Source organism: Cibotium barometz, chromosome 42 (genome assembly GCF_041138505.1).
Source record: "Cibotium barometz isolate CiBa-2024 chromosome 42, ASM4113850v1, whole genome shotgun sequence".
Taxonomy (NCBI): domain Eukaryota; kingdom Viridiplantae; phylum Streptophyta; class Polypodiopsida; order Cyatheales; family Cibotiaceae; genus Cibotium; species Cibotium barometz.
In genome coordinates this window covers 15,641,096-15,706,147 of record NC_141087.1, presented here as the reverse complement: position 1 = coordinate 15,706,147, position 65,052 = coordinate 15,641,096, and the positions used below count along the sequence as shown (strand labels likewise).

At 40.4% G+C, this 65,052-nt stretch overlaps 2 protein-coding genes across 3 annotated transcripts; both read right to left on the bottom strand.

Moving 5' to 3' along the window:
- Window positions 1-6,526: 6,526 nt before the first annotated feature.
- On the bottom strand, window positions 6,527-28,881 carry LOC147614206 (pentatricopeptide repeat-containing protein MRL1, chloroplastic-like). 2 transcript variants are annotated; one of them, XM_086780745.1, is made up of 17 exons: window positions 28,259-28,881; window positions 23,827-23,890; window positions 23,588-23,732; window positions 23,376-23,491; window positions 22,907-23,035; window positions 22,616-22,789; window positions 22,321-22,485; window positions 17,628-17,768; window positions 17,329-17,428; window positions 16,987-17,095; window positions 16,793-16,884; window positions 16,508-16,601; window positions 14,899-15,118; window positions 8,113-8,205; window positions 7,468-7,516; window positions 7,282-7,378; window positions 6,527-7,167 (listed from the first exon to the last, which is right to left on the bottom strand). In XM_086780745.1, the coding sequence occupies exons 1-17, from the start codon at window positions 28,411-28,413 to the stop codon at window positions 6,732-6,734; spliced, it is 2,379 nt and encodes a 792-aa protein (XP_086636871.1). In that variant the 5' UTR covers window positions 28,414-28,881; the 3' UTR covers window positions 6,527-6,731. The 2 variants fall into 2 exon arrangements, with proteins under 2 accessions (XP_086636871.1, XP_086636870.1); XM_086780744.1 differs by having other exon boundaries at window positions 23,588-23,735; window positions 28,259-28,880.
- A 30,472-nt stretch (window positions 28,882-59,353) lies between these two features.
- LOC147614205 (sulfoquinovosyl transferase SQD2-like) lies at window positions 59,354-63,909 on the bottom strand. The gene is made up of 11 exons (XM_086780743.1): window positions 62,700-63,909; window positions 62,164-62,230; window positions 62,011-62,081; window positions 61,822-61,939; window positions 61,610-61,683; window positions 61,427-61,482; window positions 61,014-61,097; window positions 60,834-60,921; window positions 60,676-60,753; window positions 60,516-60,572; window positions 59,354-60,400 (listed from the first exon to the last, which is right to left on the bottom strand). The coding sequence occupies exons 1-11, from the start codon at window positions 63,101-63,103 to the stop codon at window positions 59,902-59,904; spliced, it is 1,596 nt and encodes a 531-aa protein (XP_086636869.1). The 5' UTR covers window positions 63,104-63,909; the 3' UTR covers window positions 59,354-59,901.
- Between the last annotated feature and the right edge of the window lie 1,143 nt (window positions 63,910-65,052).

The window sequence follows — 65,052 nt, the reverse complement described above, 5'->3', positions numbered from 1 at the left end:
CCTTGGCCCATTTATCCAATTAGCTATTAACCATATGTAGGTTTCACTCGCTTGACCTACTGTAATGCACTTTACCATCTTACCCGCTCGAATGGGCACCTATCTTTTGTAACATAGTGCTAGGATTTATAAAGCAACCTTACTATGAGCTTAATGTCAAATAGGGAAAGTCTAAGAACTTCATGTACATACTTGCTTGAGACTAGTAATAGTGATCGCAGACCATTTTTATGTTTTAGTTGGTATAGTGTGAACACTAGTCACTTGTATATAAGTCAATTTTGACAATAAGCAATAATATTCATTTCCTTACAATAGAATACTTGTGGGGTCTTCTCTTCTCTATTCTTGTTGTGCTATTTAATCTTGCTTACTTAATGGATGTAAGCCAAAAAGGTTTTATTGGAGGCTTCCCTCTTTTGTTAACTTCTTCCCTATGCCCCTATTATGAGAGAGTACGACTATGACTATCTTCTTCTTGCCTCCATCTACCTTCACCCCCATTCCTGTGTGACAATGGAGTGAGGACCGAGCTAGTGCACCCACATCAAGGAGTTGCATTATCCAACTCAAAGATAAGATCCAACGACACATGTCAAGGCTAAGATAAGCATTTGAATATATTTGGTGCTATCGAGATAGGGAATAGCCTAGGGCTTAGCTCTATTCTTCCATCCATTCCTAGCTATTGGGATTAATCAATATTACTTGGTGTCGATTAGGAGTTCACAATCCAAAAGGTCTACGATTTTGGAGCTTTTTAGATGTGCTCCTTTATTGTTTTTTATTTGGTTTGAAAGCTTATTTGTATTCTATTTTGGCATATCTTGAAAGGGGAAACCTTGATTTTGTTGGTGTTTTGCATGATTTTAAAGCCCACAAGTTTTGATCTTGTTGTATTAAGCCAAGGAATAGCTGATTAAGAATGGAATCCACTCAAAAAATATAAGCTTTGAGCTCCATTAAGTGTGGATTAGAGTGGAAAGTTAATTTTTGTTCATGAATTTTATACTTTTTCATGCATTGTTGGGGTTCTTAAAAGCATGCAAAATATATATAAAAAAATCTTAAAACACTTAATCACTTACACAATCATCATTAATTAGGATTAAGAACCTTAAACTGACCCTTTCATATAGGCCCATTTTATAAAAGTCCATGCCTTGGTAGGCATATTTCATAAAACTTAAATCCGTGAGCCTAGTTCATACAAAAAAAGTGTGAGCCTACAGATGTGAGTCTATACATGTGAGCCTACATCTATGAGCCTAAATTTGTCAGTCTATAGGACATGATCCTAGAGACATGAGTCTATAGGTGTGAGCCTAGAGACTGAGACTAAGAAGTGCACCCCAAATGCACTAATCCACTAGGCATGATGTGAGTCTAGCTTACTAGACCTATGTGACACTATTTCACAAACATGAGGAGTGACTCTAGAGGCATGAGCCCACAAACGTGAGCCTACAAATGTGAGCGTAGAGACATAAATTTGAGACTAGAGATGTAAGCCTAAAAAATAAATATTTAAAAAATAAAAAAATTAAAAAATTTATTTTTTTAGCTTGAGTAGAGCAGACGTGTCTAAAATCTTGTTCAGACACCTGATTCAGGATCATGAAGCACTAAAGATCGTTTCACCAAGGTGAAACTCTTTGATGTAAACTCGATCCACACTAATTACTAGTAGAACGACAATATAATTAATTATAGTGTATCAAACCACACCTCTATAAGCTGTGATTTACCCCCCTTGGGAGGATAAAATAACCCAAAGTTCTTGGTGCGCTTTAAGTAACAGAACACCCGTTTGACAGCCTGCCAATGCTTTGTGTGTGGCCTATGCATAAATCTACTCAATATTGAGACCTCATACTGACTGTCAAGTCTAGTGGTTACATAAGAAGATAAGGCAGCCAATAGCTTCTTGATATAGGCCAACATCAAAAGGGTCACCTTCATCTTCAAGACTAAGTCACAAACCAAGTCCTATAGGTGTAGCAACAGGTTTGTAGCCGGGAGCAGCACCGCTTCAGTCTTGATTTTTGAAAATGGTTTTTTTCGTAATTAGATCATCATGTAGTACTAGATTTACTCTCTAATTCTAACACCTACAAAGCACAAGCAGTATATGTATTCAAGAAATTAAAAACTCTGGTAGATTTTGACGCTGTTCCTCAACTCTGCAGAATTTATATCCCACTCCATTTCGCCGCCGTCTGCCTCCGGTCCTTTTCTCCTTTTTCCCGCGGAGAACTCGGCGCCCCTTACCACCTTTTGCAGCTATTCATGCGGGAGTTTCCAATGAAAAAGGCTGCGCTCGCATTTCGCTTCCATGCTATCTAGAAAACTCCCAAATAAAAGAAATGCATTTCCTTTTCCACGTATGCTGCCAGCCTTAGTGCATTGTTTCTAACCTTAGCATTAAGGTTAAAATTCCAAATGCAAGGCATAACCTTAGCATTAAGGTTAAAGTTCTCAATGCAAGGCATTTCATCTATTTTTTTTTTAATTCCCCCACATTCAATGAACTCTTCGGCACTGTGATGTTCATTAAATCTCCATTTCTCTTGACACCTTCATAGTTTATAAATCATCATATCGGCCCATGTGATTTATAGAATCCCCAATTGTTCATTCAAGTATTTCTCCATGCCTTCATAAATGCATTCCTTTGTGCATTGGTATGCCCTCATGCCATCATATATAACTGGATGCTTCTAACTTGCCCATGAGCTTTGAGTAACAGCAAAAACATCATCCTCCATACTCATATACAAAAACTCCTAGATCTGGCTCAGCCTCAGCTCGCCTTATTGAACCTCATTTACAATATGAACATATGTACATAGCATCATATAATGACTCGTCATGGCACTTAACCCCATGCATCTGGATGTGTATTTGATGGCCTCACATGCACGGCTTCACATCATAGACGTGCCATGGCACGACAACGTGTGAGGGGTGTCACACACGTTGATGTTTTATTTGAGGTTGTTCACATGTTTTGAGCCTTGTGGTGGTGGTTAGTGTGCCGTGTGGTCAATTTGGTGCATTTTGGGCATTCACATGCACACTTTTGGCCATTTTAGGTATTTTGGGCATTCACACGTGCATCTTAGCCCTTGTTCATGCACGGGTGGTCATTATGAGCATTTGTAGTTAGTGTTTTGGCTTTGTTCATGTTTGGTTCCCATTACTACTTCTACCCCTGCCTAAGATCGTCGTGCTACCCACCATCTTCGTCGTCGACATCACTATGTCTCCATCCCAGACACTGATCGTGAGATATCTGCTGGTATCCTATCACTCTAGCTTCATGGTTGTTATCTTGATTTGCCATTTCAAGTGAGGAGTTATATATCATTACAATTCGGAACCTAGTGACCTTCAGTCTGAGACATTTCGTTTTAAAAACAATTATGGAAGAATAAAAAATTTGCATTTCTTGGATATTGATTCGCTCTAGTTTTGTTAGTCATGATTATCAGTTCCCATTGACCACGACCTATAAGGACCGAGCTAAAAAAGTAAACAAAGATTATCGTATAATAATCCCCATGTCCAAGCCTACGGTGGACATATAATAAGCCCGAGCAGTAAATCCAAGAACTCCGATACTGATCATGAAAATTTCGTATATAGAAAGAATGTCACTTATTTTGGCATGTTGGCATTAACAATCATGCTCTTATCTTGTTTTGTCCCCAGTAACATGGGTAACCTGCTGCATAAATCAAAGGCAGATACTGGAGTGAGACCCTTCATTGCGTCAGGTAACTGAGTATGCAATCCCATTTATGCAGATTTTCCAATAGCGCCTCAGGTAGTACTGATTTTCCCTTCAATCGACCAATTGAAAAGTGCAGAGAGGAATCGGAACTTGGTTTTGTGGTGAATAAGCTTCTATGGGACTCCTGCTTGCATTATGTGTGCTTGCTCATTGGTTTGTGGATCACTCGCCCTTGATGGTACTATAAAAGAGATATATCTTGACTGTCGTAAGCTATGGTTGTTGGACTTCTTAGCCATGGTGAGTTTGGGGCAAACCCAACTTGCAAATCGATACCAAAAGTCTAAAACATGGTGGCATTTAACATGGCTTAAGAACTTCCTGTAGGAGCGAACATTGAGGTTCCTGGTTGTGCTCCCACTCCTTCATTGGAGCTTGGCCCAAAGATAGGGTAATTTATTGCCATTTTCATGAGTTTATGGTGCTATTTCACTGAGCGTGATGGCAAATATGGGGCTTGGATGGGGTTCGGAGGACCATGATATCTCTCGTTTCTAGGGGTCCCATGGTTCCTCCACTCACATATGCATGTAATTGGCTCATCCTTGCTTCAAGTAGAACCGAAAAAGTTTCTGTGTTGAGTGTTGGTGTGATGGGACCAAAAGTAGGGTGGATTTGAGGAGGTGTGGCTTAAGTCGGCTTGATTGTTGTTTCTGAAAATTAGTCCAGATCGAGTTCACATCAAAGTGTTTCTTTCTACTGAACCAGTCTCTAATGTGCAGATCTAAATGGTAACTTCCATATGTGTATGTGGTAGCTTATCCGCGTTGCACCTCACTCCATTATGCTTCTTTTGTGAAGGGGGTGAAGAAAGATCTCTCTTTGCTTAGATGGAGGCAAGAAGAGAAAACAACCCTTCTAAAGGCTTTAATCTAGAATCTTCTGCATGTATGAATTTGAGCAAATCAACTGATAAAAGCATGGGTGTAAATAAAGTACTCACCAACATTTGTGTCTCCTACATTGTTGCATGTCCGTAGGTGTCCCTACCATGAAGGCAACCTTTAGCTTATGTGAAGGTCTTGCTTATGAGGCGTGATTGCATGCAAGTCATACAGAGAAAATTAGAACGAGATGCAATGAAGATGCTTGACAATGGAAAGTCACAAACTTTATAAAACAAAACCTCTAAAATCAGCATGGATGGAAGGCTCCTCCTTGGCTACCTCTGAGAAATTTCTACTTGTAGTTCCTCTTAGAGATAGACAAACAACCAACAATGCTAAGTACCAATTATACTAATTGCTACCATTACCGGTGGTTGTCTCTCAATCATAAGAGGTGGGTGGAGAAGAAGCTAATGAGATGGAGGCAGGAAGAGAATGACCTTTCTAATGGTTCTCTCTCACAAGAGGTGGGTGGAGAAGAAGCTAATGAGAGGGAAAAGCCTACTCTTAAACCTATTTAAGCATGCAAACCATCAAACATGGAAGAATCCAACAAAGTAGAGAAGAGGGAGAGCTCACAAGTATTCTATTGTAAGGGAATGGATGTGTATTGCTTAATGCCAAAAATTGACTTATATACAAACGACCAACTTTCATCGTAGGCCGGACAAAACTTAAGAAACAATTCTAGGCCACTAGTTCTAATCTTAAGCAAGTATGTACACAAAGACAGTTACTTCCCTCTTTGGCATTAAGCTCAGGGTAAGATTGCTTTATAAAGTCTAGTGCCATCTTAGAAAAGGTGGGTTTATTTTCATTACACACGGGTAAGATAGCAAAGTGCCTTATGGTAGGTCGGTTAAGTTTAACCAAGTTTAACCTTAGTGATTATTAACATCATGTCGATATATATGTTACTTTATTTCTAAAATCAATCAAATCAAGTATTATTAGAAACATGTCAAAAATTTTGATATTGTCCATGGTGCTTCAAGTTCACGAGAAAAAAACCATTCTTTAGTGTATTTTTCATCCACAACATAGCACAAGACATACACCTAAACTAAGCACATGGTACAAAGTGAAGGACTCTAGGGTGGAGGGCCATTTATGTGAGGGCCGCAAAGGAAGTTAAGTTGAGTTTGCATGGAGAAATGTGAAATAAAACCTACAAGAATATTCAACCGGTGCCCAACAAGCTCCCTCTGATCCTCCCAGCAGCTGGAGAATTTTTCAGAAAAGAGAAAGAAAGAGAAAGCTGAAATGGACTTACCTTTTGGGTTCTTTGAACTTAATTTGGAGCTAATCTACTTGATCTTTAATCTCAACTTGGACTCACCAGAGTGTGCAGAACACTTACTCTCCGTGTTGCATGTGGGTGAATGGCCTTTCATATCACCACGGTAACAAGGATTTAATTAGGCTCTTGTACAAACGTGCCCATACAAAAATTTCAAAAACGGAAATGGAACAAAAAACCATGTCATCATGCCATATCGTCAACTCGTGCAGGAGATGGTCAGCTAAGCTGTGACAAAGAATGCATGGATAGGTGTGACAGAAGAAATGGTTTACACTGTTGCTTATATGTGCCATTATCATGCAATGTAAGTAGGTACAGCAGAAATGGTTTACACTGTTGCTTATGTGTGCCATTACCATGCAATGTAAGTAGGTACTTTGAGCTGTTACGAGTTTGTCATTACCTGAGTTAGATGTGTGTTGATTTCATGTGTAAAATGGCACACTTCTACCATGCCTTCACCGTATGGCATACTTCTACCATGCCTTCACCGTATGCTAACCTCCCTTGACCATCCCAGGTGTTCAGCCAAAGAATAACTGAAGGATAAGAATCATTTTCCATTCAAATGCAAACATGTTGATTCATTGAGAACGATATTGTAACACTGACTGCTGGCAAAATATGAGCACAGATGTACACACTCACATTGACAAGAACATGGTGAGCTCGGGACTTAATCTATTCTGAGAGGCTAGATGATTACGTAGGCAAAATCAATTGCCTGCCCAACACTTTTGTGGCTTTATTTACTCCTACGTACTAAGAACTCTTCCTTTGAAGACGGTATCCTTATCATCTCATCTGGCTTCACAGACTCTAAGACATGCACCCCATTCGAAACTGGGTGGTGCATGTGGACATCTTTATTATTGGGTGGCGGATGAGATAAATGTGGTGGCAGATGCTGAGCAGCATCTTTGTTGTTACTTTTTTGAGATGAGAGTGTAGACCACATAGATGACTCCACGTAACGCAACATGCGCTGTTGCTCGGTAATTTTCTTGGCAAGGGAAGAGGATTGGGGTCCTGAAGTTATCTGCAACAAGGGCAACTTGTCAGGCCTTGGTTGCAGCCAGTGTTTGATTGCTTGGACTGTGACCTTCAACTTTCCAGAGCTTTCATAGCCATAGAAGTTCAACCGCAACCTTCTCAATAAACCGGCAACTGCTTGGCTAGTCCTGGAAGAAGACACAAGACAGCAAGAACCAGCCTGTTATTGCGCATCATGCAGCATGCTGCCAATACCGGAGTAGGAACGCCATTCGTAGACAGAAACTGGGTTCCACAACTACCTGGAAATCAGAGTGACCTTCTTTTGTCCAGAATCGGGAGTAGCTAGCTCTGTATCAGTAGCTGCTAGTATGATAGTCATGGCAGGTAGCCTTGCTCCTGAAGGTGGTATCAATGGATGGATGTTAGTGAAATAGATGTTTTAGACTATATCACATCAATGACCCCACACATCAACATGGGCATACCTGCAGCAAGTCGATGTTTAAAACTTTTGAGTACTGTAAGTATGCACACCTGCATCACCAAGATGTACCAATATATGAGCTTTTAACTCAAAAACACTCAGAAAAGACACGTTCTTTGTTATTCGAACCAGTAGGTTTTAGAGTGGTGGCTCGAGCCTTGGGGAGCATAGCTGTTAAAACTTAGTGCTGCAAGGTCCCAACCCTGTTCTCATGTTTTTTCTCAAAAGGAGCCGTTGCCAACCCCATTGACACATTTGCATCTCAGCTTGCCAGCCAACCCTTTCCCATAACATTGACAACAACGTTCATTGTCAAGTTTGGAAAGGCCAAATTGGTTACCATCACAATAAGCTTCACCTTATAGAAATGTCCTTCCTAGTTATCAACAAAGAGATCATGAGTGCCTCCATGAAGTGCACGTTATATCGTTGCCTTTGCAGTGCCAAATATTGCTCATGCTACTACCCTGCACAATCATCAACTTATGTCTAGAAACTAACCCTATGTGACATGATGAATGGCGTTGATCCATTTTGGTTTTCCTTTTTTGCCATTTTCAAAACCTCTTTTAAGGTTGCCGTATTCATTCTGTTGGAGTGTTTTGAGTACTATGCTCAGGGTTCACGATAAAAAAGTGTCCCGTACCTCCGCAACAAAAACCGGCATCATTGATGTGTCAATCATCATTGGACCACCCATGTAAGAGAAAGTGGGAACAATACCAAGGGCTGCAGCTTCCTGTTGAAAAAAGAAAGCCAGCAGTTAGAGATGGAAATGGTATACCTGTACAGCAGCCACACTGCATGACTACAAACATATATGTCCAAGGTGCAAGGTTGAATGTAAAGAGCCAAGAATAACTATTTGTAGAGCAATTGTACAAACTCTATGGATTGCTAGTGGAGATTAACAGTGAAAGAGGTCCAAATTAACTACACAATTTTGGCAATTGGTGTTCTCCAAATTGGATGCCAAGAAACACTTGCAGGTTTATGAGAAAGAACTTCTAGCCACGATTCATGCTCTTACTTCATGGAAGCATCATTTTTTTGGGGCTGGTGAAGACAGATCATCCAAGTTTGACGTATTTTCTAACCCGAACTAAGCTTTCCGAGAAGCATACGAGGTGGGCAAACTTTTTGTCCATGTTTCACTTGGAAAGAAGAATCAGGTTGCAACTGCTCTATCTAGGAGACCATAGGTACATTCAATGACCATTGCCTATCATAGAGAGTTGGATTCCATGAGAGATCAATATGTGCATGATGAGGACTTTGGTGGGATTATGTGGAAGCTAGAGGATGGTCAGACACTTAATCACTATTCCTTGAAAGAGATGATGGATATACGGTTATATATAACCAAGGATTTGAGGCAAAAAGTGATAGAAGAGTCACATGCACCACCTTATGCAGGGCATAGAGGTATTTCTTCTACTACACAGGCATTGAAATGGTACTTCTATTGGCCTAGCATGAGAAAGGATATTGACAAGTATGTATCCAAGTGTTTGACTTGTCAAAAGCTCAAGTATAATCGTCGAAAGACTCCATGATTGCTTATGCCTCTACCCGTTCCCGAGAAGCCATAGGAAAGTATATTGATGGACTTCATTTTTGACTTGCCATAGTCAAAGTTTGCAAATGATGGTATTTGGACCATTGTGGACATGTTCAGTAAGTAAGCTCATTTTATTCCACTAAGGAAGACTATCAAGGCAAACAACATAGCAAGGATTTTTCTGGCGCAGGTGTTCAAACATCATGGAATGCCCAAGTCTATTGTTGGTGATCAAGATTCCAGGACCACCAGTTTGTTTTGGAGGGCATCGTTAAATAATATGGAGACGAAATTTTCTTTCTCGTATCATCCACAGATGGATTTTTAGAGTGAGATAGCAAATTCAGCAATATTGGATTTGTTAAAGTGCTATGTGGCAGAACAGAAAACGGAGTGGAAGAAGTATCCTCCACTAGTAGAGTTTGCCTACAACAATGCAATGTGCATAGTTCCGCAGGAAAGGCATAGAGAAGGTTTATCCTAAGTTGTCCAACACATACTATGGACCTTTACAAATATTGGAAAAGATCAAAGATGTGGCTTTCAGACTAGCATTACTCAATCATTGGAGGATTCACAATGCTTTTTATGTGAGTCTCCTAAGAGCTTGTAAGGGTCTCGAACCTTTGGAACCAATGAACGAGGATACACTGGAAGTTGAAGAGCTAGAGGAAGTTCGTCAACCGGAGCAGATTGTCTTTCATAAGGAAAGAAGGGGATATCGCTTGGCAAGGTTACTAGAAAGTATCTTATCAAGTTCAAGAATCATTCGACTATGGATGCCAAGTGGATAAATGAGAACTTTAGGACCACTGATTAGAAGATGAGGAGATGTCACCCACCTTTGTATTTTGACATCCAAGAAACCAAGAACAAAGGAGAATGCTCAAGGTTTATATTCCATTGCAGGGAATTGAGTATTCTAGAACTCGAGGGTTGTTGTCCAAGTTGTAACCAAAATGAGCAACTCTGAGATTGAACAACACCAAATCCTTTGTACAACACTCATGGGACTGGCCACTGTGAAGGAAATCAGAACTGTGTACATGGATATGAATATTGTTAGTCTACCATAGTCAAACACTGCCATAGGTAGTTGGACTATAGTAGGAACTGGTGTAAAAACCAAGAATTTGGTGTCAAAACCAAGGAACTGTTTGTGCATTCATTTGTTTATTTGATTTATGCTTGTGAGCATATCTCTGTATGTGTGCCAAGGGTTGGTTAAACCCAAGCTGAGCATGTGTGCATATGTTTGTGTCTTCTAAAATATAACAGGTGCGTGTTGATCTTGACAGGAAGAGAATCATGCTGTGAAGCTCTTGTCCCTGAGGGCAACTCTAGAGGTGCAAGGGGTGAAGAATCTACTAGAGAAGTCAAACCCAAGGTCACTTTATGTGAAAGGTGAAAACCGTGAGGGCAAGATGCTCCCCAAAGCCAAGCACAAGATAAGAGGAGGACATTTCGTATGAAGAACCATGTCTCAAGATCTAGAGAGAGAATAGCTGAGCCCACAACAAGAAAAAGCAAAGAAAAGCACAGAGAAGCAAGACCTATCGGTTAAGGAGGATAACTATTTAATTAGTTGGGGGATGTCACCGAAGCATCAAAATACAGGTTGCTGATATGCAAAAAATGCAATATGCATTTTTTTTTAAGTTTTGAAAAAAAAAATTGACATGGCATTATTGGTGGATAGATGTTATCTAGTGTGTCCCAGTCTTGTTGAACTGTCTTACAAGATCGTATATGAGGTATAATCAATCTCTTGACAAACAAAGCTATGAAGGACATAGCTTGGGCATCTCTAAAGTCCCATTTCTTCTGCTCTTCAGGAGGAGCTAGAGGCACTTGTACATGAACTTCTGCAACGCTCTGTGCTGCAGTTCTCTGTGGTGTTGCAGGTTGTAGTGTGGGTGGATGTGGTTCATCACGAGAGACTGTCCCACAAGCCTTTAGCAACCAACATGTTCCGCACCATAAAACTCCACAAAGAGTAATTAGTGCCATCTAGTTTGTCCTCTTGGGTCAAAATCCCAAAGACATCATGTGCTTGTGCAAGATGACAAGGTAAAGTACTATGCAAACACAAGTGCTAAAACAATATCCCACAGCACTGCACTGAATATCTGCACCTGAACGGAAACCCGAACGTGTCTCCTGTCCGGTAAACACCTAGCCACCTGTTCAGCCTAGAACTGCCCACCAATTAGCGGCAGTTTCTGTCCATTGCTTATGTCCGCCACCTAGCCACATGCAGAGCCTCTTGCGTGTAGAGTCTGCCAAACAACCTCGGGTACCTATGTTGCCTTGGCCCATAAAATGAGCAGCCTTTACACCCTCATGACTAAGTGACACATCATGAATCGGGAGGGATCTATGGTTGGAAAAAGGCGTCACAATCGGGATTTGATCAACACCGTTGGCCAAGTGAACTATGGGTGAACTGCAGGTAAACTAAACTACATAAAGCTCTCCAGATGAATTATTAGCTGCTTTAATCATCCACCCATGATCCACATCCATTGGCCACTTACATTTGTTGTAGAGATTTTTAGCCATAAGATTTATTTCAGACCCATGATCAATTAGAGCGACATATGGCTCTTCCAAATCACCTATCTTGACAAGGGTTTCAGTGGTTGCTCTTGCCCAATGGCTCCTGGAGTAATGACTCTTTGTAAGAACTTCTTTTTCATCATCCTCTTCCACAAAGCGCACTTGTCGTGCCTCATCAGCAGAGTGATTACATTCCACCACATTTTCTCTCTCTTCCTTTTTCTGTATCTGTACTCCATGAGTCTTGGAAGTGCTTGCCTCCCCTTGTGATGGAATAGATTCAATTATGGACTGCCTTTTTCTTCGTATAATATCAATTATCTCATCATGAAATTCTTTCTTTGCAATCCCCAAGACTTCCCCTAGTGTGAATTCCACCCTGCTGTTTAGAATTCTTTCTTCAAGCACCTTTTTGAGATCTGTTGCAACTTCAATATCAGATTGAAGCTTATAGAGTGGACTTTTCCCTTTACCCTTCTCCTTCATTTTTGCTGGCGCTTCTTCCATTGAAACATCCTGTGGAGGTCTGCTATGCTGTGGAGGCATATGTGATGGCCCAGGATCCTTCTTTTCACTTCCACGTGTAACTCTTTTTGATGGTCCTCCTTCCTCATTTTCCCTTTTACGCTTCTCCTCTACCTGTGCCTCATTATTTTGGCATTTGGCAATATAGGCATGAATGGATAAAGAATCCACAGGCTCCTCCCAGCCAGTCTCAAGACGTATACAATCACCTGCCTCATGCAAAGCTTGCTTTGACACTTTCTTTGAGGCAATTAATTCCATTGTTGATGGCCAAAAATCCTCATTCTCATAATCCTCATCATTCTCAAATCCTTGCTTTAATTGACCAACCTTCAATCCATAGGTTGCTGCCTCAACCATAGAAATGGCATGACTAGCAGCCATATCCTCTACCAGCTTTTTCATCCCTCCTTTCCCAAAGTTTGTACTCAATGGAAGACCAGTCTCTGTAAGATGGATTTTCCCATCTTTGAAAAACACAAGTTGATTTTTAAGAGCTTCTTTATAGCTAGCACAGTCCTTCTTTGCATGCTCTGGGTCATCACACCATATGCATCTATATGTAAACCCTTCTTTGCTTTGAGGTCTTTGCATAGAAGCCTGCCCCAATGGTAGACCTTTTTCTTCAATCCTGGACATCTTCAATTTTAAGTCACGCATACCCTTGATAAGCTCATCCATCGGCCCATCTATCTTTGGAATTGTAGCAGCTGGTTTGGATAGATTCTCAGGGGTAACAGCAGTTATTGGGGTTGCAGAGCCCATCACCATTTTATCCCTCCTCCGCTGCCGCTTTGCTAACATAGTGACTGCATCCTCAACATCATTCCAATCACTCTTTAATCCCTGCTCTGTATCCTTATCCTCAAGGAGGATTTCCAATTTCTCCTGGAGATCTTTCCCAGCTGCTTGCAAGAAGAGCTCTGTCTTTTCTCTGTCCAAAGTTGCACGCTCTATCCTTGACAACTGGGCATAACGCTTCTCAAATTCTCTTAGCAATAGTGGTTAGATGTTGAAAGCTTGAGTGACTGGTTCCAAGTTTGAATCCTCTTTTGCATTAAGCTCAACCCCTCAAAATTTTTCTAAGTCCCAAAAATCCCCATGGTATACCCTGAGTTCACCCCTCTTGAGTTCACTCCTAGTTCACCTTGAGTTCACCCCTACCCGACAGGAATCCGACGATCCAGATTAGGCAAGATCGCGATGCCTCTTTTCAACCTTAGATCCCTCCTAGTCCATGATGTGTCATTTAGTCCCATGGGCCTTTACATAGACTGTAAGGCTAAGGCCTCCTGCCACTTTGTGCTATCTGGGCCTCATGAGACCACCTGTGCGCCGCTTTTGTACAACTGATGCTGCTTCTGTATGCCTTCGCCTGTATACAAAGTTATCAATATTATGCCTTCGCACGTGGATTTACCTTAAAGCCCCTAAGGACTCTTAAGGCAATGAGAACTGGCAAGCATTACAAGTTGTCTTCACGATGTTGTGGTGTGGTCCTTGTCAGATCACAAAGAAGAGAAGTGCTGTGGCTTATCGGTTAGCACTAACTTTTGGCCTTCCCCCCTCTCTTTCCTTCCTTTCCTCTTTCACACACACCTCAAGGACATGACTAGGTATATGCCATTAGAATTTAAGCTAAGATCGATGTACTAAAAAGTCTTGGAATACCGTTTACCATGAGTATCTAATCAAATGGAAGGGACGGTCTTAGGTCAAGGCTAAATGGGAAACTCTACGTAGTCTGAAGTATTTTTTCCCCGAACATTGTTAAGGACATCAATGGTTCTTAAGGAGAGAAGTATGTTACACCCTACAGCCTCGGCATGGTTAAAATGACTAACCTAGGGTTAGTTTAACCAAGGGATGGGATTGAGCATCTAAATTGGGGAGGTTAAGCGGCTTTTAGAAGCTTGGGCTAATTTTTGGCACCTAACTTATGGGTGGCCTATATAAGGAGTTATTTAGTTTGAGGAGACCTCCTCAAACTTGGACTTGTGGCCCTACTCCAACTACTCCATGCTTACATTGGAGGGGTGTGGAGCCATGGCTTTAGATGTGTTGTTTTGTGTTTTGAATTTCTTAAGAATGGTTTCCTCTCCTATACTTCAATTGTTCTTAAGGAGAGAAGTATGTTACCCCCCAAGGCCTCAGAAGGGTTAACATGACAAATCTAGGGTTAATTTAACCAAGGGATGTGATCAAGCATCTAAATGGGGAGGTTTAGGGGTTTTTAGAAGCTTGGGGGATTTTTGGCACCTAGCTTATGGCTCACCTGTATAAGGAGTTACTTAGTTTGAGGAAAGCTCCTAAAACCTGGACTAGTACTGGGACTACTCCATCGGAGGGGCATGTCCTGGTGGTATGGGACGCCAAGGCTTTGCATGTGGAGCCAAGTCTCTAAATGCATTGTTTTGTGTTCACATTTCTTAAGCATGGTTCCCTCTCCTATACTTACTACACCAGATTTTAAGCCAACATCATATGGCTATGATTCCCTCATGCTTTTCTCAAAGGTCCCTTCCACAATATATGCAAGAAAGTTGGGACACCTTTGATGACTTCAAAGAAAAGCATGACATGTGGGTAAGGATTGGGTGTAAAACTGTTGTGAAGTACTCAAAAACTTTAAGAAATGAGATCCCAGAAAAAAAAAACAATGGCTGAGAGTGAATAATTGAAATGATGCAGTGCGGAAAAGGTAAAAACCTATATTAGTCTACTCTAAGCTAAAACCGAATGGCTAAAATAACAGCTAATCAAAGCTTAGAGAAAAAGGAGCAGTACCTCAAAGAGAGCCAAGGCACGTGGATCATAAACCCCGAACCCATCAATTAATGATAGTGGTTTGTGACTGCTATGTTGAGCGAACGCATAATTATACAAGACATTGTCATCAACAGTCCTTGGCAAGCGTAGGCAACCCAACAGTTGTGAGAACATCTTCATTGTTGGGACAACACCTGATGCAACCGCCTTCCGGTAAACAGATAGGGCCCACGATGAGCTGCAACACGGTTATGTTATAGAGAGAGACTTTGGCATATTTGCAGCATAGCATTTCAAAGATTACTGAACAAATCTGGTTGTGGAAGCTTGATACTTCAGGACTTTAGTGTGTTTTCTTAGCCACAAAAAGGAAAGATAAATTTTCATCCAATTAACTTTTGAAGGTTCTTTCAGCAAAAAATCATCCTCTGATCCCAAAATATGACTAAGGTATGGTTCTCAAGACTAGCTGCCAAGCCAATTTAGATAATGGTAGTCATAGCAAACCACTGACAATCATTTTTTGAAATTACAAATTACTCAATAAAAGGATAATATAAGGGTAACAAATAGAGGAAATGGCATTCTGACAGAAGCTGCAAGGATGACTCACGAGGCTATGGTATGTCAAAATGGATCATAAGGACCAGCAGCTGGACAGAAAGATAAGCATGCAAATAGCGCAGCATAAAGAGGGGAGAGCATTGTGTGCTGTGGGAGAGGGGGGGGGGTGGTGGGTGTAGCAACCACCATAGTCTTTCACAAAAGGCCCCTTTATCCCAGAGTCTAGGCTGATGGGTCTCCAATTCAAGCCCTTTCACAAACGGCCAGGCCCTTTTATCCTAGGGTCTCGGGAAGCACAAAGCACTATGCAAAACTTCACAAGCCAGGAGGCTTGGTGCATGGAAAAACCTGATCCAAATGCAGAAATGGGATCCATTTCACAAACAGAAAGGAGAAGAAAGTTTTTTAAATAGCCAAAATGGCTTGTATATCAGAAAAACTCAGCGTCTAGCTGCTTAGTAGAAAACCTTGTGTGGGATATCCAATGGATTATCAACAAATGATAAGAACTATTAGTATGCGTTAAAAGGTAGAAAAGCCTCTACGTGGACCAGTGCGTTGTACGAGAAATAAGTGCCAGAAGTTTATTCATCACAAATTTCCTGAAATGTCCACTTTTGCCTCTCAGCCCAATTCAGCCCAATGCTCCTCAATGTCCACATTTGCCTCTCAGCCCAATGCTCCTCTCTGATTCTTCATATTTATTTGTGCTTATTTTTAGTTTTTTATTTTTGTAGGGACATGGAGGAAAGAGAAGGACCGCACCCAGTTGGGCCGGGTGTGCGGGGGGCACGGGGGGCATGGTGGGGGGTGTTTGTTTTATTGATCCAAGTACCATTAAGACTCAAGGAGTCGAACTTGTGCCCTACCATGCCAAGTACTCTCAAACCTCTCCCTATCCAATGTATCATGGCTTCACCGTCACACGACTAGACAAACAAGTTATATCAGAAACACTAAACCTAGTGGGTTTGTCCAATATAGAACTCTGTATTCTCCAAGCATGCAAGTTTACCATAACCTAATGGCAGAAAAGGGACTACAGGCAGATACAGAATATTACCATCTTCCACAAAAGGATATGCTTTCCATGGTGCCAAGAGATGATGTAGGAGTTGGACCTCGGGATAGCTTCCAAATATGTTGCAGGCAAAGACCTGCATTGATACAATTGTATGTAAACTAGCTGGAAGAAACCAGATAATTTAAAGGTATACAAAGACCCTTCAATGAAGGAGCAATGGTACCGTTGGAACATCATTTGTCTTGCTATGATTCCTTCTTTTAGATAAACAGTTTACAGGCAGCCCCACACAAACACAACACAATGATAATTATAAACGCATACCAATAATGCTTTCGCACATTTCAACCGTAGGAATAATCCCTTCTGAGGTTGCACTCTTGTGCAGATCAAAAGAAAAATCAATATTCCCTGCCCTGATCATTAATAGAAATTTTGAGAAAAAGGCATCAATATACATTTATATTATGTATAAATACATACAAAGAAAGTAGAAGGGTGATTTGAGAATTCCTTACTGCTCGCAGGCCCCAAACAGAATAGTATATGTTATAGCATTCAAAGCAATGTCAGCATGTCTCATCTCTTGTAGAATCCTTTTAGCCTCTTCCAGCTGCCCACCACTACCTAAAAACAGCTCATTTCCATAATGTTGTATCAATACCTACAAAAAAAAAGTAATAAAAGATGGTACACATATTGCGATGATTTACGTGGTTGGACACAATCCACCCAGAACCATAACTTTGGAGTTCATAGGAAGCCACCACAGGCACAAATACAGGCTGAGACAGAGAGAAGACTGCCTGCACATAACCGCTGCATTGGACCCAAAAACACTTGCAGAAAGGAAGACTTACAAAGAGCAGTGAGGAGAGCATTCATGGTAGATATGGTGGGAGACAAACTAGCTGTCTGCATTTCCTCATACACTTGCAAAGCCTTCTCCCAATTCCCTGTCTGCAAAAGCAGTAGGCCTTCAATCAATTTGCTTTGCATACAAAACAAAGAATAGCTTGAGAACTGCCTGCATGGGCAGAAGGCTTTGAAAGAGGTGGCAAAACACCGATTAGCCATACATTTCAAAGAAAAGTGGCATATAAACACAGCTGCATAAATTTATGTGCTCAAGGTTGAGAAACCCTGTTTTGAACCTTACATTGGAGCAGGCACCCATTACAGAACTGTAAACAATGGTCCCTACATTGAGTTTCAGTAGCTTCATTTCCTTCAGAAAATCAAAGCAAGCATCAAGCTTTCCTGCATGTCCTGCAACATCTATGAGAGCACTGAAGAACACCTGCACACGGCAATATCGCACAGCCAATTTGTTCATGTTAGTCTGCAATGGCAATTCACATGAAAAGAGCTTATGAAAGGTATTGTAATGCCGCTCTCAACCTTGGAAAACTCATTAAAGATTGTAAATGAATTGTGCGCTTTGAGATACAAACTGCTCAGAAAAACATTCTTTAAGCTATATAACCACCAGCTCTATCACATATATTCAAAGATAAACCCCTCCCCAAAAACAAAAGTAGACAGTTACGAAATTAAAAATTAAAAGAAGTAAATCCTGTAAAGATGCCATACAAAGCATGACCCGTACAAAGAATCAAACTCTTGGATAAAGGTAGAGATAAAAGCTCTCTGTTTTCAGGAGGAGCAGAAAGGGTTCATGATAGGTAGGTACATTTTGTGTGCGATCAACTCCCTCTAAGAAGAGAAAGAATGGATTAATGAGTCCAATCAAGAGAGCATCTTCTTGAAAGTGGACTTCGAGAAAGTTTATGACAATGAATCGGACATCATCCAAAAGATGCTACGACAGAGTGGTGTCGGACCATATTTCATTCATTTCATTGAGCTTCTTCTGCAAGGTTCCCCTCTCCCAACCAGACATTAATGGGACTTGTTCCCAGGCTATACCACTCAAAAGAAGTGTGAGGCAAGGTTACCCCCTCTCACCTTATTATTTGGCTTAGCAATAAATGCCCTTGAGTGGAACCTCTAAAGGAAGGTAGCCGAAGGTAGGGTAGCAAGACCCGAAATAGCCTCGAATCCAAATTTCAAAATCATTGAAGTCTTATGAACCTCGCTCACACAATATAATACCCCTCCAATTCACCATGAAGGGCCGCTCAAGATGTGACAAGGCACCTTATTGTTGTGTCTCCATGCCTCCTTGTTGCTCTTGACTAGGAGCTACCTCCAGAGATTTGCTTCCAAATCAAAGGGAAAGAAATGGCATTACCCTTACCCATGTACCGCTTCATTTGCTTGCCTCTTGAGCTCTTCACGCGAACAAACTCTCTAATAGAGAGTGAGCTTAAGCTCCTTGCAAGCAAACACACACACACACACAAGAGTGGACAAGCACACAAGGGAGATGAATGGCTGAACTTTCTTCTATTCTTTTCTCTTCTCTACAACAATAACATAATGTCACGTGCACACCTTAATCCGGTGCCACATAGACATGATTATTCCTTACAGCCGCCTTAAGGGCAAAGTTAGAGGTCATATATGGGCAATTTGGAGCCAATTTGGTGGCCCTATAGGTACCCGGAGGTGCCCAGGACATGCACCAATGGTTGGGACATATTATGGGTACAATATGAACACATTTTATGACATTTTTTACGACTTTTTATGGCCTGAAAAGTGAAAACTGACATGATTACGACTTGCTATCAAATCCCTATATAAAGGTAAGTCATGGTCATTTCCATTCGTTCAAAGACGAAGATTATAGAGCCGAAGTCCAAGGGCGTGCAATCTAACAGTTTGAATCAGCTAAGTACATCTCCAAATCAGAGCTGGCCGATTGTAGCATTAAATGCTACACGATTTGCTACTATGGAATAATGGTAATAATGCTGAAAATATCATGGATAAATGCTAATAAATATGATAAAAATATTGGATGATATTCCAAGGCTTCTGCAATGTTCCATGTGGTCTATGTGCATATGGGATGAATGATATGCAATATGCAACCATGATCTGATGCAAACCCTAAGGCTTCTACTGACTCTATGTGCATGAATGATTCTCTCCAAGTGGGTTAAGGGACTTGCCTGACTTACTTACTCTCTAAGGCTTAGGAATGACCTACGTAGCTCGTGGCTGACATATCCTGGATTGAGAATTACAATGGGGTCCCGGCGTACGACAAATATCAAATCCTAAAGGGTTCTACTACTGTACAGTGTTGCACTCATGATGAGTCATCTTGTCACCATGCACTACAGTGTAGAGTGCATGTGACACATAAAGATAAAAGTACATACTATATGGAAAAGTACTATCCTACTATAACATACAAGGTTGGTCCATAGTGTGAACTCGACTACATGTATCGGCACTAATTATCAACTCCCGAACGGAGAGAAGCAATTTTTGGAGTTTCGTAAAGCTCAAATATGAAAAAATTTACGGACCTGTACTTTTCCATGGCCTCTTAAGCATGGGTAGAGACATAAGCAATCTTGGAGTCTTTAAACGATTATACTTAACCTTTTGACAAGTCAAATACTCGAATACATACTTGTCAATATCCTTTCTCATGCTAGGCCAATAGAAATATCATTCCAATGCCTGCATAGTAGACGAAATACCTCTATGCCCTGCATAATCTTGAGATATGCATCCCAAAATTTCTTGTTCTAATGATCAACTCTCACCTATTTCCATCCGCAATCTTTCTGATGCAAGGTGCACATCATCTTCAAAGTTCTCGAGTAAAAACTAATTATAAAATTATTTTTTGAAGTCTTTCCATTTCTTGGAAGATGTTCCCTCAACCGTGAGTGCATCCCACCATGCATTGGTAGTCTCGTAAGATGTAAACTAGCCTTTGATGACTCCGAATAGTTTTCGGAACCAAAAGCAATATCAAATTGGCCGATAAAAGTGAGGGCTTTATCTTTGTAACCATAAGCTCCATCATATGGTGTAAACCGCACCGTCCTTGCTCCTTTGAATTCCTTAGCTTTGCGCTTACCTTTCTTCCCTTTCTTTCCATGCCGTGGAGAGGGTGACCTAGAAGGGGTTGAAGAAGAAGAAGATGATGAGGAAGATGAAAGGTTTAAATGAAGAAGATGGGCTCCTGGACCTTTTCCGATCATGTGGACTTTTCCCATGATGAGAGTGGGCTGATTTGCAACGGCTCCTCTTCCTTCCACGAGAAGGTGGAGGACTGGGTGATCTCTTTGAGGGAGATCTCTTTGATGAATACTTTTGATTTTCAGCTGCATCCTCCTTTGTTGGTTGCTCATCCCCTTTCTTCATTTACTCAATCTTTCTCAAAAATTCTCATCAAGTCAAGATCTTGAAGAATAGTGTCCAAATTGGTCATAGTTTCTTTGACCATGCGGGTTTTTGGGTCTTCTTGGGTTTGCTTTCCACTTTTGGTGGCTTGGTCCTCTTCTTGGTGATGCGTGCTTCCCATTGCTTAAAGAAAAAGCAAAAAGCACCGCGTATAAAGATCGTTATCCCTCGTAGGAGAGAGATATAACCTTCACTCTGATACCATTGAAACGAGCCTTCGTAAGGACTGTGGGACGGGAATTTAGCTTATGTTCAAGAAAACAACAATTTCACACGTAAAAACCTTGAGAAAATCTGAAAATAAACGAGAGAGAGAGAGAGAGAAAGAAAGAAAAGAAAGATTTTATTAACGTCTTCCAAAAGACCGAACTCGGCCTATGAGACAAATCGGAGTACCTGTATGGGGTATCCTCTGTCATCCCAACAAAATGAAAAAGTACTGAATAAAAAAGCTGAATCTGGGTGTGCAGGGGATGGAGCTCTATTACTAGGAGAATGCAAAGCTATATGCATGGAGTATACAATCATGATATGCAACCTATCTAGCTCCATCCTGTACCATACTGGGGGTATAAAATGGTATACATCAGTGAAGGGGGTGTCCACAGCTCCCTGAAGAACATGCCTGGGTGTGCTCTGAAGCGAGCCAGTCGCTCCGCACCCTCTCTGTGAAACTGAGCTCACTAGGGGTCGAAATAGCCTTGGGCCATCCTCCCCTCTCCCCCCCCGAGTTATATTAGATAAAACTCCTTGGAGGAGTCTTGAGTACAAGTTGTTGTGTTTTTGCATATCAACAGCTTGTATTTTGATGCTTCAGTGACACAAACAAAAATGCACTTGTTTATCCACCAGCTCTTCTCACTTCTTCTTGGAGCTAAGACTTGCACAATCCCTTGAAACACGGCATATACCTGACCTATTGACATGTACACACTCATGCATGCTAGCAAAAGATGGGAGTAACCTTGCTAAAGTTTGTAACACTTTGGGCTGACTATGGGAAATTCACAGCCTCTTCTTTCTACACTCTTTGCTGCAACTCAAATATCTAGTCTCCACCTTACGCTCCATTATTTAAGAGCTCCAACTTTTGGTTCAACCATGTACTTATGTGCAGGCCCGTTTCCAGCACCATCCTATCCCATGTCCACCATTTTTCATTGCATAAGTGTTTCTGGTTCTCTTGCCATGTCCCACACTCTCAATTGAGTTATTTTGAGTACTTAACTCTAGAAACACCTCTACCTCCGCCAGCTGAATATCCATAGAAAATGCATTTATCGCAACACACTCCTTTCCAGGATAGGTTTATACTGTAATTATCGTCATATATGGATTCTGCCTATTGCATGCATTTTGAATATATATGGAATGGCTCTGATTCTCATCACAAAGACTGAAGGGGTTGGCTGAGCAGGAGATGATGAGGGCCATTTGAAGCTTGTAGTACATTGCCGGGCACAATCACATTTCAAGCACAAATTAGAAAACCCTTCTTCATTAAGATCAGGGTAATGTACCTCATCTGGTTGAATTAAGCTGTCCTTCAAGTCCTTGTAGATTGCAAAAGCAGTATCAAGATCTCCATTTTTACTGCAAGCATGGACAGCCTCCGTGTAGACCTCCACTGATCCCTGAATTCGCTTTTTACCCATCATTGCATAAACCTCCATAGCTTTATCCACCTGTCAATAATTCAAATCAATGAAGTTTGAGCCCTGTTATGAAAGTGATCAAAAAATTTTCCAATAGAGTTTGAAAGGATGATAATTAAAATAGCAAGCGGCCTTTCAAAAGGTGTGCACTAAGCTTCACCTGCCCTGCCTGTGTACAAGCTTTGATCAAAGCACCGATTGTCACATGGTTAGGCTCTACAGGAATGGACTCAGAAGTCATTTCAGAAAACACATCAAAAGCTCGTTCTAAAGCTCCAGAACGTCCACATGCAGTAATCAGGGAGTTGAAAATTACTTGATCTGGTTTCAGTTTCTGCACTCATAAAAGCAAGCAAAAATCAAATCAGCAAGTACAAAAATGGCCATCATCTCAACAAGACAATCTAAAAATGTGAATGATGTCATAAACCATGGAGCTTATGTCCCTTACTTTTGACCTCATGATGCCATAAACACCAAAAGCCTTTCCCACTTGGCCAGCACGTGCACAGCCATCAATCAAAGCACCATAGGTATGTACATTCGGTTCGACACCCTTGTTTACCATTTCATGGAACACCTACAATGACCCCATATACCTTTATAAGCATATTGTGCAGTTTAGAGTTAAAACATTATCATAGCAATTGATAAACACAGCATTACATCCAAAACAAGGGTACTCTCCACGTTTTGTCCCAGACCTCACAAGCATCACCCACAGCATACCAAAAGCTAACTAACTATAGTAGATTACGATAACAATACATTCATGTACCCTTAGTCCATCTAGGCATGAAAACCTTAAGCCAACAGCCATGTTTTCCACACATGCAGAGGGACAAAAGTGCAAGAAGAGCAAAGAGAGGAGGAGGAGAGGGGGGGGGAGTTGGAGCATTAGAATGAACATCTTAACATGCCTGAAAAAGACTATCAACTTTTCCAGCTTTGGCACATGCTGATATTAATGTGGTGTAAAGGATGCAATCAGCCTTCAGCCCTGCCTTTTCCAAGCTAGCAAGCACTTCAAAAGCTCCTGAGCAAAAAGTGAAATCCAATAGTGTGTACTCATGTCAGTTCATATACCCTTAATTGCAAATAATTAGTATGAAAACTCCAAAAGTGAGTTCACCTTGGATATCCTTTGCTCTTGCACACACAGAGAGAAGCTGATTATATGTACTCATCGATGGTTTCTCGATCAGCTGGGTGAACCTAAAAGCTTCTTTTACAGCCCTGTGCTTTTTGCAAGCATTATAAAATTTTGCATGCTTTATCTGCTGTCACACACACACACACACACACACAGTTTATAACAAAAAAAAAAGAATAAAAACAGTACACTACAATTCACCAACAGTGACAGCTTACCTTTTTCATGTTTAAAGTTCCTTCTTTGTCCATGCTCTCAAGCACCTCCAGGCAGTCTTGAAGCCTAACATTTTCAACAGGCCAATTAATGAGCTTGCTAACTGCACCGAGTATCAGAGAAGGAATTAAGATATTCATAAGAGAGGAGCTGCCTACCTTAAAGAAATGCAAAGACCAAAATGCCACGCAAATTCAAAAGCAAAATTCTTAAAAGGGCTCCAGAACTTCTTCTGTGAATCTATTCTGGGGGAACTTCCCTAGAATTTCAATGTGGCCAAAGCAGCCACTTTCTCCAAGAATATATAAATCTCCAAGAATATATAAATTTCTTACATTTGATATATTTTGTAGTACACCTACAACCTATCATGATTGTCAGGGTATCCAAATAGAAGCATCACCAAACAGCCATGATAATAAGGAGTCGAGCAGAGCAAGGAAAGAAGGTGAGTGCTTGAGTGCATGGCAGCAAGCTGTGCGTCCCTTCAGAGTTGTGTAAGGCTCTTTAAATTGGAATAAAAGACACTAGAAAACTGTGAGGCAATGGTGTTTACGGCAGCAGAAAAGACCCCATTTATGATGATAGGCTGGAGAAGATAAGTAGCTCAAGGTAATCTAGAACCGAAAGCAATCAACTCTGCATCTATATCCATTTCCAGCAGGATAAAGGGGACCAAGCAAAAAGACCCAAAGGCATGGCTTGTCCACCAAATTTTTGGTTACCAACTAAAACCCTAGTTTGATGTTGAAGCTTTGCCTCAAACTAGCCCATCAATCATCTCCCCTGTCGAACGGTCCATGTACTAATGCACACTTGGCATTTCGAGCAGCTTCACAATGTATAATTCAAGAAGTTATGTGTCCTACTGTCATCTACCATGATCCTAACATTCAGCCCCTTGATCTTACCATACATCCTCATGGATCATCGGGTGTGCCATCCTCATAGTGAATCTCAACTTCTTTGATTTTTGAAGTGCCCGGAAAGGGCATCTTCTACACAGAATGCACCTGCTTTTGCTGAGATTTTCCCTTTGAACCCTCTTCTTTTTTCTTTAGGTAGAGTGGTCCGGACTCATGTATCTAGAACAAAGACCTTCTTCTTTGGCCCTTTGAAAATCTTGTGAAGACAAACATCGATTTAGGCTTGTAGGATTTCCATGAAAAGCATCTTTGGTTTTGTCCTTTCTCTTTTTAAATTTCTTAAATTTTCTTGAGCCTTGTGCAAACCATAGTTGCATAGACACGTATTTCTTAACTTATGAAACGTGTACGAAATGTTCCTTATGAGCAAAACATTTTTTTGAGCCGTTTTTTAAAATTAAATGTTTACAATAAATAATTTTTTGGGGAGTTGTTTGATCTTTCACATTTACAGACTAAATTCTAGAGTCCAAAGTCTAGACATTATTACATTTGTGATGCTTTGTTCTTTGTCATGCAATGCAGTTTGCCTTGGCATTTATCATAGATCTTGGATGATGGATCATATTTCATGTTTCATGCATTTGGATGGTCTTTTCCTTTAAATTCAGTGTTTTTACATCACTTTCAAACCTTTTTATATATATACCTAGATGAATCCAGGAACATGCCCAAATTCACCTTTTAGGAACGTGCATGTTATATACTCATGGTAGTCAACCCACAAGACTATATAACTATCAAGTCCATTATGCATAGTATGGACTAGATACTACGACGTCCCCACTAACATCATCAATGCCCAATAGTGGGTGTAGAACTCTGTATCAAGATATGCTCTCACACACGCACTCCACACACACACACACACACACACACACATAAGAGCATATATTCACACAAAGGCCTTCGTACTAAGTTTCTGTCAAGCCTCCAGAGATGTAGGGCAGACTCAGCCATAATGAAGCCTAGCACTAAGGGAAGTAGCAAATAGAAAGAATTAGTACAACAAATAAAAATTGTTGGTATGCATAAAAATTACTTTTTTTATATACTAGGCTAAATTGGTTTCTTTGACACCTTTATTGTATGAAACATTTTAAATGTATGAAGCATTTCTAAAACGCGTTTAAGGCATTTTTAAAACACCTGGCAACTATGGTGCAAACTCAAGGTGTGCTCCTTTAGACTTGGAAGTAACATGGAAAATACGGACATGTTTCATTGCATATTCCAAAGTTTGTGGAGATTTCAATTGCACATGCACGCCTTAAGCTTGGTCTATACCCAAGATAAACCTCCTAACCTTCTGAGAATCATCTATACACTTAAGATTAAGGATGCACTCTGTGTAGGAGACAATAAATTGGTCGAAAGGTTTTCCTAATATTTTACACTCATCCCAAGCGGTCCAAGCATGTTGTTGTTCATTCTCTCACAAGAACTCTTTGTACATAGCTTGCTTGAACTCCTCCTAGGTAAAACCGGCTGACAATTGGTTCCTCTAGAGTCAACTTAGGCCGAGAGACTAGCTTGAGCCACTTACTCAAGGGTTTATTTTTTAAATGAATTAATCACTTGAAAATTTTTAAGAAAGGTATGGATAGCATCAAGTTTATTCTTCCCTGTTAAAAGTTAGAGGTTTCAAATCCCTGTAGTCCCCAAGAGTTGCTTCCATTGCATGCACTTATTCTACAAGTTTTGATCCGGAAGTCAAGGTTATAGGCATAGGAGAGTCTTTCATTCGAGGTTCCCATAATTTATTAATTTTTAAGTTACAATCATGCTATACTGGACTTCCAAATTTTCTGTCGCATTTATAACAGTTCATGGTCAGCTTGCGAAACCCAAGCTGCTTATCCATTCTCTGTACTTCTTGGTCATGGAAGTGTGTTCATCAAGCTCCCCTATAACACCTCCCCCTAACTCCCTTCTTCCTCAGCCTCCATAGGGGCTTCTATCTCTCTGTCCACCCCTTAATTTCCACCCCTTATTTTCAACATTTCTAGCTTCTATCTCTCTTTCCACTTCTTCCCAAATTCATCTAGCTGATGCAGACAACGAGCCTCTTTTCCTCTCTCTTTGAGAAGCCGTTATTGCATTTTTAAAAATTGCTGATATTTAACAAGTAAAATGAGAAAGAAGGTACTTCCTCATTTTCGCTCGAAAGCTTGTTGGTATGAAGGAACGTCAAGTTTCCACAAAAGCTGGCTTCAAAATGTTGTGGAAGAGATTATCTTTCTTTCTGATGTAACAACACATTACCATAGTATGGCCCCTTCTCAATTGCAAGTTTCTCTCTTGAAGCCCCATTTATTCATGGCTTCCTTTGCATGCTAGGCCACACATCCCCTTGCCCATAGCACTTTCCATGTGCTATAATCTTCTCTAAGGCTTGAACCCCTTTTGGGCCTTTCATAAAATACGAATCTATTAATGTCATTAGCCTTCTCTAAGCCTCCCATCTTTGCATTGGCCACCTCAAATGCTGGTTAAGCCCCCTCTACTCCCCAATTACACACCCGCCACTAGGGAAATCCCATCAATACAGGAAATGTAACAGAAAAGGCTTGAGATTTCATTAGCTATAAAAGCAAAGTATGCATGCAAGAAACACAAAACACAAGTATTCAGCTATGAAATCAAAAGGCTTAAAACTTTAATTGCCATGTCACCATGAGGATGATGATCATGACATCAAGTTGATTCAAAGTTGAAAGGAGAATTTATGCATGCAAGAAACACAAATGCTTGAGATATTCTTCACTATGGAAGAATGACGATCACAGTGGTGTAATGAAAATGGAAGTATGACAATCATGGTGGTGTAATGATTAAGATGTTAGTGATGACGACTGAAGGGGAAAAATAAACAAGCAAGAAACACAGTGCAATGAAGATGATGGTCATGTTCATGGTCACAATTGATCGTTTCGTGATGATAGAAAAAAGAGTGCTAAAGATGATGGTGATGATGAAGGTGAAGACTGAAATTGGAGTGAAAAAGTACACTTGCAAAGACACAGATCAATGCAGGTAATGCTATTAATTGATGGTGGCGGTGGTGGTGATGATGCTCGGACAGATAGAATACACCTACAAGAAGCAAAAAGCAATGATGGTAATGGTGGTGGATCCTAGGGGAAAATACACGTGCAAGAAACACAAAGCAATGTAGATGATGGTAATGGTAATGGTAATGGTAATGGTAATGGTAATGGTGATGGTGATGGTTGCTGGCGATGGTGATGATAATGATAAATTTGTCCCATTCCATCATCGTCATTGTCATCTCGTCACTCTGAGTTTCTTGCATGTGCATTGTCCCCTTTCAGTCATTATCATCATCACAACCACAATCACAGTCACCAGCAAAGATCACCATCATCTGAATTACTTGTGTTTTTCCATGCAGTTAAAATCTTGAAACGTCATTAAAAGCTTGAAACGTCATTAACCAGTATAAAGTAATGAAAAATGAAGCAGAGAAATGCAAGAGGGACTGCACCTGCAGGAGAAGGAGGTCTGTGCAGCGGTGGAAGCGGGGCCAGGGTCACAGCACCTTGCAGAATCCGGATGTTTCCATGAAAGCCAGGAGACGCAATCCTTCAACTGCAATTCGGATGGGCCAATTGCGTGGGTGGAGACCAGGGCAGGCTCCATTGTTGACAAACTGTAGAATAATGGCAGTCTGGGACCTTGGCCTGCCACGAAACCCTAGCTCAACCATCTCTCTCTTCCATACCTATATCCATCCTACTTCCATCTTCTTCTCTCAATATCGTGTGCTGCATGCCATCTACCTGGGTCTGCCGCCGTTATCATGACGTTTCTTCCTTTGAAGCCCTGTCAATTCGCATCTTATTACATGCGTGCGATTGGTGTCTATGGCTATGTTAAAAGTTCTCTGCAGAGAATTAAGCGATGGCGCAGGGTTTTGGCTCTGGCTGTCCGGCTATGGCGCAAACAGAGAGAATGAGGGTGAGGTGCACAGGAATTTTAGGGTAAACTGCAAAGGCAAGGGACTCATTTGAAGATTAGGACGCCTGTGAATGAGAGACTCAAAAGAGCGAGTGAGCGGATAAAGTATCTCCTCCCTGTCTTAGAACAAGATGACAAATACTCTCCTCTTTTTTTTTCCCTTTTTTTTTTTGAAATTCAAAGCTCCCAAAATGTCGCTCATCTTGTTTTTGCATGGAAGAATCCTGGCCGGACATTCACTCTCAAATTAGCTTTACAAATAGCCCTTGCATTTTCAAGCTCCAAAAGAGCATGTCCGTAGTTTATCGACCACCGACCTCGACACCTTGCCAACCATCCCTGTGGATGCCCTCGGCCTGGCGCCTTCACACCCCCCGCAGACGTGCCATCACACACACCCCCCTCGGGCCGCCCTTACCCACATTAACCGTACCCCGTTCTTTTACTTGCTTCAACTCAATATCTTTTTATCCGACCCTATCCAAACCCCACCTTCACACCATCTTAGCCCTCGGCCTGGCGCCTTCACACCCCCCCGCAGACGTGCCATCACACCCCCCCCTCGAGCCGCCCTTACCCACATTAACCGTACCCCGTTCTTTTACTTGCTTCAACTCAATATCTTTTTATCCGACCCTATCCAAACCCCACCTTCAACATTGTGTGGCAACCAACCCTCACCACCACCCTTTTCTTCTTCGACCAAGCCATCTCTTTCTTGGACACCACGCTTTTGTACTCCATTGACTCCCACCTCGTTGTGTCCAACCTCACCACGACTTGTTCGTCGATTCTACACTCTTTACCGAGGAAGATCATGGCATAACCTGGCCTCAACTACCCCATCAATTAAGATCTTCTTCACTCAACCATGCTAGCCATGAAGACCCTTGGTCACCACAGGGAGTGAAGTCCACTTGCCACTAACTTTGACACATGCCCAACAACCAATACGGGTTCCTCCGACTATATTATTAAATAGTGTACACTTACCTCGAGCAAGCCCTCACCACCGGAGATTCCACCATGCACCCCATCCATGTGGCTTACCTGCAAAACATCTCCACCAAACGAGGCAGAGGAGGCCTATGCCTTTTTTAAAAGCCACAATCACCTACAAAGTTGAAGAGCATCCTTGAAGATTCCTTAAAAGATAGCACCTAGCCTTCTACAGTGTTAACCCCATTTTGGGCTTAAAGAAAGACACTCTCTACTACAAACGAGAGTAGCACAATAAGTGTCATGTAAAGGCACTATAAAAGTTGTACATATTATGAGAAAATTTGGCAAATGACCAAGCTTAGTAAGTTTAGGGTTTAAGTTTGGGTGCCCATGTGTATAAGAGCCAATTATGTAAATCAATTTCTCATAATACAATAACACAATTCCCCTTTATGCTAAGTGAGCTCTAGTTACCTTCTCACTCTTTGCTCTTGTGTGTGTGTGTGTGTGTGTGTGTGTGTGTGTGGAGAGAGAGAGAGAGAGAGAGAGAGAGAGAGAGAGAGAGTTGATAGGAGATGCTTGCCTATTTATGCTTTATGTGAGGCAGTGTAGAGAGTGACACAGGTGAGTCCTTGCAGGGAAGTGCACCAAACTTCTTGGTGACAACAAGAGGGAGATTGGAGCTAGCAACCACTAGTAGAGCTTGGCAGTCAAAGAAATCTTGGTCCAGAAGCATGGTAAGAATCCCACGATGGTTGTTGTCTGTTTCATTGCTTCTTGCTTGAATGGTGGAGTTCTTGGAAAAATAGAATTTGGCACCACTACTGAGGATCTAATCTTGCTTCTTCCATCTCCTTAGAGTGCTATGCCCTTTCCTTGCATGCTAACAATCTTTATTTTTAGTTCTGTTAAGGTTTTGTGTGAAATCGTGAATGGATAAGGTTGTTACAGGGTGAAAAAAGTGTGGAAGATATCTTTTTATTGTTTTGGGGGTTGAAAGATTAGTGTGTAAGTACTTAGGGAACCCGGAGGGAGCATTCTAATCAATTTTTGTTTGATTTTTTTTTTGAGTTTGCAACATTCTAGTTTTTCACGTGAAAAACCATCCTGTTGGGTTTTGTTTTTGCTTATTTAAAAGAACCAACGCTAGTAAAAACAAGATTTGGACCTTCAAAATTTAGATTAAAATTAGTTTCTGGTTTTTCATGCTTGGGAATTTTTCACCATCGAAAAGAACTAGAGAAATTCAGACCGACAAAAGTCCCTAAAATCACGTTGTGATGTGCAGGATTGGATTGCCTAAAATATAAAATCTTATCCGCTTATCCTTTAAAAAAATTAGCATAAAAACAAGAGTTTTCCACGGCCATGACTATCTCGATGTCTTCACACATGACTGTCTCCTAGATACTCACGACATGAATTTCTTGAGAAAATCATGTTGAAATATTTCCATCATTTGAGGATTTTGAGATGTCCACAAGTTCATTGTAACTGAATTTGATTTAAAAAGATTTTTTTAAAAAGGCATGAAAAACTAGAGTTTTTCACAACCATGAGTTTCTTGAGAAATTTTCATCAGTTTAGACAGATTGTTAGACCTCATTATTTTAGTAATGATTTTGCACTTAAATCTTGAAAAAATTTTGGCGTGAAATACTAAAGTTTTTCACAGCTACATGACTATCTCTTAGATATTCACGTCATGATTATCTTTTGAGTGAGCTTAATTGTGAACAGTGCTTAGTCCAACCAACTAAGGAAACAACGACGGTCAAAAGGGTCACCTTGAAGTTGAAGGATAAGTAAAAAAGTTTAACGTAAAAAAAACAAAGGTATTCATGTCATGTGGATAACTCAATCTTTGGGTCACCAAAGGTTCTTAAACAATAAATTTGGTAGAAATTGAGATTTAGCCTACTAAGACACCTTTTCATACACTTGAAATTCGAAAAGATTATGGGAGAAGAAATTGCTCCAAAGGATAGTGCATCTAATTACCAAGGGTTTTGCTACCAGAGGAGTATTGGGTCCGGTCTTTCAACTAGCATACATCAAAGTGTGTTTGTCTGGAGAGGTTTGAATTCAAGTGAAACTAGTATAGCAAGGAATCCATGGAGGAAGCTGAGATGATTGATGAGAGCGAGGAGAGAGTTTCAGGGTTGCTAAACATTTCCAAAGGGCTATTTGAAATATAGTCGGATATGGACCTTGCAAGAGGCTCGCTCTCTTGACAAGGGGGGTCACGCAATGAGTAACATTCAAAGGTTCCCAAACGGGAAGAGGAGTTGCACAAGTAGCACCTCCTACACAAACTTTTGGGCCAAGGGAAACTTTACCCATTCTCATGAGCCAATCTCTTAAACCTAGGAATAAGAGGGACATGGAGAGTATCGCCAAAATAGAGAGACCTTTTTCCTTGTGAGTGAGGAGATGGAGACAGAGATGAAATTTAGGAGGCTGACAAATAATCGCAAGTCTATAACATCAAAAACAAGAACTAGATGCTAGAAGGACCCTAGCATAACATAGACACGAGAAAGAGTGTAAATCCCAGAGCCAGACACACAAGAAAGGGATAGAATGGAGGTTGTAGCAGAAGCCCATGCTCTTGCACAAGCCTTGGAAAAGGGAACGCCAGCCCCCTAGAGCCAATCCAAGAGGATCTAAAAGGAGATAACTACCCATCATGGGCTAGTAGAACCCTAGTCAGAAAAAGGGGAAACGACTTTACACAAAGAAGGAAATCAACAAGATAATAACAAAGGGGGGAATTAGCAAGATGATAACAAATCTTGATTTCCTCGTGTACATGCAAATAGTGCTATCACAAGGGCAATCTTGAGAGATTTATCCAAGGGGGAAGAAGCACTAAATACAGAAATCCCATCCTTTCCCATGACTTTGAGTAGAGAAGAGTATCACCGAGAAACAAATCCAGGAAGGGGAAGGGAAAGAGGGAGAGCGATACAGTCCCTACAAGTCTTCATAGAGTCCATGAGCACGATCACGGATTCATGAACTTTGCTTTGAATTTGGTGGAGTTATCATGATTTGAGTTCTCAATCCCTTCCAAGCAGATTTGCGAACAACGTAGGTGAGAGTAGCTTTGAGACTCATGGATTCTACATAGCAGCTTGAAGAACCACAAGTAAATATTAGCATTTTATTCAAATCTTATGAAGCTTTGTGGTTTTTCTCTTGATTCATGTAAAGAAATTGCTTTCTTGTTTTTCTTCTTGGTTTCCTAATTGAATAACTAGCCTAGTATGGTAGATATACTTTCTCTTGATTCATTTAAGGAAATTGCTTTCTTGTTTTGCTTTTTTTATTGCTTCTTAGGTAACTAACCTGGTATGGTAGATGTACTATGAGTTAGACTTTTGGGAAAATCTTGTGGGAACTTGCATACATGTTCCGCATTTACAATAGTCTATCCATGTTTGTTGTGTACTTGAATCAAAATCTTGGGCTTTTTCAAAGCTTGAGGGCTGAAATCTCTATACACTTCACAAAACTAGCTTATGAGCTAGTCCCAATCTTAGCCACCAAAGCTACGGGTGTTGCTCACTTCTTTCAAAGATTTGTTTGCTTGGAGCTACACTGAGATGAAAGGGATTGATCCTAGCTTTTACCAACACCAGATCAATCTACCGGATCAATCTAAGGGAAGATGCCATCCCTATCTGGCAGCAGGCAAAGATACCGGATGAACCCGAATTATGCCAAAAGGGTGAAGGAAGAAATAGATAAGCTGCTACTAGTCATATTCATATTTCTGATCGATCAGGCAACATGGTTGTCCCCAATTGTAATAGTTACCAGGAAAAACCAAAAGTTGAGGATTTGTATAGATTACCGAAAGCTGAATGCAGCAACCATCTCAGATCCTTTTCCTTTGCCGTTCACAAATTCCATACTTGATGCTATAGGCAGGCCATGATATGTATTCATTCCTAGATGGGTTCATCAGATGTAATCAAGTTCAAATGGCCTCAGAAGATTGGGAGAAAATAGCTTTCAATACAGAATGGGGAGCTTTTGCATCAAATGTCATGACTTTTGGCCTCAAGAATGCTCTTGCCACATTTGAGCGCATGGTCCAAGAAATTTTTGATGATTTTCTGACAACCTTTATGCAAGTATTCATTGATGACTTTGGTGTTTTTGGTAAAGCATCTAAACATTTGATGCACCTACAGTTGTGATCCGGAAAGCCCCAACTCTAACAAATGAGAAAGAGCTGAGAAGATTTTTGGGACAAGTCAAATGGCACAGCCAAATGCTCAGATACCTTGCCCATGTAGCAGCCCCCTTAAATCAAAGGATGGTGCAGATCTAAACACTTATGACCAAGCAATTAAGGCAGGCAAATTTCAACTAGACAAAGGAATGTGACATCGCATTCTGGCATCTCAAGCTCATGCTATTAGGAGCACCGGTTGTCCAACCCCCAAACTAGGACCTGCCCTTTCATGTCTTTGTGGATGCCTTTGATGTCGCAATTGGCAGTGTGCTGATGCAAGAGGCCGAGAAGAAATGATTTTGACCTGTCTACTATGCAAGTCGAAGGCTCTCTAATGCTATGCAGAACTAATCAACCACACACAGAGAAGCCCTTGGCATGATCTACTCAGTACCCAAGTTTCGGCACTACCTATTGGGGGTAATAAATTTACCTCTCATGTGGATCACTCTGCCTTGCTGTATTTGGTAGATAAGCAGAGTATAGCAGGAAAGCTAGCCAGATGGATACTAATACTCCAAGAATTTGAGTTCACAATAGTGCACACCCCAGGTAACAATCATACTACAAGAATTTGAGTTCGCAATAGTGCACACCCCAGGTGCCAATCATACAGTGTGGCAGATTATTTATCCCGATTTGAGTCTGGAGAAGCCCCAATCGGAGTAGTAGATGACCTACCAGATGCTGAGCCCTCAAACATGGTATGATGAAATGCTAACATTTATTGTCAGGGATCGACCAAATCCTCTGGAGGTGTATCCCACCACATGAGTAGGAAGCTGTCCTCAAAGAAGCTCACCAAGGAATCAGTGGAGGACACTTCACCAGAGAAATCACCGAGAGGAAAATCCTCCAAGCAGGTCTCTGGTGGCCAACAGTACTTGTGGTGATGCATACAGATGGGCCAAACAGTGTGACGTATGCCAACGTCTTGGCCCGCCAACAGATAGAGGCAAGATGCCACACAACCCAATCCTTCCCATATAACCATTCCAGAAACTGGGCCTTGGCCCATTTAAGTCCCCAATCTCTTTTATCAATCATAAGTATATCATGGTAGCAACAGACTACAGCACCAAATGGGTAGAAGCCTGCGCTCTTCGAGATAACACAGATCAACCAACTGCCAAATTCCTGTAAGAGATGATAATCACTCGTTTTGGATGCCCAATTGAGTTGATTAGTGGCCAAGGTAAGCACTTTGTCAATGATGTCATCAAAGAAGTGGTCACCCAACATCCCATCATTCATAAACACTCCACAGTGTACTATCACAAGCCAATGGTTAAGCTGAATTGGCCAACAAAATCCTCAAGAAGATCCTCACAAAGTTGGTCAATCAAATCACAATGACTAGGATGAAAATCTTTATTAAGCTTTATGGGCATTCCGCACAGTCTACAAGATTTCGACTGGAATGACCCCATTCAAACTAGTTTATGGCACCGAGGCAGTCGTACTAATGGAATTCCTAGTACTAAGTCTCTACATTGCCATTGTAGAAAAGTTAACCCAAGAAGAGTCCCTTCAGCATCGCTTAGACCAGCTCCTTGCAATGGATGAAGCTCGCTCAAGAGTTTCTACATCACCCCACAGTCGTTTAGAAAAGAAGGAAGAAATGGGTCGACTGCCGCCACTCCAAGTTCCAGATGTTTAAGGAAGAAGATCCAGTCCTCTTATTTCAGTCTCGCTGGTGGTGGACGGGACCATTCTGGATAATCAAAAAGTTCTATGACGGCACTTTCTTTCTCAGCATGCTCAATGGGGTGAATGGTTCCAAAAGCCAATCAACAGCTATCGCTTGCGACCCTACCATGCACTGACACTGTCGAATCCCTTCATTAAGGTGACAGAACCACCAATCCACTACCTGACCATCCATCACCATCATGACATGGCCCCTCTCCAAACAATCATGAAAAAATCACCTCAAGTGCTAAGTGACATGACATAGTCTCATCAAGAATTTTTAATGGCTACGCGCTAATTCTACATGGTAACTCTTTTTAAATCCCCCCAAAATTCAACTAATCTTGGTGTATCTATCTGTTTAGATGCAGCACCCCTTCTCGCTCTCTAAGCCATAACCCTTCGCCTGTAATGACCTTCTACACTTTCTCTCGCCTTACACATGCTTTGCACACAGCCATGAAGAATACCATATATGTGCCCAAAGGCCAACTTCTAACCCTAGAAAACCTAACCCCCATATCTAAAACTAAAGTACAACCCGTCTGTACATCCACACTCCATAAGGTACAACGCACTCCCAAAACCCAACAAACCCTAGTTCCTTCTTCTATCTTTGTTTACACAAGCCAAAGTTACCATTACCTTAAAAAGGAAGCCACCATCTATGATGGCTATCTACGCCCTCATAGAAGAAGTTTCTATAGTGAAGGCCAGTCATCTGGCAGTGGCAACAGTAAAGATCCTTTTACAAAGGGAGAAGTCAAGGATAGCCTGAAAGAGAATCACCTTCTTTGCAACACTGGAGATCAAAGAATGGGTTTCAAAATCTCACTCCTGATATGCCAACAACCAGCACGATAGTCATAGCTCTGAGGACAAAGACAATCACTCTAGTGGGAGAGGACAAAGAACCCAGCATTCTGGAAGATGGAGATGCAACAATAATGACACCAGAAGACCATTTACAAGAAAATAGTCTGGTTCTGAAGTTATTAACAAAAACAGTAGTAATACGGAGGAACATGTAAACACAAGGGCTCATATTCAAGGATCGTGGGCAACTCCTCTACCTCCCATCTCTGTGCTCCTACCCGATATAGCTGGGATATCACTAGCAAAGGCAGAGCCATCATCACCTGAGAGCATCACTTTGTGCTATGAAGTAAGTGGTGAAGTTAGAAAAGCAGCGGAAGTGGAGATACCCCCCACAGAACCTGCTAGCACTAAATCCGCAGACACCTATGCAGCTATTGGAAGTGCTGAAGGATTACTCCACTACTCTCTAGAAGAACTATGATGAGCTACATGACCGGCTAATCACCATGATAATGCCCAACAAAGACCAGCAGCAAACTGACAACCATGGCATCGCCGAGATCCTTGCTCACATCAAGGAACCCAAGGCAAGTACCCTGGAAAGAAGCCAGTACTACCCTATAATTTTTCTTCCAAAAGTCTGCTTCCAGGAAGCAATCCCTGAAATTCATCTCGTGGAAGGTGTTCTTCATCCTCTGCCTTCCAGATCCACTCTTCCAAGATGTGCCTGTTACCACATCATTCAGGATCCAACCTCTACAAGCATCGAACCAGAGGTCATCACTAACACCTCCATTAGTTATGATCAAAACTCGCCCAGAGGCTAAAAGACATCTTAACAGTTTGGAAGACGACAACATTGTGGGTTTGAGTCATCGGATTGGGAATCCAACCCACCACGTGTGCCAAGTGTTAGCTGTAGACTAGCCTGAGCCGTGGGCCAGCGCCACAGCAGTTGGACAATCACATGTCACCACCGTCAACTATCAAGACCTGCCTACTTTATTGCTGCTTCCTTAAACACTTAGTTGGTGTCCTTAAACACTTAGTTGGTGCATCTTATCATCATAGTACTAATAAATACTGCAAGCACGGACTATAAATGGATGAGTCATGAGCCTTGCAAAGGCTGCCTGCCGATTGTATCACTTTTGGTTTTGGATTAATATAAGCAAGACCGTTTTTTTTTGCTATCTCTTATACATTCATCTTCCTGTTATGTCTCTGTGTGTTTCAGTTATGTTTCATACGTTATGATCGTTAAAGTTATCTGTTAAGGTATCTTGTTTTTACACTTATTATTAAGAGGTAGCCCGGTAGTGTTCAATGATCTGTGTGTTGTGTTTGTTTTGCGTTAGATCCATATTTGTCTGGTGTATGCTGCGTGGTGTATGCTGCGTGTATAACCAGTGAATCTCAGTAGGTTGCTGCAGGAATAAGCGATCATATTTCCCCACCAACAATATGAATAAGGAAGATTTAATGGATGAGTTCCTCACAACAATTAAAGATCTTAGGGAGCAGCTTACATGCATTGATGAGGCCTATCCAGATAGTTCTTTAGTGTCTACTGTTCTCATAGTAGCTCTACCGAATTCATTTGTGTCTACAATTTGGCTCATGATAAAGGGTAACCCAAATGCCCTTACATTTGATGAGTTGGTTACAATGCTCTTGCAAGAAGAGCAATCTCAACAAAACCAAACTAGTATGCATGTGGGAGATCAAGCATTTGCTTTAAAAAGGTAAAAGCAAAGCCTTTTCTCATCGGTGGCTAATCCAAATGTAGAATCAGCCCAATCTTCTAAAAAAGGATGTTGAGAAGAAGAGGCGAGAAGAAAGGGGGTGATAAGCCTAAGAAGAAAGGTGCAATCAAAGTATATACATAGGCTACTTACACGGTTTGGTCTTTAAAATTGTAAGCATGTGGTTACATTATTAGAGACATGTCCTAAGCTTAGTCTCCAAGATGCATGTGAACTAGTTCGTGCATCACTTTATCATCTATTGGGTGCCTCATCTGTCTATGTAATACAAGGCTAACATTGAGTTTGGGGTATCCTAGTTGAGCAGGTTTATGCACAGTCCCAAAAGTAAGCATTGGTAGGCTACCAAACAAGTATTCAGATACTTACAAGGCACTTAGTCCCTTGGCTTATTCTATGCTAAGGAATGTGACATTCAGCTCCATGCTTTCAGTGATTCCGATTGGGCTCGATGTTATGACATGCAAGTATCCACTAGTAGATTTTGCTTTCATCTTGGTGATTTATGTATATTATGGCTCATCACAAGAAGTAGCCCGACAATGGCCTTTTCAAGCTGTGAAGCTGAGTACATGGTAGATTTTACAGTGACTGTGGAGTGCATATAGCTCATATGCTTTTTGGTAGATCTTGGTGTTGGACAATAGTCCCCCACCTCCATCTTCATTGGCAACCAAAGTGCATTAGCTATTTGCAAGGAGCCTAGTATTTCATGCTCGTACAAAGCACATTGAGGTGCATTATCATTATGTCAGGGAAGCTCATTTTTGCAAGAGAGACTAGCCTGGCTTATATCTCTACACAGGAAAATGTGGCAAATATGTTCATGAAGATTCTCTCACAAGAGAATTTTGAAGGCTTTCATAAAGCTTTAGGGTAATTGATCAGTCACATAATCCCTATGCATTTTGGGGATTTATCAGCCATATAATCCCATGTTTACATCATCACTATAGTGGGGATTTATAGCCATTTATATGATTGTGATTTGTGGATGTAGACTAATAATGGGACGGGGTGCTTTTTCTCTCTTTAGAAAATTTTTTTTCCCTGAGCATAAATACGCACTCTTATGAGTGTGTGTAAGTGACCCATATCTTTCATGTTAAATTACCCTAAGAGGTGTGCCTTGACTTGATAGATAATGCATCATTTAGACCAATAAGACTGAAATCATTAACATAAAGAATAATGATGATGATATGTGTAACTTTATGTAGAATGCAAAGTGTTAGTGATGATTAAAAACTAATCTTTAAAAATTGTGCATAAATCCTTGCATTTCACAATCTCAATGCTTGTTTGGGACCACTCAATAATTTTTATACTTCAAGCATTCTCAATGCTTATCAATCTACTTTGCGTGTTGTGCTTCCATATATCTCTCCTTGCTTGATGCATCTATGTGTGTGTTTCTATTGATCTCCACTCTAACATTGCAAACACACCTGGGAATGAAGGAGTATGCTACAAACCTCTACGATGATGAACAATACTTCTTGGATTAAGTTTGCACATGTATTTATACTACGAATCTCAAACAACTTGATCATGACTCTTCAACCCTAGCCCATACCAACTTCATGTTGGCATACATTGAATATCACATGAGCAACAAGTATATGAGTAATTTGCTCAAGTGACTACACTTTTGATGTCATGGAGAAGACCTTCCAAGAGAAATTGGAAACCATGCCAAAAAGGTATACCAGATATAGGAAGACATCAAGGAGGGATCTCCTAGAAACCATGCCAAAAAGTATGTTGGATAGGAAGGCATTAAGGAGAATCTCTTAGATTACCCTTGCGAAAGAGGCCCACACTAGCCATTTAAGATCCTCTTTAGAAAGCTGCCATATCTTCCATACTCTTAATTCATCCTAGTTGAATCAAGAGGCTGGCAAGTCTAAAAATTTTGGATTTGATATTTCCCTTGGCATGGAATGAAGAAAGACTCTAGGATGACAAACTATCTAGTCGGTTAGAGTAGGTAGGAAAGGGAGAGAGCGAAGAAAACATATAGGAGTAGGGTAAGTAGAATCTTGGTGTCGGTATCCATCGTCAGTTAGTAGGTAGGAATGGGAGTTAATGAAACCATAGGAATAGGGTAAGTAAAATCTTGGTGTTGGTACCATAGGAATAGTGCTAGCTCTTCTAGGTAATAGCTAGAAGATGGAGGAATGGGAAAATTTAACGAGTCACCCTCGGGCTTTACTACCAGCCCACCCACCTCAGTAGAGTAGTTGCTCATGTAACGTGGTTGCAAGCCTCGAGAAAGAAATTTCTTGTGTCGTGCTTGACCACATTACCATGCCTTTTCCCTATTCTAATGATGCTAAACTAATTTTAATCCTACTTTTTGAATTTAAAATATCCTTGCATCATCAACAAGGCTAAATATTTTGGTACCAGGGAATAGCCCCATGCTTACATGTAACATGATTCATCGGAGTAACAATGCCCTCGAGTTGAGAAACTTGTGGTTCATGATATTGTTTTGGATTTCGTTTTTGCGAAACTGTATGTTTTTATGTTGTGGACCACATAAAGGAGGATACTGTGTAAGGCAATTACTAGTATAATGGTAAATTCCATGTGGAAAGCTATTTTTACAAGTTATGTCTTGTGTGCATATGCTAGAAAAAATCATTTAAAAAATATTTATTGTTGATTAGTTGTCTTGTTACATTCTTTATCTCATTGTGTAGTCATTAGGAGACTTATCTTAGTAATGGTTCAATCCCCTAGTGTTGGAAGCTACATGCATTTACATATCCACTTCATTGTCACCACACCATTGTGGACCTCAATCCATCGGGTATATAGAAATGCTTGTATGGTATTTTATGTGGGTCACTCTTGCATCACTACTAGCCTCATAATCTCTCAAGATAGAAATGCTCGTATGGTAGTCTATGTGGATGGTATCACTCTTGCATCATTGCTAGCCTCACAATCTCTTGAGATAGAGAAGATCAGGAGAAGCACTCTACCACATAAGCATGCAAGCAATCCCCCTCTCAACATGCACACATCCACACATAGTACACAACAAGAGTCTCATAACATGCACACATATCTTCTCTATCTCACAATCTCTTGAGATAGAGAAGATTCCGTATGGACCATGAAAGTCTGAAATGGCTTTCTAGTCAAAAGGTAGAAAAGCAAGGTAGGCGGAGATCCTATAAGAGTTTGACCTTCAACTTTGTTACAAAAGAGGTAAATTTAAGATAGTACAGCAGATGCACGAGCTGCATGCCAATGGTGAATGAGTTGAGCTTCACCATATTCAAGAACAAGTTCTTGGATTCGTTATGTGGTTTGAGCATGACCCATCTTATTCAAGTGTTTGGCTTACTGTATGTGCGTGAACTTGCCAATAGCCACCACTACCATCCTTGATAGAGAGGAGTGCTAATCCAGAGCAATTACCTGAGGTTTCTACAAGAAGAAGAGGGAGTTCTAGTTTGGAGAGACTAGATAGGTCTCTTGGGTTATGTACCGAGACAAAGAGCTCGGGGGTGGACCCTTCACTACGATTCGACATTGTTTCAAATGGGGGTGATAAAGTTCATCAGGGGGAAAGGTTTAGGGACTTCTCTATTGATGATGGGTACTTGCTTTACAAAGGTAGAGTTTGTGTACCATCTATTGGTGACTTTCAGTGTGCCAATTTTTTATTGAAAGTCATGATACTCCAAGTGCTGGTCATCCCGGGGTATAAAAGACATATGTACTAGTTAAAAGACAATTCTATTGGCCTAGTTGGTTCAAGGACGTCCAATTCCCAAAGGACCAAAGGAAAACGGGAGAGTATTTTCATGGATTTTATCACTGGGTTACCAAAGGAAAATGGGAGAGTATTTCATGGATTTTATCACTGGGTTACCTAAAATGAGTTGAGGATATGATTCGGTTTGGGTGGTGGTAGATAGGTTGACTAAAATGGCCCAGTTTATTTCTACTAAAAAGGAGGTTAAAACTCCTAAGCTAGCTAAATTGTTTATCAAACATCTCTACAAGCTATATGGCTTGCCTTGGATATAGTTTTTGATAGAGATAGGAAGTTCAACAGTCACTTTTGGAGGGAAGTCTTCAAAAATTTGGATACTACTCTGATTATGAGTACCGTAGCCTAATGGTCAGACATAAAGAGTCAACCAAGTGCTAGAAGACATGCTTCGAGCGTATGTTAATGAAAAGCAATCAAATCGAAAGGATTACCTGCCACTATTGAAATTTGCTTATGATAATTTGGAATGAAGGGATGTAATGCATGAAAATATGAGTAATCACCATGTAAACATGATGCCTAAGTGTGTTTAGTCTCTCACACCAAGAGAATGGAAATAGCCTTCCACAAGCCAAGAGAGAAGCCATGAGCTCCAAGAAACATGAGTTTCCATTTCTAAAAATGATCATCAAAAGTTACAACCATGGTCCAAGTCCCCTCTTTTATACATGGACTTGTCCCATTATTAACCCTATTGAATAAAGTTCCTACTTTATTACAAACCATCCCTTCCCAAAGATTTTGTCCTCAAAATCAATAACATGTACAATCTCAAAGTATGAGACTCTAATGTAATCAATGGGAAGTGGTTAAGAGTTCTCAAGTACATCCAAAGCACATATACAATGAAAATTTGGATGTGTACGAGTCCACAAAGCTTCAAGCCCAAAGTGTATGAGTGGGACTGTTATGACAGCCCTTCTAGTCGATGAAGACCCTTGAAAATCCTTCATTTAGACTCCATATATTGGGCTGAAAATGATATGTACACTCAGCCATATGTAGCCCACATCATAATCTTTCATTAGGATACGCCATGAAGCTTGTTGGAGTAGAAAAATAGGCCCAATAGTAGACCTTCCCAAAGCTGTCCAGAAATTACAGCATGTATACTTCTCCTCATATTACCCAATTTGCTCAAGTAAACCATACCACTTGGTCACGGAAAGTCATCCACAAGTAAACCATGTTGTTGGACATACTCCAATGATTGCCAAGTAGCCTCATCCATGGGTAATTGCTTCCATTTGACAAGGTATTCATCAATAAGACCCTCTTAGGTGGTAGACTCTTTGGCACTTGCAAAAATATCTTCATACTCCTTAAGAAGAGTTGCCATTTCCTCATCTATGTGCTGTCCACTGCCTTCCATCCCCTCTTGGGTAACATGTAACACATAGATAGTGTCAAAAGCCTTAATCTCTTTCTTGAGTCACCTTGGAGTGATCAAAGAGAGCTTCTTAGGTGCATTTGCAGCAAGTACCACCTCCCGGATCAAACGGAAACTCACCATCCTCCGTGATGAAAGAATGGTCTTCAAGTGACTCCTCATGTGCTTCTTCATTGCAATCCTCCCATTTTTCAATGTCATGAGAGTCATCCTTGTTCTCTTCCTCATCCATGAGGATCATAGTGGCCACAATCTTCTTTGATTTGCACACATGCCCGGGTGACCACCTCTCTTTGCACTTGAAACATAGCCCTTTGCTTCTCAACTCCTCAATCTTTGGATCATCCATTCTTTGAGTCTTCTTGAAGGGTTGAAAGGGCTTCTTCTTCATGAAGTCACTACCCTTTTTGGCATCAATTTGATATATCCCATTCTTTGGCTGTCCACCCCCAAATGATGTAGGAGTTCTTAGATTAGAGGATGGTAATGTAGAGGTAGGACCTTTCCCAAAATTGTAAGAAGTAGTGGTTGGTTTGAGTGTGTCCTTGGTGAAGGTCATGGGCTGAGACCTCTTGTACTTTGGCTCATAGAGTTCGGCTAACCTCATAGCTTCTTTGAGAGAGCTAGGCCTTTGAGCCGACACATCCGCCTTGATGAAGTGTTCAAGCCCATGCACAAACTTTTTCATCTTCATGTCTTCACTCAAGCCTTCCACGTACATTGAAAGCTTCAAAAATTTCTTGATATAATCTCTCACCATCATCCCCTTTTGAGAAAGTTCATACCATTCTTCATGGTAACGGTCAAGCACTAGGGGTGAAATGAAGGCCAAGTTCATCTCCCGCTTCAATCCTTCCCAAGTTGATGGCGTGTTCCCTTGTTTGACCAAGTGCCTCCACCATTGATGAGCATAATCTTCAAGGTGTAAGGAAGCAAATTGTACCGTATCACGCTCACTTTTTGGGTAAAGTTGGAAATAAGTGTCAAGCTTAGTAGCCCACTCCTCCAACTCTTGCGGAGATGATCCATCACCTTTGAACTTTGATAGTGAGACTTTGTCTTTGACATCCTTAGAAGCTGTGTAGGATGGGTTGTCATGTTGGGTAGAGGGTTTGAACCTTTGCATCTTCATATACGATTCCATGAATTGCGCAAAGTCTTTGTAGTCCCTCTTGATGTCATTTGGTAACTCCATCCACTTCTCATGAGCATCCCTTTGTCTTTGGGTAAAGGACAATTGGTTCCAATCGAGTACCACCTCTTCATCAATCATGTGCATATTGGAATTAGATGGACCCGAGTGAAAAGAAGAATGAAACATGTCCTTGACAAGGGGCCTCCGTGCATCCGCCATGAATCCAAAAGTAGCATTCTTGGTGGCATGCTCATGCATTACTTTGGGAGAAACCTCTTGTGCCATAGGTAGCTTGCCTTCCCTACGGCCTTCAAAAGCTGTCCCATATTGCTTGCCTGCATGTGAAACACCATGACCACTATCAAATGAAGGTTGGCTCATTGGCCGAGCCACCCTCTCTTCCAAGACTTCCATCCTTGTGGCCATAGTATCAAGTCTATCATTGACCTCCACCCTTGTAGCCATCGTGTCCATCTTCGCATTCATTTGCATCAGCATTTGCATGATCGAATCGATGGGGATGGTATGTGACGCTTGTGGGGTGGGCTTGTGGGCACTTCCAACATTCACTTCTTCATGCACTTCCCTTGAAGTATGCCCACAAGTATCTTCCGAAGCATCTAAGATTCCTTGCTCCATAATTGCTTCTTCTCCCTCTACCTCGTCGGGAGTCAAGGTGTTATGCTTTGGTCGCCCTCTTGTCCTCGTTCCCATGGAAAGTATCGGTTTCAAAGATTTGGCTCTAACTTGAGGTAGGGATGTCCGATTGAAGTGGTCTAGAGCTTGTTGGAGAGCTAATGAGGTGTACTAGACCACTATACAAAGACCCTTAAGAGGTGAGAAGTGCTACTATTCTTTGTTTTAGGGTTTACAGGGTTATAGGCTGAAATAGTATTTTGAGCATAACTTGAGCTAGAAATATCCGAATGCAAAACTTCTTAGCTCAAATCGAAGCCCTCGATGAGTACTATGAGCCTATGTGATTAGATCTTGAAGACCTTAAAACCCCTATGACTGAATTAGGGTTTACTGTTTCTGCAAAAACCCTAATTTCTACCCCAAAGAGATATCGAAACGGAAAGGTTAAGGGCTCATTGGGTAGCTCTAAGGAAGCACTAAGAGCTCGTATGATCACCTTTAATTCAGTCCAAAAGGTTTGGGACTGAATTAGGGTTTTGTAAATCTGCAATTTTCTTGCCCAAGTGACCCTTTTGTGCCCCCAATGATCCTTGCTTGTTCCCACACCTTTGTTAGCACCTTTTGCACTTCCTTTGCATCCCAAGGTCTGCAATTAATGTTTCACCAACCTCAATTGCCATGCATAGCCAAGATTTTGGAAAAATTTCGTCATAGTCTCCTTTGTAAATGGAGCCAAATCTCAACTGAAAATGCAATTTCTGAAATCAAAATACAATGCTCTTTGCATCCCACAATGCCATGAAAGCTCTTATGCAATCTTTGTCCATCAAGGCATTAGCAACATCCACACAATATGATGGAATAGGGGGCCCCATTGCCCAAATGCATCCATAAAGTCGATGTGAGGATTGTTGAGGACGCGCGTTGAAGCTTGCCGATCTCCCGGCCAAGCCCTTCTCACCCCTTCACCAAGTTTTCCTCCAAGGTGAAGGTTGAGGCCATTTCTTCACTCCGTGTACCTAATCCCTCTTTGTACCGTTTTTCCAAGGCAATCACGGCACAAAGAGTTCAAGACATTCTCCCCTTGGCCTCTCCAACCAATGCCAAGGTACCCTCACACATTGCTAGATTCTAGAAAACTTGAAGTGGTAGCAATGGTGAGTGTAGGTACAAAAATGATGTGAATGTAATGGAAGAGATCACTTACAAGTATATGGCATGACTCATGCCATTTACAATTTTCTCATGAATCAATACGCATGAACTCATGCTCATTCTCCTCACTCCAAGTGTTCACCATCCATCAAACAAATTCCAACATCAACAACATCCAACAACACATTGACACTTGTGAAATATGAGTTCAATCCCCCAAAATTGATCCAAGAGCTATGCTTTCTTATGCCAAAATGCAAGTCATAGCATTGAATGGCTATGTAGATGATTCAAGGCATCTATGTGGCATAAAGATAAGCATGAATGGCTCCCAAAAGCATTGAGTAAACTTGATACTCCATCAATGGCATGCCAATTGAATCAAAGTGAAGAGAATCTCCAAAAATATGATCCCTTGTTTGGCCAAGGCTCATGTGGAAGCAATCCATTGCACAAATGCAAGCAATAATGCATAGACAAGCATCATTGGCATGTGAATGGTCAAGCCAAATGGTTAATGTCTGAAATTTAGGGTTTCTGAATGTAACCAACCCCAATCAACTCCCAAAGCTCCACCAAATGCTTCAAACTTGCAAGAGATTGATGAAATCACTCACCGATGACATCCCATGAGCTTCAATGGTGGAAAATGTTGAAGAATGCTTCGTGTTGGAGAAAAACATAGCCCTTCTTGCTCTGAAATTTGCAGCCAAATAGCATCTCCCATGTGCTTGAATAAGGCTTGAAAATATGCTCCAAGCAAGGGCTAAGAACCCTATTGAAAGACTTCCCACTCTTGAGGTAGTAGAGCTAGGCTTCACCTAGCTCTCCCTCCATGTATTTTCAGCGCAGATTTGAGGCGGCAGCCTGCAGCCCGCCGTTTTCGCTTTTCTTGCCTCCCTCATGAGATGATAATGCTTACAAAGATGCCTATGAAGATGTACAAGCTTAGCAAGTGCAAGATATGGTTCAATGGAAGGTAGGTTAAGCTCAACTTTCAGCCATGGAGAAATGAACCAAAGCTCCCAAATCTTGAGAAAAAAATTAGCAAGAAGAGGCTCAAATGAAAGATCTCAGAAAGCTCTACAAAAACCCTAAGGTTTGGCATCAAAACGGGTAAAGGAAGAGCATCCCATGGCTATGGAAAGCTTGAGGAAGAAGAAGATGATTACTAATCATGATTAACAGAAAAGTTAATTGCAATTAGTCACTTGCCCTAAGTTTTGGCCCGACTGTCCCAAATTTTTGGTCCAGAGGCCCAAAATTTGGTCCAAAAATGGCAAAATTGGCCAAAATCACTCAAAATTCAAGCAATTTCCATGAAATGCTCACCATATCCATGAGATTAAGCAAGATTAGAGAAGATTTGTCAAGAATCACTCAAGGATTAGAAGAAAATAAGGAAAAAAATGAAAGAAACTCAAATTTTCAAGCAAATTTTCCCAACAACCCATGCATGCCCATGATCAAAATCAAGAGCTCTGATACCAATTGGAATGAAGGGATGTAATGCATGAAAATATGAGTAATCACCATGTAAACATGATGCCTAAGTGTGTTTAGTCTCTCACACCAAGAGAATGGAAATAGCCTTCCACAAGCCAAGAGAGAAGCCATGAGCTCCAAGAAACATGAGTTTCCATTTCTAAAAATGATCATCAAAAGTTACAACCATGGTCCAAGTCCCCTCTTTTATACATGGACTTGTCCCATTATTAACCCTATTGAATAAAGTTCCTACTTTATTACATAATTTAAAACATTCAGTGGACTGGATTTAGTCCATTCATGTTGATGTATGGTTTCCAGCAGAGATCTCCTATAGCCATAGGGCTAGAGAGGAGATAATTTATTCCTTCAAGGATTTCCTTGAGGACATGCAAGATATGCTAAAAGCAACGCAAGAGATAACATTCATAGTTTACAAGATCGTGCAAAAACGTATGCTGAGACAAGAGCCACAGAGAAGTGACCTTTGAAGAGGGTGACTTTGTTTTCTTTGAAAGTACCTGCAAAGTTGAGATGGGAAAGTGTCAAAATCTTTCCCCTAGGTATTGCAGTCCATTTAAAATCCTTAAGAAGATTGGTATCGTAGCATACAAACTTGAGTTGTCGAAGAACTCACGAGTATGTCAGTAGAATACAAAAAACAGTGGATCATTAAGATAACATAGTTACTCCTAATATCTTGGTGGAACTTATTGAGCCACCGTCTCTTCCACATGAACCCGAGAAGATTCTTGGATTTAGAGAACGAAACAGGAGGCATATTGAGTACCGAGAGGCACTTCTCAAGTGGAAGGACAGAGACAAGGAAGGACAGAGACAAGGAAGCATCCTTTTGGGAACGCTTAAGTATGCTTACCAAAAACTATATTCACTTTGTTTTCGTGGATGAAAACCCTTCTGAAGGGGGAGGCAATGCCATGTAGCTAGTAATAGGCTACATAGGGCTCAACCAGACATGGAGCCCAATCACCAGAGTGCAATCGGCGAGGGTGTCCGGGGTTTGGGGAGTGGACTGTTGCACTGTTCGCTAGGAAGACACCATAGCCGAAGAGGAGATAGAGCTCTTGTTCACCCAATCATTGGATAAGCTCCACACTACCAAGATTATGAAGTGGGTTCATGTCATACCTCCCATAACAGTGGTATCATGTCATACCTCCCATAACAGTGGTATCAGAGCCAAAAGTGATTGCAATTATTGAAAGCGGTGAGAAGCTAGTGGATTGTTGCATTGTTCGCTAGAAGACGCCATAGCCGAAGAGGAGATAGAGCTCTTGTTCACCACCCAATCATTGGATGTGCTCCACACTACCGAGAGTATGTAGTGGCCTACTTGCCCACACTTACTTGGCCACCCACGGCCTCCGACCAAGGTGGTGGCCAATCTTATATAAGGATAGTTATTATTATTATTATTGGAAGTGTGATAAATGTCACAGCAAGTTGATGAAGTAACTTACTCTTGATTTGATGCATATGAATGCTTCTTTAGTGTCCTCTTTGGTGTCATGTTTTGTAGTGCCAATGTGTTGATTTCTTCTCACCTATTGCATCAACTATGACTTCGTTTTTCCATTTTGCTCCATTTGGTTATGGAGTTGTATGGGTAAGTCAAGTACATTCTAATGTCGAACTGTTTGCAAAATTCATAGAATAAATTTGAAATTTTTTTCACCTTGATTATCATACTTTAGCATCTTGATGTATTTGTGAGTATGTTTCTTAACCTTTGCCTTGAATTCACTTGCAATGTTTTATTTAAGTAGTCATAAATGAATTTTATGTAATAGTGTGCACCTCCTCCAAGTGATTTCTTTGCTTTCCCATGTAGCAAGGTTTACAAACATCATGTTGAATCTACAATTGTGGAAAGCCAACAACCATATTTAATCTCTTCAAAGAAACCAAGCTTTTTTAGATGATAATATTTTTTTAATGTGAAATCATGCTTGCATGAGATTCACCATTATTTTGAGATTCCAACAAGGATTTGTGAATAGGAACTGCAAAAGTGAGCTTGATTAATCTTCCAACTTTGATATCTCTTACAATGAAATTCCTTGGATTATTATACTCACATATTATGAAATCTCTTTTGTTGAAGTTGATATTGAATTTATATTCAACAACAACAGCAACACATAAGTGATATATGGCACATAAAAAAGTACTTGCTCCAGGTACTTGATTTGACCTGACTCCATTTATAAGAAAGGAATAGTTCTAATAAATTTAATCTTTTAAGAAGAATCATCTCCCATAAAAATTTGTCCATTTTTATCATTCTTAGGATGCATGTGACTCTGTGCAAAGCCGTATGCTCTTGAATCTATCCACCAAGTTGTGTCATTTGTGTTTTTAGATGTTGTTGAAGAAAAGGTAACTTCTTCTTAACTTTCATTCTTGTGTTGTGTTGGCATGAGTGGAGGTTCACCAAACAACGAGCAAGTGGGAACAAGCGACACAAAGAATGAGAGAACCATGTCAACTTAGTAGGTAACAAAAAAGAGAGGTGGTAGCAATTGAGACAATTTTTTAGTGCTAGCCAAACATTCCCGCACTCAAACATCACCTCAATCTACCCTCCTATTGTAACAGGGTTTTAACCATGAGGGATATCTCCAATAAACCAATGTGGGACTATAGTCCCCAAACCATGGCCATGTGTTGATGATTGAACGAGAGAGGGAGAACCATTCTCAACATTAATAGTCACTCTAAGTTTAGGTACAGAATTTCATGATTCCAATACTTTACAAAGTCTTCAAACAAGTTGTTCTACAAGTTGTTCTTAAGGAATAAAATATTCTTTTAAATGGATTAAAAGTGTTACACAATGCAAAGAAAACTAAAAGCAGTTATAAGAATCCTTTGTTATATATATTTTCATAAAATAAGAGATGCAACCTTAAACATTCCATCAAAGCCCTTTGCTATGGGCTAATAGAATCACATCAATTGTTGAAGAAAAGAAACATTAAGAGGGTGTCTGTGTACCTCTCTATATAGTGAGTTGTGTATAGTTGATCAATCCTTATAGTAGGTAAGAGAAGAAGGTTTTGACTAGCCGAGACCATCATCACAATGATGCCTTTTTCATCAGTACTGGAGGCATCCTCTTTCCTAGAATAAGTTTCCTCTCTTGAGTGACCAAGGGATCATGTGATAGAGTCAATTCTAGGGAGTTCACCCGCGAATCAACCTTGGGTTGGAGATGTAAGCCCACAGTCTCGCACAAAAAGACATGAGCCTAGACACGTGAGCTTGTAGACGTGAGCCTTGACACGTGAGGCATCAGCCTAGACAAGTGAGTCGTGATTCTAGACACATGAGCCTATAGACATGAGCCTAGAGACATGAACCTAGAGATGTGAGTTTAGAGGTAGGAATACCTAACATTGTACAGACCAATTATTATTGCCAAAAAAGACTCGTATTAATGGACATACCTAGTCATGTCCCTAGAAAACCCTTTTTTGGCCTTCCAAGAGAAAAGTCTTGTGGACATGTATGCCATTTTCATACGACCTTTTTCACATATAAATGGATGAACAGCACTGGGTAGTGCTCGTGGCCAAGGGCATGAGAGAAAAAAGGGGAGAAGCAGCCCGCCGATGCGGGTTGCTTGGTCCTTTATTGGGGCTTCCAAGGGCAAGCTCTTGTGGACATGTATGCCTTAACTAAAGCTTCCTCATATTGAAGCTATTCTTGTGGACAGATCCCAAAGCTCCAGTGCCATGTGTGGCCATGTCCCACTTACTTGCAAGCAACCAAGAGAAGTAGCCAACCTCTTTTCAAGTCCCTTGTCTGCAAGCCTTACCACACTCTCCTTCACTTGCTCTGTTGTATCTAGTAGCACATTGCCACACGTCTCATCCATCCCAACCTCCCTAACTACCTTGCACCCCAATCTTAGCAGCTACTCTCCCCTACTCTATATACAGCTAGCCTTCCTTCACTAATGCTCAATAAGCAAGCCATTAGTACATTGTAGCTTCATGCTCTTGAACAGCAAACACACATATTGTATCTACATTTTGAAAATATTATACCTTGGCCTTTTTTTGCCTTTGCAGGTTTTTATGGACATAAATTCACGTCTTTGTTCCTCTATGTACGCAGGTCTTTAGTACAGATTTGGGATAGTTGGGAAGATAAGACAACATGTCAAAAGCAATGGATGGGAATCAGAAGATCTAATAGCGGTGCTGAGCAGTGCCCTAGTGGACAAGGGTATGAGAAAAAAAGGGGGCCAAGTAGCCCGCGCACTAAGCCCCTCTTTTTTGGAAAGTTCTTGTGGACATGTATGAACAAGACCAAAGGGCAAGATATCGTGTAGATGAGAGAGGGTATTCCAATGTGGTATTCACAAATTATTTTTTTCCCATTCCACATCATTTTATGATGTTGCCATGAGAATTTGCCATTGCGATATTATTTTTCTTCAACCTTGGTCTTACAATTTTGTTGTGAATTTATTTCCCACTCTTGCAATTTTGCCACTTTTTTTTATGGGAAATGTTAAAAAAAGGGACACTGCTAGTTGGAGAGTAGCGATGTTGGGCAGTTCCCTAGTGGACAAGGGGTAGAGGAGCCCATGCTGGGACGGGCTCCTTTGACCCTTTTTTAACATTTCCCATAAAAAAAAACATGTGCAAAATTTGAAAGAATGGGAAATAAATTCATGACAATTTCAAGAACAAGGTTGATGTAGAATAATAATGCAATGGCAAGTGCTCATGGTAGCATCATAAAATGATGTGGAATGGGCCGTCATGGGCTCCTTTGCCCCATTTTTTTCTTCTCATTCACCAAAATTTACACACCTTAAGGTGTCTTTAGATGATGTAACAAACGTTTTTTTGTACATTGCTCTAATAATTAGAGATCACATTTCCCAATTGTCAACCAATTGTATGATCATTAGAGGTCCAAATTACCAAACTTATCCATGTATTTGCATAGAGGCTTTGATGTATTTATTAATGTCTACTTGACTTCACCATTTGTAAACGAGATATGTTGTCCCATTTTGGGGTTCACTTGGTTAAGGGTTAAACAGTTTAACCCAATTTGCACTGCATAAAGGAATGTGAAACATACAGAAGGTATGCATATTTTCTCACCTTAAGAAACATATTTCTTTGTAAAGTCAGTTTTGTTGCATATTTGGCCCATGTTATAGGAGGGGGATGTAGGATGCTACCTTATCCCCTTTCTCATCTCAAACTATTTGATACTCTTATAGCTAAAAAGTTGTTTTTTACCTTCATATTGTTCTTACAATTTGTAGCAATCTTTAGATGTGAGGCTTGTAGATATCTTAAGCTCAAGTTCAAGGATTTTAGAAGTCTAACTCCCACATGTTAGGGGCATCTTTATTGAGTATTTTTTCATGATTGAGTGTGTAGATACTTAAATAGTCACATGCTAGGGGCATCTTTATTGAGTATTTTTTCATGATTACACGAGTACATAGTTACTCATTTTAAGGTAGAATATATGATTGTTCCACTTTACCAAGAAATTGGAAATGTATAGCACATGCTAAGTCTTATTAAAAGCTATAGAGTTGTAGAGACTTTGTAGACTCTTACTTCATAGTGTGAAAAGGCATAAGTAAATTTGAGTCATTGAACTCCAACAACTAGTAAAAATTCCTTAAAACCTTTCAAAATACTAACCCATAGCTTGAGGTTTGATTTTGGAGTAGACTTACCAAACAACAAACTTGAACAATAGTAGCTCTATAACTAATTTGCCTAATGGCAATAGCTTGTCAATCTTAAACCATATCGCATACATGTATATGGCAGTTTTAGCAACAACAAACAGAACCTTTCTAAAATGGTGCTTTAGGCTTTCAAATTTGCACAAAAGCGTACCAACCTAGCAGCTCCATGCTTTCTTTTGGAATAGACTTACCAAAAAATAAAGAGCAACTATGACTTCGCCAACTAGTCCATCCCAATGTCAACAGCTTGTTACCTTTAAACCAAATGGAATACACGCACAAGCTAACTAACAACATTCATAACATTGCTAAAAATGGTTACATTGATTTTTAATTTACGTGATACTTCATAGGTGCAAACATACCTCAATGGAGACAATGCCCATAAATAAACAATAACCTATAAAAACCTTATAATGGTTTAGAAATCTTATGATATGATTTTGATTTTTTTTAAATTAAAAAACTAATACATATCATTGTCTTATATTATACTATAGAGTCTAGAGTTGTAAAATTTGCATCTCTCTAAGTTAAATATTTGAAACGTTAATATATATCATTATCCTAGACTTTCAAAACTTTTGAAATCTCTCTCTCTCTCTCTCTCTCTCTCTCTCTCTCTCTCTCTCTCTCTCTCTCTCTCTTTTCCAAAGGTGTGATTCCTTCCTCCACATCCATACACACACACATACATTCACCCACACGGGTGTCTGTTTCAACCTAGCTCCTAACGTTTGGGAAAGGTAGTTTGGGAGCTACTCTCTCTCTCTCTCTCTCTCTCTCTCTCTCTCTCTCTAAATGTGTGTGTGTGTGTGTGTGTGTGTGTGTGTGTGTGTGTGTGAAACCATTTTGAGAGCTTTTACTTTCTCACCTTGTGAGTTTGTACACTAGGTCACTCTAACTAAAGTGGAGCTTATTCATGTCATTTTAGGTCATAGTTTCATACATCTTTGTGACATAGGGGCTTTTGAGTGTTTGCCTTGATTTAAAACCAATTTAAAGGTGATAAAACGAAAGTTATTTATGCTGAATTACTACGGTTTTAAACTATGACACTTTTTTTATTCTTTGGTTTTGTTGAGGTTAGGTGCTATACAATTCTTTAAGAAAATGTGTCTCGCTACCTTAAAGAAACTTTTTTGGACAAATCCGCTAGTTAATCACAAGTTTTATCTTTTTGCTTGTATTGCATATCACTAGTACACTAAATTTCAACCTTGACTATGGTGCAACCAACTTCAAGGATAGTAGGATGGTCGATTGATTTACGCACTAACATTTTCATAGTGGAGCATTTTTTTGTTAGTGTAAACATTTTCTATTTAGTAGCATAGCTTAGTTCAACTGTCATATTTTATATGGAGAATGTCATGTTTTGATGTTCATTTTTTTCAGTTGGTCGATTTTGAGGTCTCACTCGTTCTCGCTTGCTCATGAAATGGTCATCCTCGCATGAGTGGTAGCATGAACTCTAAATGAGAACTTCATTCTAATTTTGTTGATTTCCATAATGATTTACTTTTCTAGATTATTGTTGTTGTTTCCATTATCCCTTTTCTTCTTTTTATCGATCTGCAAGCTTTCTTTGAACACTGTTGCCTCTTCCAATACTTCCTCTTCCTCTTTGATCCATGGTCTCCTCATCCACAATGTCAAGCTTTACCATAGTGGTTATAATTTCCAAGCTTCCTTTGTGCATTTTTGCCTCTTTCAAGACTTCCTTACCTCATGGATTCCATGGTTCCCTCTCCTATGAAAATTGGAATTATTGTCGTTAATAGCCTAATATAGATACATAGGAATTTTTGTAACCTCCTTTAGAGTTTAGAGTTGTTTAATCCACCTCTTTGTTGATTAAACATTCCTCTTCATTTAATGTTACCTCTTCCTCTAGTTTAAAAAGCTTGTTCTCATTAGTTTTCTTAACTTTCATGTTTCTTTTCTTACAATAGCATATTTGACATAATGTGATTATCGGTGTGAATTTATAGTAATAATGGCTCACATGACTTTAATTATTAGTGGTAAATTTCTAGTAACAATGGCAGCCACAAACTATTTATACCTTTTCTCTTTATCATCAAGTCCATTCAACACAATTTAACTTTTTGATCTTTGACTATCCACTTTTTGACTAACAACTTCCAACTCATTTGCAATGCTTTTTAGTTTGACCATGTAATTTAGTCATCTTCCTTGCATTGGTTGTTAATCATAATTTTTCTTGACATATTCTTGGTTTAAATTCTATTCCTCAAGGCTCTCTAAAAGTGTTTTTCTCTTTCAAACCAAATTGATAACCAATTTGGGAAATTCTTTCACAATTTCAAACCAAAGACAATGCATAATGAACATGTTAAATATATAGATTATTCTCTTAATTTGTTTCACTTCTCAATAAAAATTCTTCAAGATATAATGCATGATTAAGATATAAAACAACACTTAGTTATATATATTAGTGTATGAAATTCATTATCTCTCATCCTTTAAATGTTGAAATGTGAATAATTTAGTATGCGTGAAGATCAAGGTTTGGTGATCCCATATAGTCAAAACTACCATATAATAATGACTTTAGGCCACCAAGTATCATTTGGAGAGAAATTTTAAATTTATGTTATAGGAAATACTTTAGAACCGTTGTCTTTTTATGGCTAAATTTTCAAACTTTGTCCTTGAAAAGAATCATTGCTCTCCAAGTTTGTAGTCCTTTTATCATTGATAAGTGCTCTCATGTCATCATTGACATTGAATTTGATAACAATCCTTGCTAGATTTTCTTTCTCATCACATTTAGGTCCTTTCTCATCCCATTCAAGTACTTTTTCAATGCCATCTACAAGTGAAGGTTTTTCTCTAGATACAAGACCCCACGTGCTCTAAACCAAAGATATTTTCCATCTTTAACTTCCAAGTAGAATAGGTGTTGTCATTAAACTTTCTCTTCTCATTAAGAAAGATGGTGTCATCATGTTTTGACATGTTTAGAGACAAAATGAAAGTGATTGGAATAAATATACTTAAGAAAGGATTACTCTCACTGGATGTAGACAATGCCAATTTGTTTCTTTGCTCCTCCTCAAGAATGGCTCCTCCTTAAAATGTGTCAAGAATATGCACTTAAGGACTCTAACATAATAAGTACCTGTGATAAAATGAGTTTGACTATGCTAGACTACATTGCTATGCCATTGATTTGGACTCATGTGGCTCTTTTAAAATGTGCTAGAATGCCCTAAGATCTAATGTCGTGTGAGGCTATGCTCTAGAGTGACATTGGGAAGTGTGATGGGTGTGTGAAGGAGTGGCAAGGGAGAAATGCAAGCATCCTACCAAATGTACAAATTTACATTATTCAAGAATGGAATTTACATAAGACTATAATAAATGGAATATTTTAAGAATACAAGATTAGGTGTTTTAAGGTATCTTTACAGAATCAGCAAGAGTGTAGCTTAATCTTTAACATGAAACCTACAATAATGGACCCAAAAAGATTTTGGGATTTGAAGAATGAAACAAAAACATGAAAAATTAGCTATGGTCTTGGTAAAGAACATTTGATGTGGAAAAACAACCGAGGAAGCATGGGACAATCTTGACACCAAGAAGAAGAAAATGATTGTACTTGAGCAATACCTTTTTTGTCTAGGAATCAAGTATAAAGAAATAAGCTTGTTAATCAGCTAACATCCTTTATGGTACAACAACTAGCGGCTACCCATTTGATGAGGATGCAAGGAATATTTTACATTTTAGTGTTGAAAGCTAATTTTCAACAATTGTGGAAAAATAAAGAGTGCCTCATGCCATTGATTTAGATTCTCAAATTGCTATTTTTCTTGATGAAGAATGTTGGGAAAAAAACTAAGGCCAAGATGGTGAAATGGCCTACTTAACATTGTTAGGGATTAAAAGGTTGCATCACAAGATGTTGTTGGAAGAAAAATTACTGCAAACAAGGCAAACCCATGTATGTAAATGCAATAGACGAAGAAGATGAGGAAGAAAAGGGAGAACCCTTTATCAAGTACATGTTGTTTTGGTGCATGAGAATGATTGGTTCTTTAAAATAATCCTGAATAGATTTATATTATCTTCATGAGATTATAATTTGTATTAATGAATGTATTCTAAGTTACCTTTTATGCTTAAGTAGAGTGATGGTGTGGAGGATGATCACAACCCTCTTAATTCTTACTTACTTCTTTGTTTAGAAAGCAAGTTATGCAACTTTTGGGTGATGTAAAGGTTACCTATGCACTAGCTAGTAAAGAGCAAATTGCCACAAAGTCTTGTTAATCCACCAAACAAGTAAAGAGAAAGGTGTGTAAACATTGATTGTAATGCTAAGTAGGAAGGAAGCTCTTATTGAAAAGTTTCTCTAACTTTAAAATGTGTGTTTAGATTACAATCTTGCTCTTTCTCAATTCTAGATTTAGGTAGACTAAGCCAACCAACAAAAGAAAAGTGGACAATAAAGGTAGTTTATTTAATTACAAAGACTAGCCATAATATAAAGCATGCATGTTATTCTTACAAACACTAGTATAGATCACCATCAATTAAATTACAAGTAGTAAGATTTTCAAACTATACATGTAGCTTGAAATCAAAATAACATAACAAAAACACTACTATAACTAGAATATAAATACAAATAGCTATGTATTATGAAGAGTCATGATTAGCATAAGCATAATCTAAGTTTGCTTTTTCCTATGATCTCATCCTCATAGATTTATATCTTTGGTCGTTCTTATTTTTATGCCTCTAATGATATTGCTTTTGTTACCATTGCTTATGACAATTTGACCATGTTCGAATATGGTAAGCCTTACATAACCTTAGGCAAAACCAATTCTCAAGGTGTGAGGATGAGGCACTTTGGCATCATATCATTAGTCAATGTACCCCTTTGCTTAATGTGAGTTAAATGTGTGATACTAACATTGTGAAGAAAAAAAGGGCTGTAATTTTGTCTTAAGCCATACTAAATGCATTATTTCTCACTAGTAATAAAAAATATTGAAGTAACAATTTGTTTTCTATTTTGTGTGAGTGCGAAGCTCCAAATGCTCTCTCTCTCTCTCTCTCTCTCTTTGTAGAATCTACAAGGCTAAATATTATTTGAGCAAGGTGCAGCTAAGAGTAGACACAGAGTTGCACTTGAGCAACAACTTATCAATGGAGTGCAATGCCTACATGACTACTCAAGTTTCTTTGGTAGCCCATGCAACAGTTCCAATACAATTGTCATCGTCCTCACCTCCCACTTCACCTCCCACTCGCAAGGTCACATTTGAGGATAGAGCCATTTTTGAACAATATCCAAAAATTAAATTTCCAACGGATAGAGAGACTGTCCCTTGTAAAGCTAACTGTGAAGGATTCATGTTCATGCTTCATGGGATGCAGGTAAGAATTGAGTTAGATGACGATGATGATGTGGATTACTGCCATGTTACCACAAACTTTTAAGATCCTTAACTCAACAAGCAAGCAGGATCATCAGTAATTCTTGCATTCCTCACATTCAAATTGAGGAACTGTTTTTCAGGGAAGCAGGGGGGGTGTGACCTTGGTCAAAGGCAATTCTAAAGGTTTATCGTCAACATATTTTTGGTCGAGAGAATTGCCCTGCATATTGTAGCCCTAGGCTACTAAGTAGCCACTAAAGTGGCATATCTTCTCATTTGAATGCAGCTTGTCATGAGCATGTTATCATTCAAAAAAGGAAAGTCACATGTATCAATGTTAACACCGGTCAAGGTAGAAATGTATATACATTGAGAACTTATAACTTGATTCATCTCTTTTCTAAAGAAAAGTTTGAGAAAATGTTTTTTTAACAGCTTCCAACAAGCTTCTTTTACATACAAAAGCATGCATGGATGCATAACGTGGACGAGAGAAGCCTTGCAAAGGTGGTGATGATGTTCTTTGAGAGGCTCATGAGAATTATCAACGGACTTGTCTATTAAACCCCCAAGGCTAGGAGTATCTATAACATAACATGGAGGGATGACAACCACATCTCTGCTGTAGCTGCATCGAGGCTGTGGTACAACAAAGATAATCATGATCACAAGTCTGTGGTGCAGCAGAGACAATTGTGGTCATTTACTTAAAATAGGATAATGAATGACTCTAGCTATCTTTACTAGGGTGCAATGACTATAGTGAATGATAACTTCTAAGGCATTTATACAACCGAATAAATTAAGAGTGGAGCCTAAGAATGCTGACCGTAGAGCACTAAAGACCACCACAACACAACACTGACGTGTAGATATTTCAGCCAATGCTAGAGCAACTCAATGATATGCACATACAAACAATTAGGTTGCAGACTCCAGCCGCCTGCTGACAGGAGTCCGCCTAAAAAACCACGCAAACCACCGAGAAAGTTGGTGCCGCCGTTTCTGCCAAAACCAGATTGCAGCATTGTACTCCTCATTTCTCACATGTCTTGTGGCAGCTCGCCAATCATGCTTCTCAACCTCAGCACGACCAGCCGCTCCTATTAGCTCTCGAAGTTCCTGAGACGCCACTATGGCACTCAACTTGCTCACACAATCCTCGATGTCACCTGGTGTGTAGAGAAAACCCGTTTCGCCTTCTTGATTAGATGGAATTATGTCGGGAATACCCCCCGCTCTTGCTGCTACAATGGGTACTCCAGACGCCATTGCCTCCAGTACAACCAGACCAAGAGTTTCAGATTCGGATGGAGTGATGAAAATATCCCCACTTGCGTATGCTTGTGAAAGCTCCTCTCCATGAAGCATGCCAGTAAATACAACAGGCATCCCTTCAAACATGTTCTCTAGATCTTGCCTGCTCCCAACACCAAAAAAGGCAAGGAACACGCTTTCAAGTCTCAGGTGTTTCCTTAGGTGCAGATTCACATTACAGAAAGGAGACGGCTACAAACAGAAGCACACATTCTTACCTGTAAGGGCCATCACCGACAAAGGCTAGCCGGACATCGGGCATCTTTTCCATCACTCTGCAAACACAAGTAATGTAACTTAGTCTCAAAACCCTCAATGCGTAACTCCAGATTAACATGACACCGCAGCTAAAAAAGTTTGAATGATAGAGGAATTCACTTTTTCAGAAAATCAAGGTTCTTCTCTGCACCTAGGCGTCCCACGTGTACTATGAGCGGTCTGCCAGTTTCACCATTGCTGAAAAGCATTAGGGGAATGCATTAGATTTTATACATGCAAATGAGCCACGGCAATTGACACAGCATGGTCACACGTACCATAGACGAGCCCTCATCTGGGAAGACTTGAACCGTGGATGAAAACTCTCTGAATCAACACCTTTGCGCCATAGTCGGATCTTGCAAGCTGAAAGAAACTCCTAGTTGCTTAGGTTGCTTGTAAAACTTGCAAACAGCCCTGAAGTGAGGCTACAATTATAAGGGTCTATTTGAACCTACCCGCCGCAGCTCCTGCAGCTTGAAGCTCCCTCCCAACAACACTTGATGTGACAAGAGTAAGATCAGCAGCTCTGTGCAAGATCTCTGCATATAAAGGCATAACATTGAAAGCTTATCTACCATTACTGAATTCAGCATGTGAGGAAAATAGCATGAAGTTGAAGGGATGAAGCTTCATGACCCCCAAGCAAATAATTTTTTTAATATGAGGATTGTTACTTGATCGCACCCTTAGGGGATGGGAGGGGCCGGGGAGAACCCACTGGGGATTGTACCCAGCAATTAAGCAAGAGCTCCAACACTCTACCGCCCCGCTACTCCCCCATCCCCAACAAAGAACATCATTGGAAGCTCGTATATGTTGAAAAATGCCATGCAGTGTGCAAAATCAATATAGGAAGAGGGTAACGTACTTATAATCAACCACATTGGCTTTACCAACCAGCTGAAAGTATACTTCGGGATGTACCTACCCACAAGAACCAGTATGATGTAAAGCTTGAATCCGTCCAAGCAATTACAGCAGTCACAGAAATAGACGACATGAAGGCCCTTGCTATACAAGGAGGATGAAACTTAAAGAACCATGTACTTACAGGGGAACATGTGTATGGTATGATAGCACCAATGGCACTCGTAGAAGTTTCGCGATAATGAGAGCCCCAACAACCTAGACATATACGTGCATGTATTGGATGTGAAAATATTGGACATATATGTGCACGTATTCAATGTGGACATTTTCTATCATATGATAGGATTGCGAGACCAATAGCACATTGCTTCCATGGATGTGCACAAAACTCACCATGACGCCGGGAGATGAAGCATGTATTATGTCAGGCTTAAACTTTGCTACTTCCATTACAATTCGAGGGCTTAAAGCCAATGAAAGAGGGACGACTTTATACCACGGGCAAGGAAAGCTGCAAAAGAAGCCAAGTATTAATGTATTTACACACACAGAAAGAGGAGTGAAATAGGCAGTAGCTTTTACCTCCATGAGGCAACGACCTTTGCACCATGGTAGTGATCCGGTGCCCCTACATGCGTAGTGACAACAATTACCTGAAAACCCTGACAAACCTTAAGAAAAATCACACCCAAATTTGCAAAACATATAATTGGCCCTACTACAAGCTTCTCTTACCTCATCTCCCATCTCCTTCAGATACTTAATAAAATTTTGGAACCGGTTTTTGTACCCTGAAATGTAGCTGCAAGAAAACAACTAAGGTTAGCATTTGTGTCAAGGATGAAGCAAGGTCATATCACACCACTTCCCAACGACAATTGATGCAGACAGTATGTGCACGTGCACATGTTATTATGCCAGAACATTACATTACACCAAATGATACTTCTAATGCTTTTGCACCAGATGCATCCCAAGATGGTTGGCCAAAACTCGATGGACACATGTCCTAGGGCAGCCAATAAACAGAGCAACAATCATACAAAGCCTTGAGGGATTGTCATCAGTCAGGACATCACACACTGGAAACCTGACTACAGTTTCATTAGCTTTGATAATGGTTCACCACAAGCTGCCCCAAACTCATCAGTCAACCAGTGCAAGGGCAATATTTAACCAATGCAAGGGCATCAGTTAACCAGTGCAAGGTCAAGGGCGTCCATTGGTGAACAAGATCCTTGTACAGTGGGAGCGAACATTGGGAAACTTACGCAAATGGAGAAGGCTCCACAAAAAGGGCAATCCTGCGCGGCTTGTGGGCTACATTGTCAGGCAACGATGGTTCGAAGACTTCAGTAACAGCTGTGGATGTGGTGAAAACTTCGGCAACTGTCCATCCCCTCTTCCTCTGCAGATGCAACTTCTCCTTGCCAACCCAAGAGAATGAGTCGCCTACAGAAAACCTCTCTGCATAGGAAGCAGAAGCACCCAACTGCACATTTTTCCATGGTGGAATCTGCAAAGCAGCAGGCCGCAGGAGCTCTTCTGGACGATCATCACGGGCCAACGCAGTATACGACAGATTGTATGAAGAGGTAGGCAGCTGTTGAAGACGGCCGGAGAGAGCCACTAAAGGGGATGGAGAGGATGCTGCTTGTGGGTAAAGAAAAGCCATGGAAAGTAGAAACAGTGAGCTGCACACAAACCTCTTGAGTGAACAGTCTTTACTGCTTTGGCATGCTGTTAAATGAATTCCTGTAGCTTTTGCAACAAGAACAACCTGCTGCTCACCGCAAGCCTAATTTAAGTCCTCTGGTGCTCTGACCCGATCCCCGGTTGCTGAGAAAACCCGAATAGATCCCCGAACCCCAGAAACTGATAACAAAACCCTAATTTAGTGCAATTGCAAGTCAAACCCAGCTGATGAGAAAACCCGATTTGAATCCAAGCTGCAGAGAAACCCTGATGTCTGTGGAGAGGCTGAGAAAGACGAAGGCTGAGCTGCGTAAAGAGCTCAAAAGCAAGACAAGCAGGGATTAGATGCAGATAGCAAAGGGAAGGGCAGAATCCAGCAAGCTAAACAAGCAGGGACGCAAATGATGAGAGAGAGAGAGAGAGAGAGAGAGAGAGAGAGGACCCAACAAGATAGAGGCTTCGGGAAAAACAACAAATAGGAAGGGGGGGGGGGGGGGGGGGGGGGGGGGAATATCTTATCATTTGACAGTGGAAGGATGCCTTGCAGCATTCCAGGCATATTCTGCAGGAGAAGGCCACCTTGCTTTTTGGGGCTCTCTTTATAAACCCACCTTCCTTTTTTAACCCTTCTTCTAATGCTTTCCCTCTGCAGAAGAAAAGCCCCTAAGGGACATCTCACAGTCTCGCCATCGCTCATCAGAGTGGAGGGTTATAATAAATAATCATATAATTTAATTAGTTTTCCAACACCCATCCAAGCATCCCAAGAATCTTTTAGCCGCATATGCTTCAAAGAGATGATTATTTCATGGGCATGTACATTGACTTGTTTCATGTAGAGATGCATACATCACATGCTACCTCAGACCTCCACGAGCAAATCCATGCTCGCATTTGCTTCAAGATAGTATTTTTATTTCATCGCACATTGACTTGTTTCATGTACATTTGCTTCAAGATAGTATTTTTATTTCATGGCACATTGACTTGTTTCATGTAGAGACACATGCTACTTGAGAGTAAGATCTAATACTAGTAGAAAACAAGAGAGAAAAGCCATATGGTCACCACTGGTGTTACTTGGCCTCTCTCTGTCTTCGTTCGATTGGTTGATGGGTTCTTAAATGTGTCATTTCTAGGACAGGTGTTGGATATCCCAGAGTTGTTATGAGACCTTGGCAATGTGAGATGTGTGTTGGCAAGGATTGGAATATTTTGTCTTGACTAAGAAGGTCTTATACGTCAAGTTCTAGGTTGTTGAATGGAATATGAGATAGGCAGATTGGGTAGACTCATTGTATGGTTTTTGAAGTCCCTCTAAATGCGAACTTATCAATGCAACATACATGCGAACTTTGAAGGAACTAGAATTCTATAAGTCCAACGCAACATAATTGTTCAATTCTAGTTTGAAAGGTAAGTGAGTGGTGAGAGATTTCTTCTTGTACCAAGATCATGTCAGTGGTATTAGAGCCAAGGTATTAAAATCAAGGAGAAAATTCAAAAGTTGGCAAATAGGAAGCTAAAGTTCAAAGGCTCCCTTGGACAATGAAGGAAGCAAAGGCAAGGACCTTTAGACAAACTAGGTGAATGAAACCTTAATACAAAGGCTTTGTGTACTTGAAATGCTTAAAGAAAAGGGGGAACCCTCTCTCCAAATAGCACCTACATTCTCCATAACGAAATTTGCTAATGGCATCTCTTCAAGATCTTATCACATGGTGTTTATAGCGATCCCAAATATGTAAAAACATGACCAGCCTGCTTGTAGAGATCAAGCATCAATCTCCTAAGCAAGATGTGCCGCTTTCACGATTTTTTCTCATCATGCTTATGTTTTCTTAATCATGAATTTGAGGATTAAGCTATTTCATTAGTCCTTATACTTCCAAGGCTTTAAAAAGAACATTATTACATTCTCTTAGGGCC

Coding starts and splice junctions, on each gene's coding strand:
- LOC147614205 (XM_086780743.1), bottom strand. CDS start 63,103: ATGGCTTTTCTTTACCCACAAGCAGCATCCTCTCCATCCCCTTTAGTG. Junction 61,098..61,426: donor GCCAATGTGGTTGATTATAA/GTACGTTACCCT, acceptor CTTTATATGCAG/AGATCTTGCACAGAGCTGCT. Junction 60,754..60,833: donor CAGATGAGGGCTCGTCTATG/GTACGTGTGACC, acceptor AATGCTTTTCAG/CAATGGTGAAACTGGCAGAC.
- LOC147614206 (XM_086780744.1), bottom strand. CDS start 28,413: ATGGAGCCTGCCCTGGTCTCCACCCACGCAATTGGCCCATCCGAATTG. Junction 7,379..7,467: donor TAAACATCGACTTGCTGCAG/GTATGCCCATGT, acceptor TACCACCTTCAG/GAGCAAGGCTACCTGCCATG. Junction 7,168..7,281: donor AAGGTCACTCTGATTTCCAG/GTAGTTGTGGAA, acceptor GTCTTCTTCCAG/GACTAGCCAAGCAGTTGCCG.